General features: G+C 41.9%; 1 protein-coding gene across 1 annotated transcript; it reads right to left on the minus strand.

Moving 5' to 3' along the window:
- Nucleotides 1–2,556: 2,556 nt before the first annotated feature.
- Nucleotides 2,557–38,491, minus strand: GYPC (glycophorin C (Gerbich blood group)). The gene is made up of 3 exons (XM_079134160.1): nt 38,049–38,491; nt 6,136–6,186; nt 2,557–4,538 (listed from the first exon to the last, which is right to left on the minus strand). The coding sequence occupies exons 1-3, from the start codon at nt 38,086–38,088 to the stop codon at nt 4,342–4,344; spliced, it is 288 nt and encodes a 95-aa protein (XP_078990286.1). The 5' UTR covers nt 38,089–38,491; the 3' UTR covers nt 2,557–4,341.
- Between the last annotated feature and the right edge of the window lie 33,598 nt (nt 38,492–72,089).

Consider the following 72,089-nt stretch of genomic DNA (forward strand, 5'->3'; position numbering starts at 1 on the left):
TAGTCTTTTGTCTTTTAGCAAGGAGTCTTACGTCTTCTGTCAATATCTGCAAAACTTATGTATACCAATGTAATTCACCTGAAAGCAGGGTAGAATTTAGACCCTTCACAATTCTTGGCAAGATTATATCCTTATTTAAACAAATATTCAAAGTACCTTAAAATTCCAATATTTTGATCTTCATGTTGGTGAGAAGACTGAGATGTTGAAGAAGTTAATTAATTCTTCCTAAGTCACAAGGCTAATAAGTGCTGAGTTGAAATTCTTGTCCAGGTTTGACTAATTCTAGAGCCACCATCTTTCAGTAACTTCATGTTGATGTGTCAAATTGCAAACATTAAAATCTGTCTATAGTTCTCTTCCTGGCACTGGGCCAAACTCCTGTTGGTACTGTCATCCCTGTTGCCATGATGATGAAAATGCTCAGGCAAAGAATGGAAAGCAACGGAGCAGCACAAACAAGATAAAACCATCAGTTCTTTCCATCAAAAAAAGAAGAAAAATTCTTCTCTAATGTTTACATAGTACTTGGCTCAGAGCCTTGACCTACTGCCCTTTCTTCTGGCTAACATATGAGACCTGTTTCTCACCAGGCAGGATGAGTTGAGTCATGTGAAATCCAGACTAAACAATGGGAAGCAGGAGAGGTGGGTGAGCTCCTGGGTCTCCATTTCCGGGTGCAGGGTCCGAGCCTGCATCAGTCATGAGAAGTTCCCTTGTAAATTTCCATAGTGCCTTTTCATCTCGTCTGTTGTAATTTGATCATTGCTTTATCCTTATGATAGAGACCAGCATGTTCCTTGAGGGTTCCTATTACCTGCAGTACAAAGTACATTTCTTCATTTGGAGTCCAAGACCCTCCATGGCTCAGTCCTTATGCACTGTTTACCTGACCCAAACCTCCCTTTGTCTCTGAAGCCCCTCTTGGGTCTATCTCATTCCCCAGGTAAAATGAATCCCTCCCTCTTTCATTTTCAAATTTATCTGTATCGCTTTATTTTCAGCAACTATAACACTTCAGGGTTGTGCACATTTGCTTGCTTATCTTCTCTACTGCATCTCAGATGCCTTAAGGCAGAAACTATTATCTTCAGTTATGTAATCCCCTCATTTATAGGGGTACATTTGTTTGTGGTTTACAACTTTATTCTTCCTCTCTCTCTTTCATGTGCACACATGCGCACGCGCGCACACACACACACACACACACACACACACATTATTAATCTGTCTCCAGGTTTGTAATTTCATCATTGAATATGGTCCCTCATTTCCATGGTTAGACTCAGGAGTTTTTGACATTACTGTAGTGTGAAAGCATACCCATACAATCATTCTGTTGTTTGGTTTCACTACAATATTCTATAAGTTAAGTGAGTTATTCGATATTTTATTATTAAATAAGCTGTATGTCAGATGATTCTGCCCAACTGTAATGGGTGAAGTGTTAAGAGTTCTGAGAACATTTAAATAGGCTAGGCTAAGCATTGTTAGTAGGTTAGGTGCATTAAATGTACTTTGACTTAGTGATATTTCAATTTATGATGGATTAATTGGGACACATTTCCATCTTAAGGAGCATCTCTACTCTTTGGGGATGACTACTTTCTAGAAGCATGACTCATCCAAGAAAAGTTAGTATAGGTGCTTGGTCATGATGTCATCTAGCAGATCATTTTCCTTTTGATGAGAGTGGCCTGGAAGCTAGCTACCTAAGGGCTTTGGGTGTGGACGAGGAGTGACTAACTTGATACACTTATCTTCCTAACCATCCTGCCAAGGTCAGAAAGGCCAACTAATCTTGCAGTTTCCTCTCACCACACAGAGTGATCTTGCATCCCAGGTCAGCTTTTGGCAGGAATGGGAAAGGAGTCACAGGGAACAGGCTATCATGGGCCAGGACCATCAGATGACAGAGGCCTGGCCTGGGTGAACTGACCCCAGTACTGGTGAGTCATTCCAGCATTCCCAGGTCCTCGAGCTGATGTTCTGCTCCCTGAGGAGTTGCTGTTGATCAGCCACCTACTGAAGTGTTCTACCTGTGCCTCTGTATCCACTGGTCCTATGTCCATGTAACTCTCAAAAACTGGAAGTGACGTCGCAGCAGAAAGGGATGTTAGAAGTCATTTAGTTTGGTGTTTCCTAAACATGTTCCAAGGAACACTGGGTCCCCATACTTGGTGTTTGTCACAGGTATTCTGTGAGGAAATGGGATCTCTGGCCAAGGACATTTGGGACATGCTGCACTGCTCTGCTCCTGTCCCTCAAGAGCCACAGTCGATGCTAGACTGTAGAGATGCTGAGACTTGCACAGGTTTAATTTCATTTAACCATGTCATTTTCTAAACTGATTTGCACATGGAACAACATCCTATTTGTCTTCACTATTCTGTAATTATTTTGCCAGGCTGGTGTTCTGCAGATCAGTCTAGGAAGTGGGAATACACAGTAGTCCTGCAGTTTATTGGCAGTTTGGTTTTCTGCAGTTTCAGTTACCCATGGTCAACTGTAGTCTGAGAAGATCAAATGGAAGATTCCAGAAGTAAACAGTTCATGATTTTCAGTAACTTTTATTATAGTTTATAGTTGTGCTATTTTACTATTAGCTACTCTTGTTAATTTTTCACTGTGTCTATAAATTAAACTTGATTTTAGGCATGTATACATAAGAAGAAACATAGTACATTCAGGGTTCAGGATTATTTTTGGTTTCAGGTATCCACTGGGAATTTTGGAACACATCCCTCTCAGACAAAGGGTGGCTACCGTCGTCGAGCCTTGTATGTTATAGATGAGAAAACAGAGGGCCAGCGAGCTGGGGACACCAGGGAAAGATCTGGCATCTGACTAGGCGCCTGTCATCACCAGCTCCTGAGTTCTCTGTGCTTCTCTCCTTTATGACATTGGCAGGGCTTCTAGCTCCTTTAGCTGGTGGCCATTCCCAGCTGAGTTTGGAACCCCATCATCCTTCTAGGGAGATGAAAGGAACTGTTCTGCTGACTGTTCTGAGGTGGAGATGGTGCAGCTCAATAAACCGAAAGGACTCCTGAGTGGACCCTGGCAATCTTTAATCTTGGAGCTGCTATTCTCTTAGTGATTTGAGTTGTTGGGACCCTTACAAAAAGAATGATTAATGAGTTCATTTTCTCTGTTATTCTATTTAAATGGCATTTCCTCCTCAGGAGGAGTTTAGAGTGACGCAATGAGGAATTTTCATTAATAAATATATCCAGTGTCCACTATCCACTATCCACTGTATTGGTGACACTGGAATATAGTGAATGTTGAGTACTTGACACATCTGTTGCTTTCCTCAGTCCTGTGAATCAGGTGCACAGAGGTACATTTTTAGCCATTTCCACTTGAAGGATGAAAACTGAGGTCAGAGAGGTCAAGAAGTGGAACAAGTTCTCAAAAGCAGGAAAGGGGAGCTCAAACTTGGGGAGTGGTGCTCTCCAGCCCATGTCCTGCCCACTAGGTGCCATCCTTATTGTGATTGTGGGAGGATGGGGTTCACTTACAATTGTTGAGCAGGTCTATTTTGTCCCCATACTGTGCATCAGAAAATCAACACTTCAGCCAATGCTCCGAACACTTGCAATATCCCCCTTTTCAGAGGAATATTAAGTCCTTACATTTGTTTATGCAGTTGGTGCTGGTGTGGGAGAAAGATGCCGATCACTTGTCCTCCCACCTCCCTTGCCAGGACTGGACAGTCCCAGCCCCATGCACACAGACTCTGTCAGAGAACACAAAATCACATTAGGAAAAAGCAAGCAATGGGTGTTTGTCATTCCCCAGACAATTTCAGTAGTGCTGTTTGACTCTGAATGCTTGATTACATTTCAAATTTATTTCCAATCATTTTGAGCTGGATCAATGGAAGACAAAGGTGGCTTTGAGCTCTGGCACCTGCTGTTCCCCCACCCAAATGTCAAGGACTGACATTTGATGCCATTATCCTCAGTCAGTGTACTGATATCTCACTTCCTTGGGTCCCCAGCCCCCAGGCCCACCTACCACACTCATACACTGAAGGACTTTCACATTGATAAAATGACATCCTGAATTTCCCAGGATGACCTGTGTGTCCAGACTTGCTTTCTTCCTGTCAGAGCAAAAGCTGGCCTTCGAAGGTGGCTGCTGTGTCCCTGGGTCCCTGGGAGAGGTCTCTCTCAGCCTGTGTCTTCCCTTTCCTCCCTGGGCAGCCACCACATGTTCTGAGGTGTGAAACTTGAGAAGAGCCAGGTGCCCTGCAGGGCCAGTAATAGTGGTAGGTGGGAGATGCATTTGCTCTCCTAAAGTTGGAGGAGACTTTTGGGGAGGTGAGGTCTGGTGCCCTCAGATGAAGTACTCTTTCCTGCTGTTGTCACTGGCATCCTGGAGGGCAGGGTCACTCTGCAGGGCTGCATCTGCACTCTCAGCAAACTCTGTGCCCTTGGCCTCATTGGTGTGGTATGTGCCCTTGTGTCGGTACAGGTAGCGAAGCATGACAAGGAGGAGGCAGACCAGGACTAAGGCCACAGCAGTGATCACAGCTGCAGGAGGGAAGAAATGCAGGAGTCAATCTGGAGCAGATGCTCTAGGACCTGGAGCAGAAGGTGAGGACCCCCAAGGTTTGTGCCAGCAGGACAAACATCCTGCTCAACCAGCCACAACCTCAGGGTGGTTACTTCCATCCTGTGCTTATTCCTGCCTGGTGTGCTTCCTTCAGAATTCCCTCTTTTTATCTCCACCCTCAGAGATGCCCTCTACTATGCTCCTTAGCTAGAACAGCATCCCAGAATTGATTCCTGCTGGAACATGCTCCTTGTCTCCTGAGGAAGACAGGTCTATAAGAGAATCACTGCAAAACATGCAGTTGGCACAGTGCAAGTATGGGGGTTGGCTTGAAATGGAGAGGTTCATGTGATGTAGAATTGTTATCTTTTCAGACAATCCTGACTGAGGTGTTTCCTGGAGAATGAGACTTTCTGTGGTAAAACCAGGAAAGTCCTGGAAAACAGGAAAGAGTTGGCTGCTCTCTGCATAATCTACAGGGGGAAAAAGGGCTATTAACTGAACATAAGGATAGACAGGTGGTGGGAGGTGTGCTTTGGAAAACTGCCCCTCACCCCAACCCACTGCCACTCACTCTTGGTAGGTGAGGACTTGAATCTGCCAGGAGGAATTGAATTTGGCCATGAAGAGGATTCCCTGCCACAGTCAATGCCCAGGATGCCTGGGAACTTGGGGATGCAGGAAAATGAGGCATGAGGCAGGTCAAGAGGGGTCAAATCACTCCAGGCCTGGGGAGTGATGAGGCGAGGAGTTAAGACTGGTGAATCTGAGAAGGGACTGAACAGCAGCACTCTCAAGGGGAATATTTCGAGTTTGTGCATTTGATTGAAAGCTACAGAAAAGCCTTTATCTTAGAATGCAGGTTTATCTGGAAAGTCTTGGGGAGGGGCTGTTGGGGGATTAGGTGAGCCTAAAACTGTTCCCAAGTCCCATCCGTTTGGAAGAATTTCCTAAACTTCCTACTGTCTTCAGGCGGGCATTTGTGTCTGTACTTAATAATATTGTCTAGGAAAAAGACAGGCTGAGGGCACAACGAATGGGAGAATGCTGGGTTAAGTAAAATTGAACAGGTGTCTTTGATAGTTCCTCCTGCTTGTAATTGTAGAGGTTCCTTGAGTTACTAATACGTGTGAGCAGTGTGGGTTTTAAGGAAGTGAACAGAACATGTGACACCTTCCAAACTTGGTTGCTCCTGAAATGCAGTTTGGAGTGACAGCTGTGACCACTGAGGAGCCAGCTGACCGGAGTTCAACACAAGGTGAAGAAAGGGAGATGGAGGAGAGATATAGGCAGCCTGGTCAGTCCACCAGCCCAAACCCTGTTCTGCCCAAGCTGCTTCCTCTAGCCCAGGTCTCTGCGGGTCAATGGTCTAGAGAGGAGGTGCATCTTGACATGAGTACCCAGGCTGCCCTCATCCCCCTACCTTGCCAACTGTACCAGGCACCATGCTGGGCATTTCTTATACCCTCTGAATGAGGAAAAGCACTGACCATCCCTTTCCCCATTGGTATCCTCAGGCCAGTTCTCCCCTGGATCTTTTCTGACTACCAGAAAGGTCCCTGGCAAGTTACTAACCTGCAATGATGGCAATGTCCATCGTGGTGTAGGTCATCCCTGGACCGAGCTCTGTGGACAAAAGAGAAGAGCCCGAGGTAAGAGAGGAAGGCTCTTTGCACACAGCAGCACCTCAGCCCTTGCACACCTGTGACCAGCTCTGTGAATGGACTGAGTAGACAGAGATGGCATGGTAGGTGTACAGACCTTTGTCCAGGTGTAAAGACCCTAACCCAGGCGTGGCTTGTTCAATGAGCAGGATGGAAAACACCAGCAAATCATCAGGTCACACCAGGATGGTCTGAGCTCCCTGCTGTGTCTCAGCATCAAAGCCAGGGCCTGTACCTGGTAGAAGCTCAGCTGTCATTTGTGGTATGTATAAGGTGTGCAAGACTGTGTTGAACACTGTCATTGTAGTGTGTCCACACAGACCAGGTGTTGGCTTAGCTATCCCCATCTACTCTCTCCTGTGGTCCTCATAACAATCCTGGGAAATCCATGATGTTATGAGCCCATTTCACAGGTAGAACACTGAGGCTCAGAGATGCGATGAGCTTGTGGTCATGCAAACCATCCGATGACTATCTGGGTCTTCATTGTTTCTCTTATCTTTGGGTGTACTCTCTCTTTTTCTCTCTTTAACAAGCCCTTCACTGAGCCCTCTCCCTAGGTTTCTGCATCAACTCTCCTGGGGGGGGGGGGTGCCCTGTGGCACTAAGTTACTGTTTTTCTGCAGCTCACTGATCTAGTCCGAGGGTGAGGATTCCAAGGAGGGCGGGAAACTCACAGTACCTTAAGATACTGCATAGAATGTCTCCTCTCCTCTGGGAGATAAGTGAGAAGAAGGATTTATTAGACCACAGAAATAACAGTGTTAACACGGAAATCCCATGTTCCCATTACAACAGCTATGCATATTAAAACAGGGAAGGATGCTTCCTAATAGCCATTTCCGCTCAGATAATCACTTCAATTATAGAGCTATGAGGTCATTCTCCCCAGGGCAGCTGCCAGATGCCTCTTCCTGATAAGAAACTGACTGTGGTGTCAGGGGAGACAGCGGGTAAGGGAGAAACTGTTTCCATGCTGGAGACTCAGAGCAGGCGGGCAGGAGAGCCAGGATAAGGGTCTGGTGCCAGCACAGAACCCAGAGGTGGGAGGAAGATAAAACCATGTTATCAAGGCAGTAAAAGATGGAGTGGGCACCCACCTGGAGGCAGGGCAGACTGGACCAGGCAGGGAGGAAGGCTCAGCTGTCAAAGTGCTTAATGGAGGAGGGCTCAGCTTTCAAGGCTTAAAGCAGGAAGTTCATAGTGATGCTGGATTCTGGGATCCAACTGGGACACGTACAGTCTGTGATTCAGTACCTGGATCATAGTAGGTATTCAATAAATATTCACTAAAGGCATGAATGAAGGCATGCCCAGGTGAATGAGTGAATGCAGAGGTTGGCATTCTGGACCTTTATCAATCACACAGCACCTCGCTGACAGTAAGAAAGAACAGCACCTTGCTTATAGTACATACATAGAAACATCAGTGTGAATGTTTACAGAAACTCAAATACTCAGAATTGTCCTGAGGAATTTTCCAGGTGAAGACCAGCATTTCATATATCACTCTGTACAATGCTGCCAGGGTTAGAAGGGACTTTTTATTCATTTTTAAGAAAAATAAGCAACTGCTTACCATGTGCCAGTATTTAACACATTTCAACTCAGTCCCACAACAATCCCATTTGGTAGGAGTTATTGTTATTCCCACTTTACAGATTAGGAAACTGAGTCCCAGAAAGGTGTTATGTTTTCTTTGGGTCATTTGACATTACCATGAGAGTCAGGATGTAGTCAGTTCAAGACCAGGCAACTTGGAGTCAGGGTGTAACCCTGTAGGGCACTGCCCAGGGCAAAGCCTCGGCAACCCAGCTTCCAGAGGAGACATTTGACTTAATTCATGTGGGGTGCATTTTTGTGGCTTATGTTTAGGACCTGCACTGAAACCTATCTGCTTGGATGTGAGTGAAATTTCAGCATGCCTATTCCATGATTCTCAGATGTGAGAGGATCTTTTATTTTTGGTTAAAGACCCAAAATGTTCTGCATTTTTCATTCATGGCTCTCCTCAAGATTGCAACATTTTTACCATACAGTAAGCTCCAAAAGTCCAGATACCATATTTGTCCTGCCTAGAGTTCTATGTCCAGCATCAGGTTGGGTGCCTGACACTGAATGACAATTGGTGAATATTTGAAAGTGTGATTCCTCACTTTATACATTGTTGGTGGAACTGCAAATTAATATAACTACTATGGAAATCAATAAGGAAATTCCATAAAGAGTAGGAATGGAACAACTGTATGACCTGGATATACCATTTCTCACTATATATGCAAAAGAATTAGAGTCAGCATACTACATGACACATGCATGCCCATAGCTATAGCAGCACAATTCACAATAGCCAAGTTATGGAACCAGCCTAGGTGCCTTTTAAGAGATGAATGGATAAAAAAAAGTGATATATATATATACACACAATAGGGATTTACTCAGCTATAAAGAAGAATGAAATTATGTCCTTTACTGCTAAATAGATGGAACTGGAGAACATCATGAGACAGAGCAAGTTTGCTAGAGAGGGCTCAGTTTTATAACAATGACAGTCCCTCATCAATTCACCAACAATTAATCAATGAATGGATTAATTCACTAATGAGGACAAGCCTTTATGACCTATTCACCTCCCAAATGTTCCACCTCCAAATACCATTAACACATGACTCTGGGAATGACCTTTCCAACACATGGAATTTGGAGAACAAACATTCAAACCTGGCATCTGGGAAACTCTTTTCTTGTAAAGGATTGTCTCTATACCTTTCAGCTCGTCTCTTAGAGTTCTTCACTCTGTCTTAGTTGATGAGGAAGCTTCCATTTCCGGTCTTCCATTGTCCCATTGTCTGTGTGATCCAGTAAAGAAGGAGGAATTGAGAGTGAGAATGGTTTCACACTGGAACACCAGGTGTCCTGGGAGCAGGACCATTGTTTTAAACTTAAAAGTATAAGGGGTCTTTGAGGAGCTCCTATGATGACAAATCATGTTGATGACAGCAATTCATCATCTTCAGCAGCAGCAGCAGCAGCAGCAGCAGCAGCATCTGCTGCGTGGTGGTTTGACAGGCACCGTGCCACTTATTAAGAGCATTCAATTTCAAGGAACCTACAGATAGAGTTAGAAAAGTCACTTTATAAAGTGTTCTGAGGCAGTGAGGGCTTTGCTTGGGTCTGATTTGAAGTTCAGGAGCAAGATAGCTATGGGGAAGGGACAGTAGCCTTTGTGGGCATGGCGATGTTCTCCTTGGCTCAGGTTGGGGTATTTTCTTCTTGCTCTCAATTTCTCAATATCCTTGTGCAAGTAAAGTTGGCAGTTGAAAGCTGAAATTCATTGACTGACTTCAGTAGGAAAGGTTGAAGTTGAGAGCTGAAGCTCATTGACTGACTTTGTGGTAGGAAAGTCAAATACATTTATTTTTCCTTGATGATTTGCTTTTATTACTTTCTGAAAGGATGTGGTAGTCAGGCTCTGGATTTCAGAATATGTGTCTCCAAAGAAATAAATGAATAGTTTAACACTCATCCATGCATTTCTCTCAGAACCAAGGAGAGCAGTTCATGATTTACCCAGCTCCAGGCTGAAAGTAAAGAGGAAGATGGCTTCTGTACCCAGGACTTGGTTGGGAAGGCACAACATATTTATATGAAAACCTAGACTGCGTACACCCTCTGTGTGATAAGATGCCTGTATGGGTACTACAGAGGTGCCTGCTATTGTTAAAGAGGGACCTCAGCAGTCTGACTCAGCCTCAGCTATTTGACTCGGTCCCAGGACTACTGGATTCTTTGACAGTGAGGAAGCTCATGACTATGCATGCTCATTCTTCCCTTCAGAAAACCTTTTCTAGCACCTACTGTGTTCCAACAATATGCTCTATATTAAATCTGGGCTCCGGCCAATAGGAGTTTACTGTGTAAGGATGGGGACATGCATGGGTAAGTTCAGGTAGTGTCATTCTTCAATGTTCTCAGAGAAGGTTTCCTGGAGGAGGTGGTCCCAATCCCGCCTGTTGAGATGATGGATGGCATTGCCAGCAAAGGGAAGAGGCATGGTGGTGACATAGGGGCCTGTATGGAAGGACTGTGGGTTGTGGAGTGATATGTGAGGTTTCTGAGTGGAGAAGGATGGCCTTCTTCAATAGGGATCCAACTGCTGTGATGACCAGTCACTGTGTCAGAGGCTGGGCTCCAAGAAGCTGCTGGATGTATGCTATGGGGACTTCACCTGCCTACTCTCCAGCAAGATCCACCCCTCCCATCTGTGCAGACAGTATGTGTGCACTCACCTGGGCTTGCAGATAGAATTCAGAAGTGAGACCCATGTGAACTTGACCATCCAAGACACACATCTCAAGGTCAAAATGATGGCCCTGAAGTTCCCTATGGGTCACCTTGGAAACAATCTTCCCCCAGGGCTGCCAAAGAAGTGCTGTGCATTTTTTTATACGGCTCTGATGCTTTCTTTTTCCTAAACATTATTCTGTCCTGCCTGTTGCTGCTGTATAAAAACATGGCACCAATGCTGGCACTGGATCCTTGTAGGCTGCACCGTACATACCCTCCATATCAAATCACTGTGTTGTGGTGGAAACCTGGAGGCCCGGTGAGGCTAGATGGCAAAAGAAGTCGCTTCTCTGCCCTGAAGAAGACAATTATTTCTGCATCAGTTAACTGTGGAGGAGGCACAGACTCTGCACTCAGAAGGTAGCCAGGAAGGGACATCTCTTCCCTGTGTATGCTTTGGAGTCTTGCTTAGGAATTTTCATACCTAGGCATTTGCTCTTGGGATGTGCTCCCAGGAGAACTGGAAAGAAGGGCAAGGATGCTGTAACTCAAAACTCGGGTATCTGGTTATAAGGTTTTCTCTTTGTGTCTCTCTCTTCTATTATCCCTTAGTCATTAAAAAATAAATTAACAGAGCCTTATTTTAACAACATGACCAATCTATCTTAGTTGAGTTACAGGATGTAAGTAAAAGGAAAAAAGCTTGGGCCAGAAAATAAAAAATGGAATCACCCTCTCCTTAGTCCAGGATGGTAATACCAAGTGAAACTGACTGAGCAAAATGAAGTCTTCACTGTTCACATGGGGGTCTTCCTCTAGGGAGGGGGTAACCTGTCAACTTGGATTGGGTGGATTTTGTGGTTTATTAAGGAGGTAGCAAATATCCTCTCTTTTCACAGAAAAGTGAATAAAGGGGAAACGTTGTCTACCCATCCCTCAATCTCACCCCTGGCAAACACACCCAGCCTAGGATTTCTAGAAAAATCAAATTTAAAAAAGACAGGAAGAGAGGGAGGAGAAGATTCCAGCCAGGCTTCCTTGTCTGGCTCCTGGGAGGATCCTATGTGATTGGGAAATTGCCCAGAACTTGGTCAACATCCTGCTGCTTGGGTTGGGGGAGGGGGTGATAGGTATCAACTGGCAGCTGAAGGAGCTCAATCTTAAGACAAAATGCTGAGACCACACAAAGGGAGATTATTCTTCATAGAAGAAGAAGAAAAATCTACCCTTAAAACGGTTAACAGTTGATGTGGCTTTAGCAGAAGGGGAGACTCAGCTATTTAACTTCAAATTTGCATTTGTCTTTTTATCAAGCCGACTAAACATTGCGGGAACAAAGCCATTAGGAGGAACTGAGGCTGAGGGCACTGGAGAAGCAGTAGAGGTCACCTGACAGTGAGACGGCATTCAGGGATCCAGGTTCTGGAGGAAGCCATGCCTCCTGAACACAATCGCCCCAGAGACCCTGAGGGTTGGTCTTACATCCTCTACAGAGAATTTATGTCCTCAAACACTCACTCCTCCTCTTCCCTCTGAATTCTCCTTACATTTGCTTCAGCATCTCTCCAAGAGGACAGAACCTTAATATGGGCTGTTTTGCTTGTTACTGGTGTGGGTCTTTTTTGCCTGATCAATCCATGCATGTGAGGTAGGATAGAAGAAAAACAGGTAGGTAGAAAGGAGACCAAAGGGAAGAAAAAAAGAGACTATAGCTGTAAAATCTCCATGATTAGACTTGTTCTCCAGATCTCTTTTTTCCTCCAGGTCTGACATTCCCAAATTTCTAAGAAAACTGCAAATCTTAGAGCTGCTGAAAATTCATTCCGCTATAAAAATTGCCTTATTTAGGCTAAAGCTTAAGTGAACTGTTAGCCTACACAATGCATTTTCATATTAGATGAAACAAAGGGAGATGTATTTTAAGAAGCCTGTAATATAGGCTAACTCGATTAGGTATCTTCACCTTTCACTTACTAATAGAGCTCTTCCTCTTTGCTAAAACCTGACATATCCTTAAATTCTTTTCTGCAATATATCAAGCACCTGGCAGTTCTGAATAGAGATGTCCTCTGCCTTTGGAGAGATGTCCTCAATCCCTCTTATGGTGACAGATGGAGGTGATGGGAAGCATCCATCCCGGCAGGACCTAGACTCTCATATGGAGAACTGTGGACCAGGTCTGACCTCTGATCTTCAGGATAAAGAAATGCCCAACCCTCTGGGTAGACATGCATGTCATGCCTTGCACAAAACTCATGTTCAATACGTATGGGTCCTCAAGGAAGAGAAAACACATCAAGTTTCTCTCTCAGATGTCAACAGGAAATTAAGAAGATGGTAGCACTCAGTGAAAATTTGCACAAAACACAAGATCCTAAGAAGGGAAGGAATGAAAGACTCTTACGAGTCAGTCTCTTTGAATGGAACCTTATCCTACCTCTCTCATCATAAGGTGGGATTCTTACCTATGGAGTAAGCAATTTCTTTGGTTGGTTATCTCACCTTCTGAAGTCTCCTCGCCTCACCCATAAAACAGAGACAGCACAACCCCTGCCCTAAAGGGTTATTGTGGGGCTGAGGAGCTAAGGCAATGGTCCTCAAACTTCAGTGCATCATAATCACCTGGAGGACTTACTAGGTTCCAGGTTGCTGTCTCCCTTGTACCAAGATTCTCAGTAATCCATAGGTCTGGGGTAGGCCTGAGAACCTGCATTTCTAACATATTCCCACATGCTGTGGATGGTGCGTGTCTGGGAGCTTCACTTTGAGAACTACTGAGCACATAGCTGTGAAAGCATACTGACCATGTGACACAGTTCAAATGCTAATCATTACCTTCCACCCCTTTGTAAGGTGGTGATATCAGGGCTCAGTAATAGAATTGGGGGACCAGATACCCTCTTATCCATGCAAATAAAGAGTCACAGTCACAGCCACCTCAGTCACAGCACTGAGCTACTGTCTGCTTTTTTCCAGTGTCTCTTTCTCTCCAGTTGATATAGCTGGAGACCTGAGAAGTAAAAGCTCTGAGAATCTGTCACCTGTGCCTGTTTCCCTACCTGCACCCATGACTGGTACTGGGTGTGGGGACATGGGGCTCTTGTGTCAGGCTCTGGTAGATGCACACACTCTTCTAAACAATGGGTCATGAGACTACAGTTTCCACAGGTTTATTCTTTGGCAATTAAGCAAATTCTGAGACCAATGAAAGAAAAAATTACCACTGCTGATTGGTGATGACACAGTGGGGAAATGTTTCACTGAAACACCAGAATGACAGAGGAGATATTCTGAGGAGAAGAAGGGAGCTGTGCATCCCAATCAGTGCCTGCTTGGCTTCTTCCCAGCTTCCAAGCTCCACCAGAGGTGGCTGAAGTGCAGGGGGCCCTGGGCATACTATTTGCATCTGGAAACTTCCTTGAGAAGAAGGAAGACGCACAGAAAGGCAGAGGATGCTCCCAGAGCCCCCACCTGTGAGGCTGGGGCTGGGTGCCTGGCCTGTACATTGGTGAGGTTAGCACAACTGCCAGGCATGGAACAGACAGGCAGCAAGTGCTGGCTCAGCTTGGACACTGGCACCTGGACCATCTCGCAAAGTGATTTTAGTCTTTCTAGTATTTGTCACTTTACACGTAAAATGTGGTGGCACTGTGGTGTAGGCATGTTAAGTACGTACCTAGTCTGGTACCTGCCATAGGTTGGGCTATTTGGACATTTGTTATTATCACTGCCAATTTTGTTGGCATGACAATGGTTAAAGAGAGGTTCTCAAAAATGGGCACTTTCAATGTTCTTGTACACTATTTGGCAAATGTATCATCCTGAGAATCAAATCATCCACTTCTAGTGATCCTAGTGAAATAATCTGGAAGAGAAACAAAAATCTATGCTCTGAAAAGTGCTTTGCAATGTGGTTTCAAATGGAAAACAGAACAATCTAAATGTCCTGCATTAGGGAATTGGTTATATAAACTATGATACACCTCCCTGATAGAAAGTGATGGAATGTGAATTCTTAGTGGCAGGAAGAAATACTTGTGATATGATGTTAAGTGAAAGGAACCAGACAGGCCCTATAAGTAGCAATGATGCTAAATCGTCCCCCCAAAATCTTAGACAAAGGAATACAAGGAAATGCTCTTAAAATGTTAGGTGGTGGTTTTTGGTTGGTGGATAGGGGTCATGAGCAGTTTTCTTTTCTTCTAATATGTAGTTTTCTGTACTTTCTAAGCCATACCATGTACTACTTTTATAGTCAAGAAATGGGAATGGATCTTCCAAACTTGCTATTTGTTGTTTTGCAGAATCTTCAAAGTCTCAGACTAGGTTGTGAAAGTAACTTTACCCTGCCCTGCCTTGCCCAACAGACTCCAAGCCCCACTGCAAGCCTTCACCTAATCACAGGTAATGCCATCCTCGTGCATGGTGGCAGGAAAACGTCGCTTAGAAGGAGGGGGTGTGTGCTGTTGAAAAGGAAGGCACTGAGAGAGGAAGGCAGATGACCCGTTCTGCCACGAGTTTAAGTGCTGGAGAGAGAAACGGCCATCTCGAGGGGCCCACAGTGTCACCAAGGGCAGCCAGGTGCTCACAGCCAGGAGGAGGGGAAGGTGGCTGGAAAGTCTGTGAGACATCAGGAGAGGTGAGCCACTGTGCAGAGCTGAGCAGGGAACCAGAAGTGGCCAGGGGGTCATGTGTGTCCAGGTGTCACAGCCAGGAGGCTGAGGGTGCTCCTAGAGTCATCTGTGAGCTCTGCTCTGTTCCTTCAGCTGTTCTTCCTCCAGATCACACAGTCCTGGGTTGGGACCTCTGATTGCTCAAGGGGTAAAGTCACTGGCTCAAGGGAGGCCAGAGGTAGACTGAGAAGCTGTTTCCCATCCCTGTCCCTCCACCTGTGTGTTGGGCGATCAACCATATCTGGCCGGATGGCTGTGTCCTGCTGAAGGCCTAGTTCAAGTTCCACTGCCTGACCTTTCAAAATCTCTGGGTTCATGGTCCTTATTTCATATAGGAACTCTCAAAATTTGTCTCTTTTTTAAATTTCTCATGTGTGTGGACTGCTGGGTGTAAGGAAACCTTTTGAGAGGCAAAGGCTCTGACCCCTGCCACAGCGACTTTTGAGTTTTTCCAAATTCCTAATTATCCTCTAAATTCAGATCAAGGTCACTTCCTCTGAGAAGTCTTCCCTGATTTCTGCACAAGGACTGTGTGCTCCTTCCAATACTCCCACGTGGTACAGCAGCAAGCTTTACTGGAAAGGACCATGCAGTATATATTTTAGTCTTTGCAGGCCACATATGGTCTCTGCTGTATATTCTTCTTGGCTTGTTTGTTTGGAAACCTTTAAAAATGTAAAAACCATTCTTAGGTAGTTGACTGTACATAAACAAGCCTCTGGATGTATTAAGCCTTACAGGCTGTAGTCTGCCAACTCACTTGCTCATATCACCATTAAAATGCTCTGCAGTTTTTGGTCCCTGAGCTATGGGGAACAAGGACTGGGTTTCATGCCTTAACATCTGACATATGCCAGATGAATCAATAAGTGATGTTGCATAAAATATCCTCTGACATGTCCCAACTGATTTTGCTATCATTATTTTATTCCTATACACCTGCTTCTTACATGCTGAATAAATAACCTCTCTATGATTCTCTAAGTCACTGAACAGTCACTCCACAGATGTAAACTAAGCTTCCAGTGACATTAATGGCTATCATTTATTAAGTTCCTTGTGTGCAGCAGGCCTTTGTAGATTCCTAGGGACACAGAGGTGAGGGTGGTATCCCTCTGCACATGTGCATATGTGCCTGTATGAGCACACAAGCATGTTCAAGTTCAGACCACCAGGCCCCTGTGCAGCCCAGAGTCACACTGACCTGCCCTCTGAGGTCCCTTCTCTCCAGCTGGATCATACACACTAATCTTTGCTACTTCTCCAGAGGACTTAATTCACTTAAAAAATCATATAATTGCATTTTCAGCATAATTAGGTACCTAATTACATGACTAAATGTCCTCGATCAGGCTGCATGTGTAAATAATGATGATTTAGTTAGCCATGCTTTGTTATTGGCTTTCCAGGAAGCTCATCAGTTTGCACACAGGATGTGGAAAGTGATTTTCTCCTTCCTTCACAGAGTTTGACAGGCAGGAGCAGCAGAGCCCAAATCCAGAGTGAGCAGGGTGGGGAGAGGGTGGTGGGAGGGGACTTCTACTATCTGCAATCTCAGCTCCAAGATTCAGGGTAAGGCTCTTAGATGAGGGTTCAGTGTCCATATTATATTCCAAGGACAGCGAGGCTTTTCGAGGAGGCATGCTTAGAAAGAAAAGGCCAAAGTAGCTCAGAGACAGCAAAAGCCACAGTGTGTGGACCAGAAGGGTGGACATACAATGGTGAAGGATCCGGGGAGGAAATAAAGGCTGGGAACAGGAAGCAGGAAGTCATTTGTGCTCCTTCCCTAGAATGCATCTTTTCCTCCTGCTCCAGAGAATTTCTCAGGGTTACAGGAAATGCCACTGTGCTTGTGGGGGAGAAAACCTAAGGCTGAGGGTGGTGGTCAGGCTCACATGAGATGATGCTGATAAAAGTCATCTGGGAATTTATACACAGTATGTGTTAGTCATTTCACTCATGACACTGAAATTGTTTAAGGTCTGGACACACTCTGACGTAAAATCCTTAAATACAAAGTGCTTAAGCTGCCTTCAGGAAAGGCTCCGGGTTTTACTCAAGGATGGTTTGGAACAAGCTCTTCAAGGATAGACATACTCAGAAGAACATAATCCAGTCAATGACCTTCTGACACCAAAAGTTCAACCTGCAGAACATACTAACTCACCTGAAAAGACATTTGCCACCTGAAAAGAGTCAAGATGACCATCTACACCTGCACAAAGAACCCTATACTTCAACCCTTCTCACCATCCAATCAGTGAGCAGCTTCTCCCTTCTTTCTTCTCAAAAATTCCCTCCCTACTAACTGCTTGAGTTCTGACCCCTTTGCTAGATGAGTGCAATAAAGTGTTTTCTTTTTGCAAAAACCCAGTGCCACAGTATTGTCTCACATTAGGCTGTAAGCCTTGATTGATAACAATATCACTGAGATTTGCTAGACCAGTGTTTGAAAAGGGTGCTGAGAAGGCAGGATGCACTTGGTCTAAATATTTGGAAGATACCACTGGGGCAGTGGTGAAGACAAGGACAGGCACACATCAAAAACTGCTCTTTTCACAAATCTTAGAAGTGTTTCTAGGGCTATCCTGATGGGTGGCACAGGGAGCATGGGTTTTAGTGCCAGATAGATTTGTCAGGAGGCCTGGATCCCTCCGCTCACACCCCTTTTTGACTTGTGGTTCTCTCCTCTGTTGAGAAAAGACTTTGGTGGCAATGTACACAAAGCATCTGGCTGACTCCTGGGGGATGGTGCCCAATGTATGAAAGCTCTTGTTATTGTCCTCATACATTTGAGAACGGTTGATTCATGTGCACACGTGATCATGTGTACACGCAGTCATGTGCACACTCAGAAGCTGAGATTTGTGCTATGTGAGGGTGGGGTTGGCAGGAGGATGAGGGGGCCAGTTCCTGTAAGTGGGGATGGCAGGTTGTGCTTGTTTATCTTCTGGAACACTTGGGCTTCCTGAGTCCTTCCCACTGTGCTTTTAGCCCCGCTTTGTCCTCTAAATCCTGTCTTCTGGGTATCAGGCAGGAAGGGCACTTCAGGAAGTCACCAATTCATTTCTCCAATTTGCATCTGTGACAGAACCAGGAAGTTGCCTGCCCCCACTTTGAGTGCCTGTACTGTTTTTTTTCTGTGCCTGAGAAGGAAAAGTCATTTATTTCTACCATTCCTGCCCAACTACCCCTTTCCGTCATCCTCCCACTGTTTTTTCTAGCTAGTGAAAATACCTCATTATATATTTCAATCCATCATCCTGGCAAGCTCCTGCTCCATCTTCCCAGTCCCCCCTCCCTGTCCATGTCTTGTGATTTATATTTGCCCAACATTAATCTTTTAAAAGCAAAGAGGCCATAAACACATACATAATTCTGTCTCTTGTCAGCTGAAATTCCATGACACAAATCAACTGCCATCTAAATTAAATGTTTCTTTCATAGAAAGTGATAAATGCCCTAGAGACTAATCAAAGAAAAGCCAACAAACTTAAACCTTGTTTCACCTCTGGAATTTGTAGGTGATGTGATTGAAGTACAACAACCCATAAATGTCTCATAACCAACAGGAATAGGAAAATTGCACAATCCTCTTGTTTCAATGTTGCCAGGGGTCTTAGCACTTTTAAAGCAGGCTTGAAACCTATCATCTAATCTTTTGCGAAGAAGGATAATCAGAACACAATCTACTCTTTGGTCACTATGGTGTGTTGATTTCTTTAATAAAGGCAAGCAAAATAATAGGATGAAAATAGTTACCCAAAAAGCCATCAGGCAGCCATAGGATTGGATATATTTGAACAATCAGGATTAGGGGTTCTCTGATAGCCCAGATGGTCTAAAACAGTACAGATTTCAAATGCTCATATCCTGTCTAAGTACTGATGATTTCATACTGAAACAAATGAAATTTTTATTTCAATTAACTACTTTTGTATTTTTGGAAAACATAAAAGCAGAGCTTTTAGGAGAAAGAAAAAGAATACGAAGGGCTAAACCCAGCATATTTTACTCATTTTACTATCTTCCTTTTCCTTGTCTTATTACTTCTTCCACTATCACTACCATGTTAGATATTATTAATAAGTTTTGTTATACAGCTGCTTAGGGTTAGTAATAGGCAATGACAGGTCTTGAAAACCACATTAAGGAAGGTGGGTCTTTTCATGTAGGAGGTAAGCAGAAACCGCAGGTAAATCTGACAAGGCCAGATTGACAAGACCAGGGTGGCTGAGAATTTGAGGTTTGGGCAGAGTGTGATTAGAAGTTAACAAGGCAGTAAGGCTATAAATCATATCCAGTTACTGAATCATTTCACAACCACATTATTTCAAATATTATAAATGAAGATGTACTTCAGATTTTTAAATTTACATAAAAATAGGTTTCTAGAGCTAGGGGTGTAGGTCAGTGGTAGAGTGCCTACCTAGCTTGTGTAGCCCTGGGTTCCATTCCAAGTACCAACAAAGTAGAAAAATGTTTCTAACCATTGTGGGTGGCACTGAAAAGACTGATGGGAAGGATGTGTAAGAAGAGAATCTGAAAAGCTTTTCCAAAGATTTTTTTTTTTTTAAACTAGGAATATTTCATCCATCTGTAAGGCTTTGCAGTTGGGGTCCTGGCCTGGGGTTGCTGTTGGTTGGGCTCCATCACAGGAGGAGTTTCTTGTTCTTGATTGTCAACTATGGCTGCACATGGAATCATCTAGGGTTCTTTCAAAAACACCCTCGTTGAGCTGAGGATGTAGCTTCATGTTAAAGCACATGCAAAGCCTTTAACATGTGCAAAGCCTGTGTTCTATCTCCAGCACCATCAAACAAAACAAAAAAAGAACACTCATATATAGGTCCATCCTACCAGGATTGCTGAATAACTGTAAGACACCAGTTCAGATAAATAAAAAAGGTTTAGAGTAAGCACATCTCAAATACTGCACACCAGGTCCACACATGGTTCAGTCCTTTGAACTCACAACATGTGCTCAGGGTTTCACAATCAAAGATGCTTAGAAGCTAAACTAAACTTTTGGAGTTGCAGTGGTCAAACAGGGTATGTATCTGGGGGTGGCAGTAAGGAAACTCCAGGCAGTGCTTCCAGAATGAAAGGAAAGTTTTTGGCATCAGAACATCTGGCTTCCAACTGGAACACACCACATTAAATGAAATACCTGAATTCCATACCTGGGTCTCAGTGTCTTAGTTGTAAAATGGGAACAGGTGCAACTACCTCACAAGCTATTTTTAGTGGGGCTCAAACTGCACACATAATCCTTTGATCCTATGGGAGGTGTTGACTCTAGGTTAATGTTGGGGCCCCAGGAACCCTCTGATACCCTTCTCCACCAGTCCTCCTCCTTAATTCTCATGTGTTCCCAATCAGGTCCTGTGGTCTGCAATGCCCAGATCACAGGTCTTCTTTGGTGTATAAGAAAATAAAGAAGTTTCTTGGGTCTCACTGCTCTTATTTCCAAGTTGTGTGGCACTGGGGATGGGTCCGAGAAAGCAGCTGGTGAGCGGCTAGTCCACGTTTACTTTATCAGTACCAGCTGCCCAGTGCAGGGGCCCCAGGAGCCCTTGCAGCTACCTGATAAGAAGCTCAGCCACATGGGAGTCTTATCAGAGGCAGGCCTGGGGGTTGGGGGAAGAAGTCATTCTCATCAGCTCTAATAAGAGGGAGAAAGGCCCTCTGAAGAATTATGAAGCCCGTGCACACTCACACATGCCAAGGAAGTTGCCTGTTTGTGGCCAAACTCTGTGTCCTGCTGGTGCAGTCTAGAGGTAGCATTTTGCCTCAGAGACAGGGTCCCCAAGACCCTGCTTAGGACAAGGCATATGTGTCCACATAGCATGGGGTCTTTAACACTGTGGAGACCTCTTGGATTCAAACCACAGGTGGTGCCATTTAGGTCTCCTCAACACTGTGTGTGTGTGCGCGCGCATACACACAAGCAGGGGTGTGCGAGCAGGGTGGAGGGACAGGAAGTGCTTACCACAAAGTCATCTGTTCCCTGAAGATCATGGTGCCTAAGACACAAGCATGATCACAAGGAGAAGGGTGATACCGTCTGTTTGCATGTGTGTGCCTATGTGGTACAGACGTTGGAAAAAAACTCTTGAATTCCACTCCTGGCTCTGCCATCTGCTATTGCTATGGCCATTGGACAGTTACTTTATACCTTGCCAAACCCCCTGTACTCAGGGACAGTCAGGATACCAAGTTGTATCAGGACCTGTGTTAGCTTTCCCTCAGTACAATATATAAATACCTGAGGTAAATCAACTTATAAAGAGCAAAGATTTATTCTGGTCTACAGTTTGGGAGATAATGGTCCCAGATCAATTTGCCCCGCTGCTGTGGGCCTATAGGCAGGCAGCACATCATGGTGGGAGACTACGGTGGAAGCTGCTCACCTCACCAGTGAAAGAGAGAAAGGAGGGAACCAGGGTTTCAATATTCCCCTTGAGGGTAGTCCCCCAATAACTTAAAGACCTCCCAGTGGGTCTCATCTCTTATAGGTTCCACCTCCTCCCAATAGCACTATTCTGGGGACCAAGACTTTAACACATGGGCCTTTGGGGGTCACACAAGATCCAAAGTACAGCAGGATCTGAGATCCATACTCTAAACAAGTGTATAACACCACTTTCCTTCTCAAGAGCACATGGATAGGCCATCCCTGCATGGAGCAAGCTCACTGTGAATACCTTTTCCACCACCTCTGTCCTCCATTGTCCCAGGCTGTGGCGAGGATAGAAGGGATAAGAAATATGAGTGCACTTTGGTACCCATGAGAGACAGGAGAAAGTGGCCAGACTGCCAAAGCCATTAGGCAGAAGAGAAGCCCAGGAGTCAGGAGTCTGTCATTTCTATATCACCTGGATATTTGTCCTGAGGTCACATAATTTGAGGAGGAAAATATATAGGATAAGCCCATGGGTTTGTGTTTAAGGGGTTTTGCTTATCTTCCCAACATCAGAGTAAGCAAGATGGCCCCGGCAGATGAAAATTATCTCCAACACCCTTCCTGGTCTTAGGATCCTGACCTCTAATGTGACTTGCCTTCTGGGTGACTACATGAATTTGTATCTCTGACATGGCTGATGCGAGTTCTAAGAAGGTAGAATCCTGTGTTAGAAGCTAAGCTGTGTGAACTTGAGCTTCTCTCTTTACCTCTCTGATTTGGGGGAGGAGAAGAAGCCTGTTTCAGGGATAGACTTTCAATGTGCCAGCAAAGACCATGTGAGGCTGAGTGCGACATAGGCCTTCTTTCTTCATGTGGCAGCTTGGACCCAGGAGCAGTGGGCCAAGACCACCCTTGTCCACACTCTCTCCCAGTTGTCTTCTCTGTTCTCTGCTGGACTAGACTCTCCACCCTGAGGTGAAAAGGTCAATGCTCTGTGCTCTCTGCTGGGCTGGTGCCCCCAGGATTTATATCGACTTGAATTTGCAGGGGAGAGGCTTATGCACATCTACCCAGCCTGCACAGGGCTTGCTTCCAATTCTCAGTCATGCTCCTGGATGCTCCCTGAGGTCTTGGAGAGCTACATAACACCTGGAACTGCAAAAAATCTTTACCCAGAAGATCCGTGCAGAAATTTCAAGCAGGCTCTGAAAGCTGGTCTGTATGTGCTTGTGTGCGTGTGTACATGTAAACTGGGCTCTTGGAGAAGTCCTTCCTGGCTCTCCTTCATTTCAGGACTCCATGGAATCTCTAGGATCCTCTTCTCCTTTCCCAACTCCCACCACATGCCACACCTTTGATGCCCAAGGCATTAATCTCAGCTCCTGGCTGGAGAATTAACCGTGACATTAAAGGCCCTCTCTCAGAGCAATGAGTCATTTAGGTTTGAAGGGTCCCAGACTCGGGGATAGTAGAGTTGCAAACACAACAGAAGTTGGGACATGATCCCATTCATTGGACCTCTGCCACTTCATTTGCCTGCCTTCCTCTCCTAGTTACCTCTTCCCACCTCCTCCCCCAGCTATACTAGCTCCCCTGGTGTTCCTTGACTAGGCCAGACCTGCTCTTACTCCAGGGTCTTTGAATCTGCCGTGCCCTTTGTGTGCTTCTCTAAGATACCCCCATGTTTGGCTTTCTGGTTTCCTTCAAATATCTCTTAAACATCACCTCTTGCATCCTGTGAAGCCTTCTCTGGCCACATTCTGAAATATCAGCCTATCTCTTCCCTACCTTCCCTATCTCCCTAGTGCCATCTGATGGACTAAGCATTCTACCTGTGTATCCCCTTTGGTATTACTGCTGGCTGGTTTGCTGTCATATCCCCAGGAATGACACACAGTTGGGGTGTCCAGTCCTCATTTGTGGAGTGGGACACCTGGGCCACAGACTGGCCAGTACAGGTGGACGAGACAAAAGAATGCAACAAGGGAAAAATCTGAATACACCACCTGCTCTTGGTTCCTGAGTAAACCCTGTAGGCTTCACCACTTACTTGCTTTATCACCTGTTATTTGCTTTTCTAGACTTAAACCACATCACCTGCTCTTAGTTTCTTGCTTTTTCTGGATTTTTGAAAATTGCCAATTTTAGAGGTACAGATAACACCTCTGACGTATGGGTCAGGATGGTAACACCTGATGAAGTGACTATACATGTGCAGACCACCAATTTACTTCCTAACCTCCAACCACCTTTCCCTACGCCTCAGCTCATCAATATCCCCCAGTCCTATCCTTGAGAAAACAGATTTGAGACTTGCTATCCTTTCTCCATTTGCAGCCACTTAGAGAATAAACTCTCTTTTGCAACACTTGTCATTCTGTGATTGACATTCTGAGTGATGGGTGTGATGGGATAAATTGGGCCAAGGCCAGGTGTGTGGTACATGCCTATAATCCCAGCTACTTGTGAGGCTGAAACAGGAGGATCTCAAGTTGGAGGCCAACCTAGGCAACTTAGCAAGACCCTGTCTCAAAAGATAAAAAGGGCTAGGGATGTAGCTCGGTGGTAGAGCAACTCTTGGTTCAATCCCTAGTATGGCGAAAAAGAAAACAAACAAAAACAAAACAAAAACCCACACACACGCAACAAACCAAAAATAAAACTGAAACAAGAAAACATCAGCAACAAAAAAGAGAACAAAGAGGGGGGGTTCTGTAATAGCACAGGTGTAAGGCCATGGTTGAGCATGGTAGCCAACATTTTTTAATTGGCCAGATGTGGACATCTCCCCTGAGAAACCATCTCTAAATCTGGTGACAGTCTTGTGGGCTGACGTGGTTTCAATAAGAAAATGTGCAATGCATCTGTCCTGACCCTGCCACATGGAAAGGTTGCTCCTTCTTGCCCACATAGTGGTGAGAAGTGAGACTTTCTGAACACAGGCCAGAGATGACTAACCCCAGCTGCAGGGCTCATGGAGAGCCTGATGTGCTGTGCACCTGCTCTGGCTTTTCTTCCTCCTACCTGGGTAAGGTGAGGATTTCTGAAGGGCAGTAGCAGAGCTCTGAGTGCCTGAAGTCACAGAGGGGGCGCAGGAGGAAGGGGAGACTGTAAGAGGCACCTGAGAAATGGCAGCAAGGAGAACCAAAGTGCTTCTTGTGTCCCCAGGTCAGTTGGACCCAGCCTGAGCAAGCCTCTGCTCCTGGACCCCACCTACAGGTTTTCTTTCCATGACTTTTCATCCATCCATGAGCCTGTGGTGTCCCTAGAGAGGGGAGCTATGGAACCAGGTTGGTTCTTGGCCTAGAAATTGCACCATTTAAGATTTTCCTGTTGAAATCATGAGTTGGCAAACTTTCTCCACAAAGGGCCTGAGAGTGGTTTAGGCTTTGTGGGCCTATGGCAACTGCTCATCTCTGCCATCATGGCATGAAAGCAGCCACAGACACTCGGTAAGAGAAGTGGCATAGCTGCTTTAAAAACTTTATTTGTAAAAGTAGATGCTTGCTGGATTTGGCCCACAGGCCTTTGTTTGCAGACCTCTGTTTTGTCTATGTCTCTGAGTCTCTTGACTATCAGGTTAACATGCACTTTGTATTATGACTTCTCATTAAAGGTGCCCATAGAGATCGAGTGGCTGAGCTGTATCTTTAACCCAGGTCTGTCTTGGCGAAGCCCGTGACCCTACCAGAACACATGTCCCACTGTGAGACATGTCCCACTGCCTTGGCCCTACTAGGCCTCATGTCATCCTTCAATACCTGTGAGGATGTATAAACTCAGGCATTGGTGGGGAAGCAGAGGCCAAAAGGAGGGGGAACAGTAGCCCAAGGCAACTCTCACTCAGTGGTGGGCTGAATCCACAGCTGCTGGGACTCAGGCATGTGGCTCTAACTGGCATGGGACACTGGTTGGCTAGGCCCTGCCACAGAGGAACCCTGAGCCCTGGGGGTGTTAGGATCCCACAAAGGGCCTATTCAAATAGCCATAGCCTGGCTAAACTTAGGGTTTGGTCTAGGAAGGCTGCAGCACAGGTTCCAGGTGGAAGTTGCTGCCCTAGAAGACACAGGCACTGGGGCACAGAACTCATTTGTTCTTGGGGAGGGCTTCAATGTGGGGATTTCAAAGGAGAGCCATCATCAGGGCCTGTGGGGCAGGGGACAGGGGAGTGGGAGGTCAGCCTTTCATCTTCCCATAAAGTTACTCCACAGCTCTGGGACAAGGAGGCTGGCGTGGCCAGGAACTTAGATGATTATGTCTCCAACACAGTACAACCTCAGAGATGGCTTTTATCAAAAGCACCACTCTGGAAACAAAACAGAGACCAAAAGCCTCCAAGGAAATAATAAGAAGGCTCAGAAGTGCTCATGAGTGGGAAGCACTGGCTCTCAGGGCATCTTCTCTTGAAGGAGCACCAGGCATTTCATCTGCTTTTGACTACCATGTCCTCAAAGATGAATTTTAACTTCCTCCAGCATTGTTTGTTTTCTCAGTGAATGACAAACATCGTTTCACTCAAATAAACTTTTAAAAATAGACTGTTTCAAAAGGGGGTTTCAGAGGTTCCAGGATTCTTAAATAGGAAATGACCCAGGGGTAATTACCAAAGTCCGATATAAATAAATGTACTTAGCCTATTTGAACCAACTTTCCTTCACTTCCCTGTGAATGAAAACTTTGTTCTCCTTCAAAAGTCCTCATTTCCTGCACTTATGAAAGCCAGTGTTTTGTAGGAGGGACTCAGAGGTGGCCCAGAAGTTGAGCCCACTGGGGTCAAATCACAGTCCTGCCACTTATAGTGGTGTCTTGCACCGTGAAGATGGGGGTACCTTCCAGGGCACTCAGCTCACAGCACAGGATGATGGCCAACAACAGGATGATGGCCAGGATTCTAGTAGACAACGTTTGTCTCCCATTTACAAAGGCCAGGCCAGCCTTGCACAAGAGAGGACTCTATGTTGGCACTATTTTTTCTATTTTATATTCTTGCAACTTGTCCTCACTCAAGTCATTCTCCAGATTTGAAGTATTCTCAAAAATCAACATTGATCACAAATGACTTGTTTCTGCAAGTAAAAGATTTTAATTAAACAAGCAAAGATGATAAAGTAGAAATTCACTGTAATTTACTCTTAGCTAGAAAGGTACCAAAATATACAAGGAGAGTTACATGACTTGAAGTTATTCTTTAAATATCTAAATGTCTATTTAGCTAAGTCAGAGCAATTCAATCTGAAAGCTGAATTCATGTGATAAGCTATTTCTCACCAGGAGAAGTGAATTCTTTTTACTTATATCATGGTGTGTACTTCAGTATCCCAAGAAACCCAGCAATACTTTGAGGGCAGGGGTGGTATCTTGCACTATCTTCATCTCTTCTCAATTCCAAGGACCATGACGAGGTGGAGCCATGATAATATGAAATGCTTCCAATGATGAAACCAGGGATGTGTAGTAATTAGAAACACTTATGAATGAATTGCTTTCATAATAGAAATTTACATCCACTTTCTTTTCCAACTTTCCAGATTTTCTTTGTAGAGTATGAGCACAGGGCTTCTGAAGTCTGATAACCTGTCTCATAGAATTAGAAAAGTGATAAATGGCTGTGTATGTGTTATAGTCTGGCTATCAGCAAACATTCAACCACAATGAAAGCATTTTGCAACTTTGATAGAAATGGCTTATCAGGAAGGATCATCTAAGATCTAAGCCCAGAGCATTATTTTTGGCAAGAAGTAGGGACTGTTACTGGTTAACTGTTCTGGCTCTGGTAGGCACTTGGCAGGAATTTTCATACTTGTCTTAGGATGGAGCTATCTATCACAAGGGCCCTCGGGATATGGTCACCAGATCGCTCATTCTCTACTCAATTGGATCACATTGGCTTTTGTCTCATGTATTTCTGAACTTCAGCTAAGAATTAATTTTTAATATTGTCACTGCTACTAACAAATAATAAAAGATTAAAAATAATTACAATGATGACTTGCAGTTGTGACATCATTATTGTGTGTATGCCTTTTGGGGTGGGTCAGTCCTCAGGTGGGAAGTTACTTATTCTGAAGATTCAGGGATATGTGGCTTTCATTCCAGAGGAGACCAGCTCTGTCACATATGCCTGAACCAGGTGTGGTGAGTGTCCTGTGGTCAGGCTGCTTCTGAATGACATTTAGACTTGTTTTGTGTCCTGTTATTCTTGGGTCTTGCTCCATAACTAAGCTAAGGCCCTTTGACAACATGTAAACCCTCCTGTATTCTCTGCAGGACTTTGCACACAGAAGGAACCCACTGGATTAAAGTCAGTGTGCATCAGATCCACTGCTGTGCTCTAGCTTGAATTCACTATAGGTGGGTGGAAAGCCAAAGGGTCATGGCTCATGTTACCTGCGGCCCAACATAGATCATGTGATATGTCTGGAATAAAGAAGGATGTACATAGGAGTCATATTTGGAAACTGATTCAATAATTTAACTATTGGTGAATAGTTTGAGGGGCAGTCACAGGCAACCTTCCAGAGGGAAGGTGCCTTTCTTTGTCTGTTTTTTTGCCTTTTGGTACTGGGGATTGAACTCAGGGGCACTCGACCATTGAGCCGCATTCCCAGCCCTATTTTGTATTTCATTTAGAAACAGGGTCTCATTGAGTTGCTTAGAGCCTTGCTTTTGCTGAGGCTGGCTTTGAACTCACAATCCTCCTGCCTCAGCCTTCTGAGCTGCTGTGATTACAGGCCTGCACCACTGTGCCCGGCCTCTCTTGTCTTTATTGATAGACTTGGCGTGAGTTCAATGGGGAAGGGCATAGGAAAGATAACACTGAACCAAACCCCAAACAGCCAAAACAACTTCACTGAATTCTCCAAATTTTCATGACTCTATCATCCTGGTGGGGCCTCATTACCACAATGACCTTGGGTAAGATAAGATAGAAGAAGCTGTGAGGGTTGGAGTACCTTGCAGGTAGCCAGGTGTTCTGGACATATTCCGTGTGCAGGTAAAGAAATGGGTACAGCATCCCCAAAACACTGGAGTAGAAAAGTTTCAAAAGCACTGGGTACTTGATGCCCAAGACTAAAGATGTTATAGTCAGCATTTATTTTACCACTTATCTCTGGGAGGTCAATAGGATCTATGAAGTAAATGCTTATCTACCCTGTCCCAGGATGAGCCAGATGCCCAAGATAACTCTCCTCAAGCTTCAGGCTCACACCTGTCCGTTGCTGCGGAATACAAGGAGTTGGTGTGTGAGAAGAAACAACTGTGTATATGTGTCCGTGAATGTGTGTGCATTTGTGTACATGTTGGAGTAGGAGAAAGAAGGAATGGGAAAATGTAAGGCCAGCATCACAGTTTCTTCCTTTTCATGGCCCTTCCAGCCTCAGCTCCTCCCACTTAGAAATCCCATGAAAGAATTTCTGGGCCACAAAGAGGCCACTCACAGAGGAGGTGGAGACCCATATTCCTGTTCATCTCTATCTACTACAACCTGGTTTTGTGAATTCTGCCAAATCACTTAACTTTCCTGAACTTGCTCTGTTCACTGGGAGGGCAGATGAGCAGCGCCTCTTGAACTGAAGAGAGGTGACAGTTTTGGAGGTGGAACACAAAATGCAGTCATGCAGTGGCGAAGGTCCTAGGGCTTTCTGTATTTTAACACAAGACAGAGCTGCCAGCTCAGGGGTGGTTCTGGGGTGGAGGCATTCCAGGAATTGGTGGGGGCAGGACATTATTCCCTCCGGTGCCCTTGCAGTCACCCTGAGAGGCAGCTGCCCACTGCATCTCTGGGGACAGTGGGTTGGCCTGGGCTGGCAGGACTCACACATAGTCACCAGTCAGACTTTGGACGGCTGCATTAGCAGCTGCTGGGCCACCAAGTGGGTGAAAGCCAAGCAAGGTGGAAGAGCACATAAGGCCCTGAATAGGGTAGACAAAGAAAGGTCTTTCCTCCAGAGGCTGGGACAGCGACTTGAAGGCTCTGTGGAGCCAAACAGAAGGGCAAGAGGTCAGGGCAGCCTTGAGCCTGCATGTCAGGCAACAGAATCCCAGAGGTGGAGGAGAAACAGCAGGCTTCAAGGCTGTACAGTGTTATGGTGCTCCGGGAAGCCCTGGGGAGGTAACTCTTTGAACCTCTGCTCTCACATCGCTCACCTAGAATTAACAGTATCCACATGGGTAACATCTTCAGGGTTAAATGGGGAACCACATATATACATCCTCACTGAGGAAAAGAGTGGGCCCTTGCCAAGCGTGCACCTGTGCTGAGGCCCTGGTTTGGGGTCTTGCTCCACATCCATCCTGTGCCCTAAGTTCCAGGGATCAGTGCCTCCACAGCTCCCCACTGGGCCCCATTCTATCCAAATCTCCTCTGAACTGCTCTCTACCCATTACCTGTCCATCCCATGAGTATCTTCAAGTCGCCTTCTTCTCAAAGAGCCTTCCTACATCCTGGTTCCTGGTCATGTACCTATGATTCTACAACGAACCTGGATTGCCTTTGGAATAATGAAACAGGCAAAGGAAGCTTATTTTTAAACTTTTGAATGAAGAACAGTCTAATTCTGCGGCTTAAAAGGCCAACAGAGTAAGAGAAAGGGATAGAAAATGAAAAGAGAGAAGTGTGTGGGGGAGGGCCGCCCCCAGTCCTTCAGCCTCAGGTGGCTGGGATCAGGGCCACCTTGTGACTTCCACGAGCCAATATTGAAAAGTATAGTTTATGGTTACATGAGTATAAAGACAGATGTACTCTTTGACCTTAAATATCATTTTCATCCTTCTAATTTTAAAAGAAACAAATGCATGTTTGTGGAACTTTAAAAGCACTGTGGACCCTGAGTACTAGGTCTGAGGGTGAGTGCACCTGGTTGAGCTGCTCCTGTATATCCCTGGGAAGGTACGTAAAGAGAAGGGGACCATTAGGGTCTGTTAGGGGCTCTCTGCAAAGTCCTGTCTCATCTACTCTTGGTTTCAGTATCATCATATGCAAAAGGGAGATAAAAATACCTCCCCTGGGGCCACTCAAGGGTGAAATGAGATAACTTATGTCAAGTGCAGCCTGTCCCAGCTTTGAGTCAGGGATATAGTCACTGTAAGGAGAGGAGAGGTCAGGAGAGTTTATTGAGTTGGTGAAAAAAAAAAAAAAAAAGATTATGAAATTTTTAAAATCTTATGATTATTTGCCATAGCTAAGATTAATTTCACTAAAATAAGTTCTACAGAAGTTAAGGGAAGAAAGATTAAATGATACATCAGTCTCAGGCATGATCCAAAGAAGCAAGGACTGGGTTTCCTCATAGAGGCTTCACAGGAGCCCAGGGTGGGCTGGAATAGGCCAAGAAGGAGCCCTCTTGGATAGACGGGAGCCAAGGTTTTCAAGAGCACCCCAGAGAATCCCAGTTGTGAAACCATTCAAAGGAGAGCATAAAGCATACCAGAGAAATGACGAATGCAAGGAAATACTGAAAGGGAGATGGCATCAGGCCAGGGAGTAGGAAGGAGCCATCAGGCCAGGGAGCAGGGTGCATGGGCAGCTGAAGGGAGGGGGAGGGCAGAGCCAAGAGGAACTTGGAGTCTACTTTGGTCACCAAGAGACGGGGTCTTACACATAGTTGGGAGGAGGTGTAGTAATAGTGGAATGATGGCATGCTTTAGACGCTTGCCTGTGCTAGTTGGACCATCACATAGGGAAATCCATCCATCCATCCATCCATCCACCCCACAAGGTATTTTTAAAGAGCCCATTCTTCCCCATGGAGAACACAGCTGAGACTCCTGCTGTGCTGTGAGGCAGGGGGCAGAGATAACACCACAGCCCAGTACCAGGTGTGAAAATGGATCTGCAGAAACTAAGAGATTCATCCCAACTGCACAGCTAGTGTGTGAGGTCGACAACTGGGTTGCAGAGTTTCCCAGATTAGAGACATCTAGATGGACCTTTGGCAAAGATGTGAAGGCGATCCCTTTTTCATTCCTTTTTCTCTCTTGACTATTTTAACTAAATAGAAGGGAGACCAGGAAAGGGAATTGAGAGGAGGGAGGGACAAATGGAGGCATGGGGAGCTACTGGGGAATGAAACTGAACAAATTATTCTATGTAACTGAACAAATTATTCTGTGTGTAAATATACCACAATGAATGCCACTGCAAAATTATAATTCACTAATTAAAAAAAATAAAAAACAGAAGGAAATCCACTAGAATAGAGGAACGGGATTACAGGGAGGGAAAAGAAGAGGGCAAGAAGAGATACTGGGCAGTGTGAGACTGGTCAAATTACATGCACACATGAACAAATGCATCACAATGAATCCCACTATTATGTATAATTAAAATGCACCAATAAAAATGATTAAAAGAAAAACCCTCAGTGTGAGGATTCAGTTCTCAAGGTTCAGAGAGAGGAGGCGGCCCTGCTGAGTGTAGGGCCTTGCCCTGGGCTCTCTGGGATCTGGGAAGCCAGTCCCTTTTTGGAGTATGATTTGCAGTGGCACATGGTCAATCAGAGGCAAGGCTGGGGAGTGTAGAGGGAGCAGAACACACTCAACACTCAGTGAGTCGCAGTCATTAAGCATGACCATGAGTACAGACCAGGTACCACACTAGGAATTTTATCCATGAGCAGACAGTTAATCCTCAAAACAAACTCCTAAGGTGGAATTATTATGGGATCAAGACTAGCTACAGAATTTGGGGGCCTAGTGCAAGATAAAAATGCTGAAATAGTGAGAACAGATCATGAAGCCAAGTGAGCACAGGGACCTCTGGGCACTGGGCCTTGTGAGAACACACAGTTGCACACTCCTGAGACTAGCTGGTCTATTTTGGATAATGAACTGGGATGTAAAAAAGCCCAGCAACTGGTCCAAGGTCACAGTGGGTCTAGATTATAAACTAAATCTTTGGACTCCAAGTGCCATTTACTAGCTGGTACTACTCATTTTTGTCATTAGTACATTGACAAACGGTATTTGGGCTAAGTAATTTTTAAAAAGTAGTGAAGGGGAACCTGAACTTGAAGCCTCTAGTATTGATAAGGTATGTGTGTAGGTTTTAGCAAGCATCTCAAGTGAGAAAGGATAGTAAAGGAAGTAGACTCTGATGCTTGGTGAACAGAGAAGTCACCAACTGGGGCCCAACACAAAAGGCACAGGTTTTGATCATCTGTCAAACCACAATTTCCTTCCCCTGAGATTCTGCTGAGAGTATGGGTATTCATCAGCTGCTGATAAAATATAAAGATTCTCCAATACAGAATCTAGGGGGAAAATAGCAGCATTTGGACTTGTAGTCAGCTGGAAGCCCCGTACCTGGCCCTCTGTTAGTGTGCAAAATGCATGCAGGAGAAGGAGGTGCAAGGGATTCTGGAGGTAGCACTCTTGAGAGATGCCTCAGTCAGTACCATCCCATGCAAAGCAGAGATAGAGAGCTGTTCCAGGGTGTGTCAGTGCCATAAGATAACTGAGGCCGCCATGCCCAGGGTTGGCCACTCACAAATGACCCCAAATAGGTGAGTGCTTTTTACACAGCCCTGGAACGGTGACCACAATTCTTTGGCAATATGAGATGGAGTGTGTGGATTTAAAATGGTAGGAAGGAGTTTGCCAGCTAAGTAGAAACAAGAGAACTATAATAAAGGGTCAATAAGAGGTATGAATGAGAGAGATGATGAAGTGGAGGGTGTGGAGGTGATAGAACAAGAGGAAGAGCAGGGTTGGGTCAGTAGCAAGCGGCCTTCCCTGAGCGCAGTCAGGGGTTTGCCTATGAAATGCCAATATGCACAGGCTCCCCAGAGGCTGGGAGGGTATGTGGAGGAGTCTTACAAAAGCCCTGCCTGACCCTCGCCTTGCCCAAGATGGAATCCAGAGCCAGGGGGCTGGGCTCTGCAATGCACCAGGGGATAGGGGACCTTGTCAGTTTCTGACATGAGCTGATTTTGTACAGCAACATTGTTTGGGAAAAATGTACAAAAATTAAAATGTATAATAACTAGGCGTAGAGGCCAGCATTTCCTCAAAAGGTCAGATTATATAATGATCTAAAGAAATTTCCAGGCCAGGATAAGTGGGAGGTGGGGGAGAGTAAGGGTGGGTGAAGGGAGGAGGAGAGGACAAGAAATATGACTCAGTGCTGGGTGGGAGGGGATTTCTGGGCCCTCCTTGCTGTGGTCTGAGAATGTGTTTTGGTTTGACTTTCTGTCTGTTTCAATTTACTATTTACTGGCCTCCTGGTACATGCCAAGTTCTGGTCTAGGAGCAACTGACTGAATGTATGATTTTTAAAAGGTACTTCAGGCCTTTGGAATGGGCTTTTGGCTTTAGAATGGCACTGGCCCTGAGAGTGTTGGCCTTAAGGCCATCTGTGCAATCATTCATTTGTACCCAAGTGGCTTGTCCAACCACTCTGTGTGTCAGGATCCAAGTTGGGGGCAGGGGTGTCACGGAGTCCTTTAGGAGGTCAGAATTTTGGGAAGGGGACATGCATAGGAAACTATCAGGACTGAAAAGTGTCCCCTGGGCTGTAGTAGTTGGTGTCTGGCGTTGGGAAAAATTTCTGAGATGGGATTTCATAATCTGGGCCTTGATAGACAAGCAGGTGTGTGTGTGTGTGTGTGTGTGTGTGTGTGTGTGTGTGTGTGTGGCAGGGAGGTGGGGGGCATTTATCCAGAAAGCCTGAGGGCCTCATGCAGACATTTGTGAAGGATGAAGCAGGAGAGGCAGACAGGCATGAGGTAGGTGCATCAGGGGCCAGCCATCGGGGAACGCCCAAGGCAGGGCGGGTCTGACCACAAGAAAGGGAGTGATAATGGGCAGTTAAAGATTGGGGTTGAGCTGTGGGCCTAGATGAGGAGTGGGAAGTAGAGGGAGAGCAGCTGACAGGTTCCCAATGCCAATGCCACGCACAGTCTCTCTGTGCGACCCGCTCTGAGGTGATTTTCCAGAGTCCCTATAGAGGGCAGGATGCACATCAGCTACCAACCTCCACATATCCTAATCCCCTGCTGATAGGCCTTAGCCCGTTGTGGGATCTGGCAGCCTCTGTCCTCAGCCTAACTTTGAACTCAGTATCTTGGAGCCCCCTGGCAGCCAATCTCCCCTAAGCCTCAAGTGTTCCCTCTGCCAAAAAGGTAAGAAAATGCTCATCTCTCCAGGCATGGAAAGGTGACCCGGGCAAGGCCCTTAGCAGGGCTTGGCCTAGAAGCATTAATGTTGCTATATTATCAAAATCAAGAACAACAGTCAGTCATCTGCAAAAGAGAATTCTGAAATTACCAGCATCTGCAGGTCAAGTGTGCTTTGATAAATTCTGTTAGCAACTACTACCTCCATACCATTATTGCTGGGCATGGGGGCAGGTGTTTATACTCTTGTCTATCAGGTGAGTCCTGTGAGGTAGCTCATATTATTTCCACCAACAGATGAGAAAACTGAGGCTATGAGGTATTTTGCATTTCTTCTATAGTCAGTAAATGCCCAGGACTACACAAGCAGGTGGGGCTGTGAGCGGCAAGAAAACATGCTCGGCCTTACTTGTAATTAAAGAGGCACATTTCAAAGTGACAACATTTTCTACCCATCAATCTAACCAAGATGAACACTATACAATGTAAGTAAGAATGTGGGTAAGTAGCTACACATAAGTTAGCATTAGAAAATGGTGTGACCTTTAGGAGGGGTTTCTGAGTATCTACTAACATTTTAAACATAGTTTTTTTGTTCTGTAAATTAAATTTTGGGGTGGGTGAATTTTTCCTAAAATTCTACAATCACATGCAAATAAAACTCAACTTATAAGGGTTGCCATGGCAGCACTGCATCTGGTTGAATAAAAATTATATATAAATCTGCACATATCCTAAATGCCAATTAGCAGAGAAATTGGTTAAATAAATAAACAAATAAATAAAAACAATTTGTTCATAGATTTGTACAATTCATACTCTGCAGTCCCCAGAAAAATTAGTCTATATATGGTGGTAAGGTATAATCTTTAAGATGTTCTTACAGAAAAATGTAAGATGGAGTAGAATATATGAAACAGGTTCCATTATGTAAACTAAGAAGTAATTGTACATGCATATAATGCTTCCAGAAGAATTCTCAACAATCAATAAAATCACTGCCCTTGGGATGGGAGAAACTGTTTTTGTCTTCCCTGTCTTTAACTCTTTATTCATCTCATTCAAATTTGTTTGTTGGGTTTGGATTTTAACTTGTGCTTGTGGGGCAATTGTGTTGGCTCAGTCACTGAAAGGTGTTAGGGCTAAGGTGTCAGAAAGACATTTGAAGAAAAAAAAAATCTATCTCTATATATAATTCAAAGAAGCAAACTGACTTGGCTTGTTCAACCTCTCATTTATCTGCTCCCTTTACAAATACAGAATGCCTCTTTCCCCACACCCTTCTACTTCCCAGAGAGCTTTGCAAGTTCCCAGAAATACTTGCTTAGCCAAGGGCACCCTGGGAAAGTTTCGGTGATTATGCCAGCCCCATGTGACTCCTAACACCACCAATATCTGAAGGGATTGAGCAATGACTGTGATGGAATCTCATTTGGCACTTAATACAATCCTCACCGCTTCTGCCAGAGGCAGCAAATTCTATATAAAGCTGCCAAACCTGGCTGTCTCCTCACTGAGCGCTGACCCCTTTCAGCCAAGGACAAGGCAACAGGACTGCTGTGCCTGAGTCACTCACAGTGACTATAGCATTCAAGCCTAGGAAAGCAGGCTGAATGCAGCTGGGCAGGGCAGGCCTGGTTGACAGAAGCAGGTCTTCTCCACTCTAACCTCTGGTTCTGAGAGCAGTTACAGCTATGTAAACTGACACAGGATATAGACACATCCTGTCTGAGTTAGCAGTGAGAAATGGGGTCCCAGAGTTCTCCCACAGCAGGGATCCTGCCATAAATCAACTTCAGAGGGTAATCTGGAATGGTATGCAAGCAAGGGCTGCATCTCTATCAATCCCAGAAGGGAGGTGTTTGCAGTCATTGGTCAAGGTCTGAAACTGGAATTCTGAAGAACTCATTGGAGGGTGTGGCAGGGGTGAGCAATCCTCTTTGGGATGGCTGCAGCCTGAACTTTGGCAGTGCCTGAACAGAAATGATTACAGTGGTTTCTGTCTTTTGAGCCCTTAACCCAGGATTTGGAACATACTCATATGTAAACACACTATTACACATGAACTCAGGGACTGTAGTCTTATGTAAAGTTAATATAAAGATGCCTGACATTCATTGAGCACATGGTATGTGTTAGTCTGTGCTGAGCAGTATAGATGCACTTAATTTTTACAACCCAATGAATAATATTCTATTATTATTCCTATTTTGCAGAAGGCAAAATTGGAGCTAAGAGAGGTTTACTTTTTAATAAGTGGCATAGCTTATCCAATACTGACAACGAAGCCCAGGAGCCCAGGTTCCCTTGCTCCCTTGCAGGAATACTGTCTGCTACGTGATCTGACGCAAGCATGCTCCAGGGCATAAACATAGTCCTGTGCACTTACAGGCATGGAATACACACCTGCAGATCTAAACTTTCTCATTCATGCCCTGGCTTGGGCTGGGAAAGATCTCACTACCACCTGTGTTTCAAAGATTATTAGAGTGGGTGTCTCCAATACTCACATCATTATATTAATAGTATAACTTGATCACATTATAGATTCAAAATATCTCCTCTTTGATAGACTAATAATCTTATTTGGCCAGGGTGGGGATAAAAGGATAAACAGTAATTTAAAAAACAGAAAACAAACAAACAAACAAAAAAACAAAGAAAACAAAAAACAGTTTTTGTCGCAAAAGCCCCAAGTCAGAGCACAAGGGCGAGGAGAGGCCCAGCAATTTTTCCGAGCATCCACAAAAAAATCTCACCGCGAACGATATCCTGTTAGGAAGAAAACGTGTGCTATCTACAAACCCCCAAAGAGTGAAGACTAGCGGATCCCTCCAACATTGTGTTCTTCCCTAGACTCTTTGAAGGAAGCAAGCAAGTCCCGCTAAGCGGCTGGAGTTAGTTGGAGTTTGCCAGAGTCCGGCCCTCTGTTCCCCCGCGCGGCAGCGGCCCAGAAAGCAACTTCGACTTTAGTGGACTCTGGGTTGCTTAAGGCTCTGCCGCTCCCTCCTAGCAGGCGCCTTCTTTATTCTCTTAGCGGGACAAGTTCTGGCCCCAGGCACCTCACTAGCCCCAACAAAGAAACAGAAAGCGAGCGGACGCGCCGGAGCTGGCCGGCTGGCGGCCTGTCCAGGCTTCGGGCGCACAGAGCCCGCGGGTGGGAGTCGGGAACGCGGGACAGGGACCCACCCGAGCCAAAGGCGCAGAGGGTCTGGGGCCGGCGTCAGGTTCAGAGGTGGCACCGCCGGACTCGCGAGTGTCCGCGGCCGCGCCCGACCCATGCGCTCCTGTCCGGCCGCCCCGTGCGGTGAGCCAAGGACCCCTTCCCGGGGCGGGTACTCACCGTGGTGAGGGGGCAGCGACGTGAAGTTGCGGTTGCTCATCTCCGACGGGTCCTGGGCGGCGACCCAGGCTGAGGCCGAGAGGCCTAGGGGACGAAACGCGGCAGCGGCGAGGGTCGCGCTCACTGGCTCCTGACCCTGAACGGAGGGAGGAAGCGGCACCTGGGTCACACTCCTCCCGCGCAGCCCGGGCCGAGGGGAGGGGCTCCGGCCCGGAGATAGGCGCACTTCAGTTATTTTTTTCAACTTGGCTGGTGGGGTTTCCACCCCCACTTTTTTTTTTTTTTTAAACTCATACACCCGCCCACTTCTGAACTCTTCTGCGCTCCAGCTGTCCAGCGCAAGACTCACAGTTTTCTGTTTTTTCTATTTCCATCTGCATCTGCCAGTTACAGAGGTTGTGGTTGAAAATCTCCCCTCTGTTGCACTGAAAAACCCCAGAGGTGAGGCCAGGATGGTCTGATTGGTCATTGTCTGGGATGGCGACCAAATAGTGGCAGACCCGCTTTGAAACTTAGCTGGTTACTTTGTCGCTTAACGGTTGTGTGGCCTGAGTCAGCTCAGGGCATTTTTAGTTTTAGTTTTTCCTTTTAGTTAACACGTGATAATTGTAAATATTTATGGAGTATTGTTTGATATTTCAACACATGTATACAGTAGGTATTGATCAAACCACGGCAATTAACGTTTCCATCTTTTCATGATTTCCTTATGTATAAAGGCTTCAAACTCCTCTCTTCTAGTTTTCCATAAAATATATAAAAGCCTTTTGTCAAACAATTACCCTACTGTGCTGTAGAACACTAGAAATCATATGTCCTGTATTTGGAATCGCTTATCCAACCTCCCTCTGTCCTCACTCTCTTCTCCCCTTCTTAATTACTAGTAATTTCTCTTCTATTTCCTACTTTGAGATAGACATTTTTTAGCGTCCGGGTTTGTGAGAGAACATACGGTATTTGCTTTCTGACTGGATTCACCTAACACAATGTTCACTTCCAGCAGTTTTGCTGCAAATGACAGAATTTCATTCTTTTGATGACCAAATAATATTCCATTATGCACATACACCACATTTTCTTTATCCACTCATCCAGTAATGTACACTTTTTTTGTTTGTTACAATGAAAATGCGGGTGAGGATATTTCTTTAATATGTTGCTTTGATTTCATTTTCTTTGGTTACATATTCAGAAGAGGGACAGCTAGATCATATTGTCATTGTATTTCTAGGTTTTTAATGAGACTCTATGAGACTCTATAGTGTTCTCCATTATGGCTATACTAATTTACGTTTCCACCAGTGTATAAGAGTTCCCTTTTTCTCTGCATCCTTGGCAGCATTTGTTATTTTTTTTTAATAATAATCATCCTGACTGAGATGATATGATATCTTTTCACTCCATTGTTGTTTCCTTTGCTGTGCAGAAGCTTCTTGGTTTGATAATCCCATTTTTCTGTTTTTGCTTCTTTTGTCTGTGCTTTTGAGGTTATATATATATATATATATATATATATATATATATAATTGTTTATACCAATGTCTGAGTTTTCTTCTAGTGGATTTGTGGTTTCAGGTCTTACATTTAGGTTTTGATCTACATTGATTTTTATTGATTGTGAGAGAGAAGGGTCAAATTTCATCCTTTTGCATATGAATATCCAGTACATTTATTGAAGAGGGTGTACTTTTTCCAATGTATAATTTTGGTGCCTTTGTGAAGAATCAGTTGGCTTTAAATGTGTGGATTTATTTCTGGAAACTCCTGTCTGCTTCACTGGTCCATTTGCCAATTTATATGTCAATATCATCCAAAATTGGTTTCTCCATCTCCATGTTATGTCTTGAGATCAGTGTTGCTATGTGTTCAGACTTGTTATTTTTGTTCAAGATTGATTTGGTTATTCAGGGTCTTTTGTGCTTTCATATAAACTTTAGGATTCCTCCTCTGTTATGGTTCAGATGTGAGGTGTCTCCCAAAAGTTCACATGTGAGACAATTCAAGATGATTCAGAGGAGAAACCATTGGGTTGTGAGAGTCTTAATCCAATCAGTGACTTAATCCCCTGATAGGGATTAACTGAGTTGTAACTGAAGTGGTAGGGTATGGCTGGAGGAGGTGGGAATTGGGGTGTGACTTTGGGTATACATTTGTATCTGGTGAGTGGACTCTCTCTGCTTCCTGATCATGGTGTGAGCTGTTTACTCCACCACACTCTCCTGCCGTGATGCTCAGCCTCACCTCAATCCCCAAGGAATGGAGCCTACTGTCTATGGATTGAGACCTCTGAGCCATGAGTCCCTAAATAAACTTTTCCTCCCCTAAATTTATTCTGGTCAGATCCTTTTAGTCACAGCAGCTAAAAAGCTGACTAAAACACCCTCTTCCCCATTTCTGTGAAGAATACCATTGGTATTTTGATGGAGATTGCATTGAATCTGTAAATTGCTTTTGGTAATATTGTCATTTTAACAATATTATTTCTTCCTATCCATGAACAAGAGAGATCTGTCCAATCTTTTCTGTATGTGTCTTCTTCAAGTTTCTTTTATCAGTGTTTTATCATTTCCATTATAGAGTTTATTCTCTTCCTTGGTCAAAGTTATCACTAAATAATTTTTTTTTTGTTTTGATCATAAATGGGAATATTTTCTTGATTTCTTTCTCAGAAATTTTATTATTGTTATATAAAATGCTACAGATTTTTGCATATTGATTTTCTATCCTGCAACTCTACTGAATTTGTTTATAAGTTCTAATAGTTTTTTGGTTGAATATTTCATGTTTTTCTTGTGAACAAAGACAATATGACTTTATTTCTATTTGTATGCCTTTAATATTTTTGTCTTACCTCTTTCTCTGGTTAACACTTCCAGAACTATGTTGAATAAGAGTGATGATAGTGGTTTTCTTTGTCTTTGCCCAGATCTTAGAATAAATACCTTTCTTACAGATTAGAAGGAAATGAGTTCTGAAGGAAAATAACTGCCAACCAAGAATATAATAACCTGCAAAGCTATCCTTCAGAAGCAAAGAAGAAATAAATGATTTCTAAGATAAGCAAAAACTGTGGAACTTCATCATCACCAGATCAGCCTTACAAAGATGTTTAAAGGCTTCTATACCTAGAAGCAAAAAAAAGATAATTATCATTATGAAAACATGTAAAGGCATAAAACCCACCAGAAGAGCAGATACACAAAAGAAAAGAAAAAGAAAGCCACAAACATAAATAGTAGCAGAAGAAAAGAACAAAGAATATTCAAATTCCAGAAGAAAATTAACAAAATATCAGGAATAAACTTTTACATATCAATAATAACCTTGCATATAAATAGATTAAATTCCCCATTTAAGAGATACAGATTGGCTGAAGCACTAAGAAGCAAGACCCAATAATAAGCTGCCTGTGAGGAGCTCCGCCAATGACGACACACACACACACATGAAAATACAGGGATGGAAAAATACATTTTACACAAATAGAAACCAAAAAGAAGCAGGAATAGCTATCCTTATGTCAGATAAAACAGACTTTAAATCAAAAACTATGAAGAGAGAAAAAGAAGGTCACTGTATAATGATCAAAGGATCAATTCAACAAGAAGATATGACAGTTGTAAATGTATATGAATCTAATGCTGGAGTACAAATTTTATAAAGCACACATTATTAGATATAAAGGGAGAGAGAGGCCCCAATGCAGCAACAGTTGTTTTTCAACCCCTCATTTTTGTATTAGAAATATCAACCAAAAAAACAAAAATCAACAAAGAAGCACTGGAATTAAATTATAGCATAGATCAAATGGAGCTAACATTTGTAGAATATTTTATTTAACAGCTGCATAAATTACTTGCTTGTCATCAGCACATGGAACATGCTCCAGAAAGGCCATATATTAGCCCACAACATGTCTCAACAAATAGAAAGAACACAAGACCATATCACATGCCATTTCTGACCACAATGGAATAAAACTAGCAATTAACAACATAAAGAACTTTAGAAACTGTACACATTCATTGAAACTAGGTAGTGTGCTATTGAATGAACAATAGGTCATCAAATAATCAAAAGGGAAATTAAAAATTTCTTGAAACAGATGAAAACAGGAAAACCACAGACCAAAACTTAAGAAAAATAGTAAAATCAATACTGAGAGGTAAGTTTATAGCAATAAATACCTACATCAAGGAAACACAAATATTTTAAATAAACAACCTACTGGTACATCTCAGAGTACTAGGAAAGCAAGAACAAGCTAAACTTTAAAACATAGTGGAAGGAAAGAAATAACACGTTAGAACAGTAATAAATGAAGTATTAAACATACAAAAGATCAACAAAAAGGAGTTTTTTTGAAAGATAAAATTGACAACCTTTACCTATACTAACCAAGAAAAAGGAGACAATACCCACCCAACTAAACAAAATTAAAGATAAAAAAGATGGCATTACAACTCATACCACAGAGATACAAAGGTCATTGGGGACTATTCTGAATAATCATACATCAACAAATTTGGAAACCTAGAAAATGCAGATAAATTTTTGGCCACATAACCTATCTGAACTGAATCATGAAAATACAGAAAACCTGAACTGAACAAAAGTAAGTAACACAATTGAATCCACAATAAAGTCTCCAGCAAAGAAAAACCCAAGAGTAAATGACTTCACTGTTGAATTGTACCAATTCAATAATGTCATTATTTTCTTGTGCTAAGGATTGAATCCAGGGTTTTGTGCATGCTAAGCACATGCTCTATCACTGAGCCACACCCTCAGCCCCTCTACCAAAGTTTTAAAGAAGAACTAAAAATCATTTCTTTTTAAACTATTCTAACAAAATTAAAATAGAGAAAACTTTAAAACTTTTTTTACAAGGTTAGCATTACCCTGATAATAAAATAGGACATGGGTATGACAAAAATAGAAAAATTATAGACCAATATCCCTGATGGACATAGATGTAAATCCTACCAATAAGACACTACCAATTTTAATCCTACAGCATATCAAAAAGATCATACACAATGATTAACTGGGATTTATCCCAGGAATGCAAGGATGGTTCAATATACTCAGATCAGTAATTGTAATACATCTTTGCCCATCTCTCCCTGAGCTGTGCAAACTCTAGGCTTTGTTATTTAGATTATCTTTTTATGCGGTGGGAAAGCATTCATGATGCCCTTGACTTGGTTAATGGAAAGCTGTACTGCTTATAGCGTTTTGATCAAGCTGGCCATATTCTACACAGACATGTTGACTTGAAATGAAGTTTTCACTGAATACCTTTGGCCAGGTATATAAACCTTGAATCTTGGTTTCCTCATCTATGAAATGGAGAAAAGAACATCCATGTTTCCGAATAGTATAGAAAAAATATTTATCAAATAAAAAAGTGGGAGCAGAAAAGAGGTTTAATAGAAGTTAGCAATTTATACTATAAGAGTTCAACATTTTGCTTTATAAAACTTGCATGTCCATATTGGACAATAGTACCTTCTGTATTCAGAGTTCATAAATAAAATGACTTCAATGAAGTTGAAATGTATTTGGGGAGCTGGAAGGGAGAGAAAATTCCCACCTAGCAATCAAAGAATAGGAAACCAGGCGATGTTACCAACTTACAGGAGAATGTCTTAGAGACTGCCAGTCACACCCTACATGCCCACAGTTAATGACTTTAGACATAACAAGTTTACTTATCTAACTTCTCTGGATAGGATAGGGTTAAACAGCACCAAAAAGTTAAAAGGATTTCTTAAAGAAAGATAGTCAGAAAATGAACTAACTCAGCCATACAAGTAGAGTGCCCTATGAACTCTAAAAGTTGTAACTACTATGCCACTTAGTGCATCTCAGTTCCAGCTTTAACCAGAGGTTGTGACTATTCTGCAAGCTGTCAAGGAACCCAGGCATTGGGACTGGATTACTCCTTACTAGCATGGTGGCCTTCAGCATTTTACTCTGAGGCTCATTTCTCTGAGCCTCAATCCTCACATGAAATTGAAGCCATTTGCTAATTTGGATTGTTGTGACACATTAGATAGTTAATAATTACTGAGCTAATGATCGTGTCTTGACATGTTTTAGTCATATTTTCTATCCTATGACAAGAGGATCTGACGCAAACAACACAAAGGAGGAAAAGTTCATTTTGGCTCATGTTTTCAGAGGTCTCAATACATAGATGGCTGTCTCCATTGCACTAGGCCCTGGGTGATGGAGAAATCATGGTGAAAGGGTGCAGTGGAGGAAAGAAACTCAGGACATGGCAACAAGGAAGCAGAGAGACAGAGTTTGTCACCAGGGACAAAATATAAACCCCAAAGGCATGTCCCCCAGTTACCCACTTCTTCCAGCACACCCTATCTATCTCTAGTTATCACCCAGTTAATCCAGATTAGTGGATTAATCTACTGATTAAATTGAAGCTCTCATAACCCAATCATGTCACCTCTGAACTTTCTCACATTGTCCTACACATGAGTTTTGAGGGGATGCCTCAAATTGAAACCATAATAACACGTAGGAGTTTCTAAAAGATATTGGTCTCCTTTCCTTCCATACCACACTGTGTGTAGCAAGGTGTAGAATAGAATGGACCCAGATCATTATTTTAAGAAGGTAAAATATTTATATTGAAAAAAAGATGATATAGTAAGAATATGATATTAAGTAATCATATGTATCATTAGAAATGATCATTAGTGTGTGGGTATAAATAGAGGGACCATTTTAAAGGTAAGAACATTGAGTTCAGAATAGTGACAAGAACTTGTCCTAAGTAGTCCAGCCAGGATAAGGCTCAACTCAGGTGAGATGTCTCTGATGAGTATGGTGAATGACTGAGCCTTTCAAAGTCTGAAAGGGTATAACTGAGTGCTGGAGGAACATTTTCTCTTCCTTCCCAGCAGGACATGGGCAGGAGCTGCCCATGGGAATCTGCCTGCCATATCCCCATCCCAAACTACCACACCCCCAGTGCTGGTCTTGGGCTGAAGATTAGAAGTCTACCTCTTGGAATTGCTGTCTCCTGAGTGTGAGTTAATAGGCAGAGGTGGGTAGATGTTACTGGGATCCTTTAAAATTTTTAATGAGAAGTTTTGCTCTTCATCTAAGTAATAGATGTTCTTTGTAAAAACCACATTTCACTGGAGAAAAAAGCCCCAAATCTTAACAATTGCTCGTAATCTCTAACACATTAATGTTATTTACTCTTAGTCTTATTTATGCAGCTATGGATATTGCCTTGATGCTACTGAGATTTTTCTGAATATGTGATTTCGAGTGCCATGCTTTCATGACCTCACATTATGTCACAGTCATTTTCCCATCTAACAGTAGAAGAGCTCTTTTATTCATTTTAATTACAAGGTTGTTTGATTTTCTAAATTGTGCTGTGATAAACCATGTGAACATAAATATCAGCATTTCATACTTTTTCCTTAACTTGCATTCCCACAAATGGAATTGCTAGATCAAGGGTTGAAGTGGGTTGAAGCCTTTTGGATATTTCGTAAGTTGTGACTGTAACAATCGAAGGTTTCTAAGTCAAGATGACCACTGCTCACTTTAGAGCCTCTTGCCAGAATTAAACATTAAATTTTAAATCAATGTCATTCAGTAGAAACCTGTGGTGATTTGAATCTTCATTTTCCTGATTACTGGTGAGACCGGATATACTGTCATATGCTTCTTTATAAACCCTATGCTCTTTTTGCTGAATGTTTTGTTTGTGATTATTTTTCTCTAGGAAGAATGGTGAATTTTTTTTTTTATTAATTTATTTGGGCTCTATATGCACGAAAGACAACATCGCTTTTTCATGCATATTACAGTATTTTCTCTTTTGGTCATTAGCACAGAAACATCATTTGACTTATCTGATTGGCAAGCTGGTGGCTTTTAAGAAAGGTGGAGAGGAAAAAAAAAAAAAAAAAAAAACCCAGGAGTCCAAGTTTGTTCATGTTGTAAGCTCCTTGCAATGAAGAACTCAAGGTGAGGAGTGGGAAAAGTTGTAACTAAGAGGCAGCCTGTACCTGGTCAAGGCACTTGCAAACTCTCTGCTTTCCCAGCAGAACATTCACTCTTGGAATCCTTTGCTTTGGGAGATCTGAAGGCTCAACCCAGCACTTTAGGCAAGGGGGGACCCTTAGGTTGTATGCTGGGACTGAACTGTTAGTCATCTTTCTTCCAAATATTGCCCAAGGCTGGTTCTCACCATGGAAGTCAGAAAAGTGGACACAGAAGCATCGGGTGAGGTTGTGGGGCAACTGCAGTGAATGCTCCTACCTATAGCTGCACTCCATCCAAGGTGTGTCTTTAGGTAATCATAATAGCCTACTTCTGGAAGCTTCCAAACAGCATCATTAAGAAACATAGAATGGCTCAGAAACCCAGTGGGAACACCATGTGGGCTGAGGGAGGAAGAAGTGATACATGGACAGAATTTATTTGTGGGTTTAACCTGTGCGAATCAGGGTTGAGAAAATCAGGAAAGTTTCACATTAGAGAGGCAAAGGTCCTGAAAAATGTCTGGAAAACTTTAATCGCTAGCAGAGGGTAAATGTAAAGGAGAATACAGTATCAAGATCAGTCCAGAAAGTACTTGATTCTCCATAAAAATGTTTCTAACAGGCATAATATTATACAAATAGGAAGAATTTCCTGAGTTTCTGGAATGTGCTGTGCTAGACTTTTCCACAAATGGCCATTGTCAGTTGTCATATTGTTGATTGACACCCAGGGTAGTAACTTCATTTGGGTTCTTTATCCTTTTTCTTCTTCCACAATTACAGAAAAGGCAAGCTAAGGACCAGAGTGGTAAAATAACTTCTCATGCTCACACAGTTGCTCTAGACTGAGCAAGAGTCTCACACCAGGTGTGTCATGTCTACAGCTTTGCTATGGGGAGGGCCACCAATTCAGTCTCTGTGGTGCCCCACCTGTACTGCATATCCCAGGGTCCCTGGTGTCCTTCCGGTGCCAGAGACCGGCTTGGTGAGGCCATTCATGCTGGGTGAATGCCGTGAGACACGCAGACTGGGCAGGGAAGTGATGAACAAGCTTCTTATGATTCTCTTCAGAACACTCAAATGAAAATCTTCCAGTGGCGAGGACGTGAATTACTGTTTTGCAGGAACCTTGTGTGGCTCATTACTGTTATGGTTTGGATATGAGGTATCCCCCCAAAGCTCATGTGTGAGACAACGCAAACAGGTGAAATGATTAACTGTGTGGTAACCATAGGGAAGTGGGGTGTTACTGGAGGAGGTGAGTCATTGGGGCATCCCTTTGGGGTATATGTTTTGTTCTTGGTAAGAGGAGAGGTTTCTCTCTCTCTGTCCATCTCTTCCTTCCTGGTTGCATGTCCTAAGCTGCTTTCCTCCTCCACATTCTTCTGCCATGATTTTCTGTCTTACTTCAGGTCCAAAGCAACAAAGTTGGCCATCCATGGACTGCGATCTTTGAAACTGTGAGTCCCAAATAAACTTTTCATCTTCTACGTCATTCTTATCAGGTCTTTTGGCCATTGCGACAACAACAAAAAAAATGACTAAAACAATTACCCTTTGTATTTGGGTCTCGGTTTTTGTGAAACTGAACTAAAGCTGTATCTCCTTCTGCTCCCCTGCTGAGCTCTTGAGCCTACTGAGGGAAGGCAGCAGTTCCTCCTTGGAACTTTTGTTGTCGTTCTTACTCTTTTGCGAAGAGGAGTGGGTATTCAGGGGCATGTGGCTCGGTGATGGGCAAGAAGGAAGAGGAATGGTAATTATGTTTGCCAAAATTTTTCAATAAACTTTACATATTTTATCTCATTTAATTCCCAGAATGATCTTATAAGCAGGGTTGGTGCAGGATTTGGAATGTGGCAGTTGTGGCCTCTCATTACTGGTTTACCACTTGCCACTGTACTAAATAACTTTGCTTCCAAGTTGGTCCCCTAAATCTCCTAATTCTGGTGTGCCCTAAAGAGTTGATGTGGGATCCCTGGGAGCTTTGCATGTTCACTGATAATGGTAAGACAAAGCCTTCAAGACTCTGTGGAGAAGACTCAAAGCTACCCTAAGAAATGAACATGTATGCTTAGGCATTGATGTGTCATGATGACAACCAGTTACAAGGAAGTCTACCTAGGTATGGGCATGATCATTCCCAGGTCTCAGGGACCTGAGTGACTGAATATTCCCCTACCTGTTTCTCCTTTATACTTTCATTCAAGTTTCTGGCTCAAGGACAATAGACTTACCATGTTCTGTATTTTCTCCCTTTTGGGAGGCCATTACAATTACATGAAGGGATTTAAAAAAAATCTTGCAAAGGGACAAGACCATAAAGGATTCCTTCAACCACCTGAGAGATTCTAAGACTTCCTGGATGGTGGATGCGGCTTGGATGCATGCTGGTGAAATAGTGGAGAACTGGAGACTGCAGCTAGGGGACACCCAGGAAGAGGGTGTATCTGTGTGGTGGGGGATATGCCTTTGGAGCCATAGGGGTCTGGTCTTAAAGTTCATGGGCTGGGAGGGAGGAGTTGCAAGCAGGGAAGACAAAGAGCTTGGTTGAAAGTTTGTTTGGAGTGGGGCAGATTCTCCCTACTTCCCTACTTTTGGTTACAAAATGCCAGGCAGATTACAGAAAATTCCTCCAAGTGATAAAAAAATGTGGATGTCTCCAAGAAAATTAAGAAACTGAGTAGGAAAGTCAAGGCTGCTAGTGTGGGAAGGGAAGTGTTTTCTTCTTGGGATATTGGAACCCATAACTTTTCAAGCAGCTCCCCCATCTTTCCCTAAAGCAGAGACCTTCTGGTCCAGAAACAGAAATCTCAGGCAGAGGTTTTACTCAGCAGACAGGATGATTAAACACCTTCAGAATAATTAGCCGGAGCCTTCATTTTAAATTTTGATGGACAAATATACACGACAACTGAGCTATGTATGGGGAAAAAAGGCCAAGTTGACTAAAAGGAAAAGCTAAGAGAAACAGAGAGAAGAAGAGAATGTAGAGAAAACAAAAGAACAAAGTAAAACCCCAGTAAACTGAGAGATGTGAGAAAATGGTAAAACCATGAAATAAGAGTTATGCGTTTTAAAAAAAGCAAGTGATAAGAAAGGATTTTGTGGACATTAATAATGTAATGGTTGAAGTGAAAAGGGTTGAAATTTAAAGTTGAATAAATTTTTCCAGACTATGAGAAAAAATGAGGGAAAATAAGAGAGAAAAGATGACAGATAATATCGGAACTCCAAATTCTCTTTGAATTTCTCAAAGAGAGATGAAAGAGAGAAAAGTACATACAAACACATCCCTTGATGTCTGTGGACTGTGGGTTCCAGGACTCCCCTATTACCCTTTGTGGATATCAAATCTGTAATGCCCAAGTCACTTATATACTTATATACTGCACATGTTCAGTTTAGGTGAGGTATTTTCCACTATTTTCAATCTGAGATTGGTTGAAACCATGATGTATAACTCACAAATACAGAGGGTTGACTATATTTATGAAGAAGACAGAAAAGGGAGGAAAGAGGAAATAGAGCTAGTGAAGGAAATGATCTTCAGACTTAAACAGCTGAATTTTAAAAATGCACATATCTCTATATTATGTAATTCTTGAACAACAAACAGGGATTCTCTTACAGAAGAATAAAATCAAAGGGGCATTAGAATTCATCAATAAATGGAATGCAGGAACATAAAGAACAGTGCTTCCAAAATTTGGGAGGGTTTGAAGATGGTTTTGAACCTTCCATCTTATGCCTAGCTGAAAGATCAATTGCCTACGAGAAAGTATAAAGACATCTTCAGAGAAGTAGAGACTGAAAAAGTTATCTCTTACACAGGAGAGAGCTTGTGGGGAATAAAATCTGTCAAAGCAAGAGAAAATGTCAAGGGAGAAGAGTCTTGGGATGCAGGCACAGTGGCCCTGCCCAGAGGTCAAGGTCAGGAGGTTCTAGAGTTTTCTTTCAAGTCTCAGAGGGAATTGAGGACAGGTAAAGCTGTAGAAAAAAGTAAGGAGGAAATTATACAGATGAGCAGGATGATGGAGAGGCTGGGCACATCTGAAAATGTGGTCACAATATATCCACTGCTTTTCCCTAAGGAGAATTGAAAATGGCTAAAATCCAACAATGAACAAACAGAAAGATGTATGAAAAGTCATGCCTGAGTCTGAAACTAACTAAGAATACCATCATTTGGGGCCACTATGAGTATGAAGAAGAACCACCCATTGAACTTGAAGGATGGGAGCATTTTCTATGGGGAAACTCAAGTTAGATCCTAAGCACAGGAGACAAGCCTCTCACGGCCCTTGGTTCTGTAGTAGGGGTAGTTCCAGAGCTTTTCGAGAGTGCCACTGTTGCTTGGTACTCAGGTTTGGATGAGACATGGAGAAATAATCAAACAGCAAAGAAAAACCCAGACCAAACAACAGACAGAGAAAACATACACAGAGAATTCAATTGGGGTCACTGAATAGAAAGTGATTTTTGGCAACATTGACATGAAAGTCCAAGTGACAGAGGTGGAAGGAGATGGAGGCAGAATGTGGAGGCAGAGGGGAGGCCGACGATACTTTCTGTTCATAGTGGAGATTGAGACCCAGCTGGTGGGGGACAAAGGAACAGAAGACAGTCAACCAAGACAAGTGCCAAATAGAGGGGAGAAAGAGTGGGTAAGGAAGTGGGGGGTCATGTCAGAGTGTTGAACTGCCAGCATTCTTAACATGAAAATGAGTCCCTGGACCCTGGAGTGAGAATGACAGTCATTCTAAAGGATGATCGCACAGAGTTTAAAGGAAGGGGGTTCACATGAGAGGTATGAGGTTAAGGGCCTCAAATTCCAGGACAAATACCTGCAGTGTGGTGGGCATCTCTGGGAGCAGGGGAGGACCACGTTATTGGAGCTGGCTTGGGGGCATCTGGCTGAGGGATCTCCCTATAGTTTTGCAGTAGAGGAGCACAGTACTGCACACCACAGAGGGCAGGTGGGAGCAGGGTGGGCGTCCCTCCTCCTGGCTGGTGCTGGGGCCATCTTTGGCCTCACCTACCTGGATGTTCAGCTGATAAAGCCCTGACAGTCAGTCTCCCCTCTTAGGCTCAGAGTGCATGGAGAATGGATCTGGGGAGGGGATACATGGAGCACAATCAGTCAGAAGAGTTAATAGACATTGTCTGAAGTTGGTTCGTCAAAAACTAGGATAATAAGAATGTTATCTAGAAAAATGTAGAAGCTGAGAGGAGACCTACAATGAGAGGTGGTGAAAGAGACCTTTGTAGAGCAGGCTGTGGGTATATGTGGTGGGAGAGAGTTGCTTTTAAAACAAAAGCCCTCTGTACTATTTTTTTTTTTTTTTTTTTTAAGTTTTGGAAGAAAAAATAAACCTTACGAACTACAGGGAAAACATAAAATATCAAAGAGACCTCATCTGGCTGAGAAAATGGGCTTGATTTAAGTGAAATTATATTCCACAGCAATTAATTTAAGTCACTAATCTTGTTTTAAAAAAAAAGTACCAAGGCGTTCAGTCTGCCAGTCTCAAGTCTGCTCACAGTGGGATTAAAGGGTGTGTGTGTCTGAGCTTTGTGTCCTCTCTTGAAGGACTGATCTTGACTACACAACCAATTCTAGCTGAGGCTCTAAATAGAAATGATAATCCATCTTCTCTCAATATGCCATTCAGATTAATACCTTTAATTAAAAGAAAAAGATTGACACAGGGGACAAAGGAAATAGCATTTATTTGGGAAAGAAAGAATTGCAATTTGGGTACATTCAATCAAGAGAGCATAAGGCGAATGTTAGATTTTTTAAAGGGGATTTCTGCAGCTGTTTTTTAAAGGCAATACTTTGGGAAGTAATCCTAAATTGTGAACCTGTTCTGATTGATGAGTTAATTAGGGTATTTCTAGCTCAGAGATGCTGAAGGCAGGTGTATAGCTAGATTTCAGTTGTTCATTCAAGTCCATTGGAACGTTCTGTGACTTGACCTTTGGCAGGTGTGAGTGTAATCCATTTGCAATCTCCTGACTCCTCTTTAGAAGGTGTTGGCTTAATTGCTTCATTTTCTTTCACTGCACCATTGTGCATCCCTGTTGACAGAGTCACCACCCAGTGTTCCAGGCCTCCTAGTGGAAGAGGCCCTTCATGGAAGTCTATCATTCATATCCTCTGATTCTGTAAGTCTTTCCTCTAGGTGTTCTGCATTGCACAGTCCTGCTGCAAATTCCCCTCTATCCTGTAATTATTTTTTTATTAAGTGTTACTTTCATGCTCATGTTCCTTCAAGACCCTGTTTTTTCCTTGCCTTAAAGACATTCCTTCCTCTTTACTTCACTCAAATAGGTACTATTTGTTTGTTTATTTCTTTATTTAGTCCTTGTTTGTTTTTCCCATCCTAAATACCACTGGGACCAACAGAGGAGCAGGTCCGTTTTTTGCTTCTTATTTCTTCTGTGATCATTTCCCATTTTGCCTCTTACAAAACCCCCAAATACTGGAAATACTCTCCAGTAGATTACAATTCCTGTTTCTCTGCTTTCTAGTTATTCCTGTTGGTATTCTGAAGATAGTATATGGCTTAGTGTTTTTTCTCTGTAGCACTACTTTTGTAACAACCCTTGATAGTTTTAGGGGTCACATAAACAATAGTCTGATTTTTGATCTCTTGGCCTGTTCACTACCAACACCCATTTCCTCCTCCCCATCAGGCCTTCATTGCGTTGGTCATACCACAGCTGTTACTATATTCAGTGCCACAAGTATTCCATCTTCATCCCTATCCTTTCTCTCCCTCAAACCAATTTTAGCCATCCTAAAACTGGATGTAATCTTTCATCCATTGACCTTACCACTTTTGGTGGCCTATCCCATCACTCAGGTACACAATTCTTTCCTTACCAGATGAGACTCTGAATCCACCATTGTACCTACCTCCTTCTCTTAGCGACTTGTTTTTATCTCCTTATGATGCATTGTATTGATAGAGCTGAACCCCAATTGAACACAATTTACCTCTTACTCTCTGCTTTCACTTTAGCAGTTCAATGAGAGATGACTGATCTCACATTAAATGTATAAGAATGGAACTTGATCCATTTTGAGTTAAGTGTTGTGCAGGGCGAGAGATAGGGGTTTAGTTTTATTTTGCTGCATATGGATTTCCAGTTTTCCCAGCACCATTTGTTGAAGAGGCTATCTTTTCTCCAGTGTCTGTTTTTGGCACTTTTGTCTAGTCTGAGATAATGATATTTATGTGGGTTTGTCTCTGTGTCTTCTATTCTGTACCATTGGTCTACCTGTCTATTTTGGTGCCAATACCATGCTGTTTTTGTTACTATTGCTCTGTAGTGTAGTTGAAGTTCTGATATTGTGATACCACCAGCTTTGCTCTTCCTGCTAAGGATTGCTTTGGTTATTCTGGGTCTCTTATTCTTTCAGATGAAGCTCATGATGGCTTTCTCTATTTCTATGAGTAATGTCATTGGGATTTTAATTGGAATTGCATTGAGTTTGTATAGCACTTTTGGTAGTATGGTCATTTTGACAATATTAATTCTGCCTTTCCAAGAACATGGGAGATATTTTCATCTTCTAAGATTTTCTTTAATTTCTTTCTTTAATGTTCTTTAGTTCTCATTGTAGAAGTCTTTCACCTCTTTTGTTAGATCAACTGGAAATGGATCAAAGACCTAGGAATTAGACCACTTAACAGAAGAAAAAGTAGGTCCAAATCTTCATCATGTCCACTTAGGACTAGACTTTCTTACCATGACCCCCAAAGCACAAGAAATAAAAGCAGGAATCAATAATTGGGATAGATTCAAACTAAAAAGCTTTTTCTCAGCAAAGGAAAAAATCAACAATGTGAAGAGAGAGCCTACAAAGTGGGAGAAAATCTTTACCACACACACTTAAGATAGAGCAGTAATCTCCAGAATCTATAAAGAACTCAAAAAACTCTACACCAAGAATACAAATTACCTAATCAATAAGTGGGCTAAGGAAATGAGCAAACACTTCACAGAGGAAGATCTACAAGCAATTAACAGATATATGAAACAATGTTCAACATCTCTAGTAATAAGAGAAATGCAAATCAAAACTACCCTAAGATTTCATCTCACCCCAATTAGAATGTCTATTATCAAGAATAAAAGCAACAATAGGTGTTGGAAAGGATGTGGGGAAAAAGGTACACTCATACATTGCTGGTGGGGTTGCAAATTAGTGCAACCACTCTGGAAAGCAGTATGGAGATTCCTTGGAGAACTTGGAATGGAACCACCATTTGACCCAGCTATCCCATTCCTTGGCCTATACCCAAAGGACTTAAAATTAGCCTACTACAGTGATGCAGCTAAATCAATGTTTATAGTAGATGAATTCAAAATAGCTAGATTATGGAACCAACCTAGATGCCTTTCAATAGATGAATGGATAATGAAACTGTAGTATATATACACAATGGAATATTACTCAGTTGAAAAGAAGAATAAAATTATGGCATTTGCAGGTAAATGGATGGAGTTGGGGAATATCATGCCAAGTGTAATAAGCCAATCCCAAAAAACCAAAGGCCAAATGATTTCTCTGATAAGTGAATAATGATACATAATGGGGGTGGGGGGATGCAAGAATAGAGGAAGGATGGATAGTACAGAGGAATATGAGGAGTGGGGAGGGGGTCAGGGGAAGGAAAATTAATAGAATGAGACAAACATCATTGCTTTTTTGTATATGTATGATTATGCAAATGGTGTGACTCTACTTCCTGTACAACCAGAAAAATGAAAGTTGTACCCCATTTGTGTAAAATGAATAAAAAAAAAGAATGAAACTTATACAAAGTCCCTGGTATTCCACATGCTCTATTTTATTTGTTCTTCAGTTTGATACCTCTCCCTGTCTCTCTCTCAGAATATTTCATATCTTTTCTTTTTTATTATACCCTCAGTCCCTTCCTCTTCCTTGCTTTCAGCTGATAATCATCTTATTACTCTAAAAAATAGAATCACTGAAATAGATCCACTTCCTCTTCCCACCACCAACTCTGTGATTCTGTAACCAGAAGAACATTCCAGCATCTACCTTTTCAAAGGTCCATTGGATATCATCTCTTCTTACTTTCTTAGGATTTTGACCCTCATCTGCATGGATCATTTGAATCAGTGCACAAATATTCACTATCTTGCCCTCAAGAGAGTCCTCTCCAGCCACCAATCATTAGTTCTCTGGCACAGTGAAACTTCTTTTAAAAAGTTGTTCAGAATTGCTGCTTCCACTTCTTTACCTCTCATTCTTTCTCTTTTGACTGTTTTTGAAATGTAAATGTATCATGTCCTTCCAAAAAAATGCACAATATAAAAATGTACAGTTTAATGAATTATCAGTGTGAACACCAGTGTAAGTCCTGCCCAGGTTATGAAACAGAAGCCTCTTTGTGCTTCCTCCCAGTTCTACCTTCCTAGCTGACTGTTAGGCTAACTTTGTATTCATTTCTCTTAGTTTTTCACCTCAGCAAGAATATAGTTTTGCTTTCTTTTTGAACATTATGTAAATGAAATAATATAGTGTATACTTACTGGAGTCTGAATTTTTTACTAGATTCTGAGACTAATCTGTTTTCTTCTTGTCTATAGCTGTAATTCATTCATTTTTGCATAGTAACCCAAAATATGAAGAGATTTGAATTAATATCATCCATTCTATCATTATTTGGATTATTTTCCAGTTTGAGACAATTATAAGTAAAGTGGCTGTGGAAAATCTTGTGCATGCACATGTGCCCCATATTCAGAGGTGTGCATTTCTGTTAGAGGTACACTCATGTACCTAGTGACATTTTGGTTAATGATAGACCATATATGCAAAGGTGGTCCCATAAGATTACAGCAAAGCTGAACAATTCCATTGCTTAATGAAATTATAGTTATCATAATAATGTAGCACACTCCATTACTCACACGCTTGTGGTGATACTTGTGGACAAACCTATTGTGCTGTCAGTTGTATAAAAGTGAAAGCATATACAATTAGATACAACATGTAATATTCGATGATGATAATAAACAATTATGGTGCTGGTTCATATATTTGTTATATTATACTTTAGAGTATATGCCTTTTACTCATGAAAATGTTCACTGCAAGACATTATACCATGTGAATCCAGTAGTCACCTCATAAGTCTCGTGTTTAAAGCATCTCTTGATAACATCATTTTCTCTTGTTCTTGATTTGATCTTGTGTTGTTTGGTCTGCCATGTTTTGAGAGCAATAGGCTATTATATGTGTGTGTATGTACGCAAACTACACGGGTAGTAGACTGCACCCTCTAGGTTTCTGTATGTACACTAATGGCAACACAACAGTGAAATCACCTAAAGACACATTTCTTAGAACAGACACACGCATATCATACTATAACACATATCATACTGTAAATGGGCTGGTCAGATTGCAGAGTATACATTTGACTTTATTAGATAATATCTGTTTTCCAAAGTGCCAATGTTCATTGCCACCAGCAGGGTACAGAGTTCTCAATAGTCTCTGAATTCCAAATACTTGGTATTTTGAGTCTTCTAAATTTATTCTGCTTGATGTAGGAGTATTTCATTGTGTTCTCAATTGGTACAGGTAGATAGATAAATTTATGTATCTGATATCCAATACAGTCAAGGAGGCTGAGATACCCAAAGAAACTGGAAGGAGCTCATGGGTGATTAGATTGGCTGGGAAAACTGGTCTTGGCATGTGTCTCTGGCATGGACTCACTAACATTGGACTGTTACTTTCTGTTTTTGGTATGTAGCCTTTTATGTAATGGGGGCATAACAACATTTAATTTGTAGCTTTTTGGTGGGGACTAAATAGAATGTATATAAGTGGCTGACACATAATAGTTCTCAATAAATGAGAACTTTGTAAACTTAGCATCTTTTCTCATTGATGGTGAATATCACCAAAGCAGAGACAGTAGACAGAGCTCTGGGGCACTGTGGGAAAACAGAGGAGGTTAACCTCTGAGTGAACCCCTGTGACAGTTTGTATCATTACCCTTCACTATTTACTCTTCCTTTCCCCAGCGTGAGCTCAGAATACTGCCTTCCCTAACTCCCTGAGATTCTCTTGGGCTCATGGAATGTGGGTGGACATGACCTCAGCCTCATCCCAGCAGAGGCAGGGAATGCCCTTGCAGGGCCTGGCTTGGCCTCCTGTCCTCCAGTCCCCCACCATGGGAAGAATATACCCTAGTAGTTGCTGCTTCTGCAGCCTGAGATGCACCACTGAAAACTCGGATGGTTCTTACTATGCTATCTTAATACTTTGAAGGTACTCAGCTGTATACAACTATGTTGAAAATTGCTGGAAATGATGACAATCTGAGTCATATCAGAATTTTATTGTGTATGGCCATAATAAAAAATAATAGACATGAGATAGATTTTCTTTTCAGATAAGAATAAATATGAACTGGACAAGAACGCTCATATTCATCCCCGAAGCTGTTAGTGTTTGTCTTCTTAGAAATGTGAAGCAATAAGTATAAATGTTCTTTCTGCTTTAAAAAGGGAAAATGTACTTAAAGGAAATGGAACCATTTAAAATTTTAGTTTTCTCTGCACTGGTGCAGCTTGAAGGGTGGAAAAATAAACTCCACAAAACTGGAACCTTAAGGGATGGAAATAAGTTGCAAATATAGAAATATTTGCAGAACAGTAATCTTTGAACACCATCTAGTGCAACCCTCTCATGTACATATAATAAGAAAAAAGTGAACACTTACGTGAAGCATTTCTTTATCTCCCCATCTACCACCACTCACTTATTCATCCATCTGCCCATCCACAGATCCAACCATTCATTTATTCAACAGCCACTCACTCACCCCATTTGTTAAATGTGGAGGACACAGAAATGAATCAGATGTAGAACTGTCTTCAGGAGGAGCAGTTTCAGGCAGTGGAGATAATCACTTTACAGAAAACCCCACACAGTGCTTTTGGTGCTGCCTGAATGCCTGGGTGGGGTCTCTTCTCTGAGGCTGGAGCAGAGTACACAGTGTTCCCACAATAATGTGTAGATGCTTAGAGCAAAGTACTTTCTCCCCAAACCCACATCAGTTGGCACAGTGGAGAGCGAGGAGGTGGCAGGTGATTGATAATATTCCCTGTGGAGGGAGAGAAACCTTCCATGGTTATCAAATTTTAGGCACATGGTCAACTCAGCTCTATGACTTTCTTCACCTGTTTTCATGTCATAGTTCTTTGATCTGCTTGGCCTCATTTTCTAGTCTATTGTACCCTCAAAAACCATGCTTGGTCTCCTACATACAACCATTCTCAATAAATAAATATGTACATAAAATAAAATAAAACTAAACAAAATAAAATTGCCTCTACTAATAACTAGCATTTGAAACAATAAGAAATTATCATATGATTTTAACGATATAGTCTATTCCTATTCCAACTTTAGTTTCCTGCTTTACCATGCAGACTGGGATACACTTGTTGTGCGTATGTAATTGTGAGAATTACATGAGTTAGTTCATGCAAAGCACTTAGTACAGTGCCTGAAAAGTAGTGGACTGTCAACACATATTTATTAGCTAGTACAGCTTCTGTTACTTCTATGAAAATTCCAGAATGATAGTCCTAAAAATGGAATTGCTAGTCAAAAATAGATCAATTGGAAATACAAAAAGTTGTCTTTTAACTGGTAATTTTCAGTCTCACTTCCATAGAATATGGAAATTCTGGTTTCATCACCACAGACTAATAATGTATTTATTTGTAAAATTTTAAAAATCCAAAGTATGAGAAAGAGCACATTATTGCTATCTTCATTTGTGTTTTCTTGATTAAAAAGTCAGCCTGTATACCTTTTGTATTTATTAATGTATAGTTTATTTATGTTCTTTTTTGAATAACTATTTAGATCCTTTTGCCATTTCTCTTTACTGTCAGTTCTCTATTCTTATTGACTTATTAGGACTCTTTACATATAGTAATTATTTAGCCATTACACGTATAAATATTTTCTTTGTTTTGAGTTTTTGACTATGTTTTGACTTTCTCACTACTTGTGCTGCTGCTAATTAATTTCATAATAGCACAGGATACCAACGCTCCAGTCAAGAGCAATTTTAAAACTTAGACACAATATTAAGAAAATTAATTTGAAGTTATAGGAGAATTTCTAAGGCAGGAGAACTTGAAGAACTCAGATTCTATGGAAAAGAGAAGCATAGGAAAGTCAATTCAACGTTTGTTATGTTTATCTAAAGAGGCATTTGCTCATGCACAAGCAGTGGTTGAGAAAGATGAAAAGAATTGACAATTTTCTGAATGTGAAGAGAAAATGGAGTTGAAGACCCAAGGATGAGGGGCTCTGTTAAAAACCCCAGAATTTAGGTGGAATCCCTGACTCACTACATTATGGATGGATGAACCATAGTTTGTTTATCCACTTGTCTACCTGGAGTACATCTTGACTGTTTTCAGTAGTGTTTTAAATTTCAAAATCCAATCTTTTTTTTTATATAGAGGTAAACAATTGACTATTTTATGTTAACTATGTATCCTATAAACAGGATAATATTCACTTACTAGTTCCAGGAAAAAATTGTCCATTCCTTGAAATTTTCTACAAACAAAACCATGTTATTTGCATATTTTCTACTATATCTTACTGTCCAGTTTGTATACCTTCTTTCCCCTTTTATTGTCTTATTGAATTAACAGAACTTCAAGTACAATGCTGAGTAGGTGTCCTGATCTTAGGAGCAAAATATCTATTTTCTCACCATTAAACATGATGTTACCTGTCATTTTTTTTTCCCCAAACTTATCTTTAGCAGATTTAGAAATTCCCTTGATCTTAGTTTGCCAAGAGTTAATATGAAAGGATATTAGATTTTGGTTCAAATATTTTTTTCTGCATCTATTGATATGACTTTATTTTGTCTTTAGCCTGTTGTTATAAATTGTATGAAGTTTCAAAAAGCTAGAATAAATATCATTTTGTTATGATGCATAATATTGTTCATATATTATAGATCTGATTTGGTAATGTTTTTGTTGAGGACTCTTCCATCTATGTTTATAAAAGTTGCTGGTCTGTAGTTTTCCTTTCTCATAATGTTTATCTGATTGTGATATTCCGGTAAGGTTGATTTATGGAATAAAATAGAAAGTTTCTAATTTCTGGAAGAGAATATGGAGAATTGGTATCACTTCTTTAAGTGTTTGGTAGGTGAAACCACTCAGGCCTGGAGCTTTGTGTTTTGGGAAGTTATTGTTCATTAGTTTCCTTGATATAGGCCTATTCAGAGTATCTACTTCTTCCTGAAAGAAGAAATAAAAGAATGAAGATTTTGTTTATCTGAGAAAGATTTATTTGTTCCTTCACATTTGTAAGATAATTTCACTGGATTCAGCATAAAAATTTCATTGAATTCATGGGATTCAGGATTCTAGGTTCAGGTTTGTTTGCTCGCTTGTCATTTGTTTCAATACCTTAAATATTTCACACTACTTCCTCCTTGCCTGCTTGATTTCTGAAAAGACACCCAGTGTAATTATTATTCTTGTTCCTGTATAGGAAGGTGTTTTCTCCTCTGAATTCCTTAAGGTGGTTTTCCTCTCTGCTTTGTTTTCTGCAGTTTGAATGTTATAGAATTGAGGTGTGTTTTTACAATGTTTTATATATCTATGTAAACAAATATGTATACATTATATTACAAATGTGTGCATATATACATGCATACATATATAAATATGTAATGTATATTATATATGTGTATGCATGTATATGTGTTTGTGTATATGTGAAACATATATATCTATATCTATATCTATATCTATATATACATATATATATATATATGTTTTATCTCCATGACCTGAAGACCAAAGACCTGCCAAGAAAAATGTAGAGGAGAGAAAGTTTATTTTGGCTCACAATTTCATAGTTCTCAGTCCTTAGAAAGTAACTCAGTTGCTCTTGGCTCTAAGTAATGCAGAACATCATGCCTTTTCTGGTGGAAGAAACAGCTCAGGGCATGGCAACAAAGAAGGAGAGAGAGAGAGAGAGAGAGAGAGAGAGAGAGAGAGAGAGAGAGAGAGAGAGAGAGAGAGAGCGCGCTCTGCTCATCAGGGACAAAATATAAATCTCAAAGGCATGATCCCAGTGACCTACTTCCTCCAGTCACCCACTACCTGTGTACAGTTACTGCATTTCTTTTGTTCACACATTTCTTTTTGCTCCTTTTTCAGGAAAGTTATATTTTTTAGGACTGTTTTGTAAGGTTTTGGTGAGGAGTTCTTTCTTGAACTTTATTCCTAAGTATTTAATTATTCTTTGGTGAAGTTTTAAAAATTCTCTTTTCTACTTGTTTAATGCTAATTGCAGAAAATCAAATTATTCTTTTGTATTACCTGTACTCTGAAACTTTGCTAAATTATTTATATTTGAATTCATTCTAGTTTTTGTTTTGTGGTTTTGCTGATATTTTCTATACAATAAAAACATCATGTTTGCAAATGTCTGCAGACTTAGTTACATCAAGTATTTCTAATTCCTTTCATTTTAGAATAATTATGCCAATTCACCAATCATAAGACCTCAAGACCCCTTTATTGCTTCTCTAAGTTATACCAAACAATTTGGCCTTGTAACAGTGGGTCTTTATACAAGAAGGAGAAAAATCTGCAAAGCAAGCCACCTGATGACCATTATGCTATCCCAGAGCAGGTGCAGAGACTTCCCAAGGCAGCAGTGAGTCTGGATACTGATCAAGGAGTAGGTCCTGAAGTTTTCAGTGGTAGGAAGTCATGGCATCCTCTGCCTTCTGTCCTTCAAGTTTTACTGCGGGGCGGTTCCCTTCGATGCTCAGATGGATACAGCAGTTCCAGAACAAGCAGGTAGGACACACTCTACCAAATCTTCTTTCTTTTGCCATATGAAATGGTGCCTGAATTGCCACATGTGCCTTTTATTCCTTTCAGTTAAGGCATAGTTCCTTTCTACCTTGCAAATCAAGATTTAGATTACAGTAATAGGTTCTCATGTTGATTAATTAGATGAAAGAATTTCAGACAAGTATGTTGATATTAGGTCATTCTCAGTAATAACAGCTTCAGGGTGAATTATTTTCTTTATATGACCAAACAGGTTTAGAGTTCAGTGATTTAATGCCAACATGACAATTTGATGACAGAAATGTGGAATCTGTGCCTTTTAACTTTAATTATTGTATCTATATATGTATATTTGTTCACTCTGTTTTCCTAAAGGTGTCTGCATAGCTTTAAGAGGTATAAAAACAGGCCATTCATACATCTTTATGTTGGAAAGAAGGCATTCACTATGACTAAAATTGAGATTTCCTAAAGTTTTTCATAGAGCTGTGAGGTCAGACAGATCTCCATTTGAATCTTTCCTCCATGATTGTTAATCCTGGGAGGTGATTTAGTGTGTTTGAGTCTCAGTTTCACCACCTGAATAATAATAATAATAGCTATTTTGAAAGCCAGGGTTTCTTAATCTTAACATTATTGAGATTTTGGACTGGATAATTCTTTGTTGTAGAGGGGCTAAGATATTCAACAGCATCCCTGACTTCTACTTACTCAATGCCATCTTTTCTCCCCTAATTGTGACAATCAAAAATATCTTCAGGGCTGGGGTCATAGCTCAGTGGTACAGCACAATTGCTTAGTACGGATGAGGCACTGTGTTCAATTCTCAGCACCACATAAAAATAAATAAATAAAATAAAAGGAGGTGTCTATCTATGACTAAAAAATATTAAAAAAAAAATCTCCAGGCATTGCCATTGTCCCAGGGAGTTAAAATCACTCAGGTTTATCACTCCTTTTATAAACATGGGCTAATATATGTTCAAAGTCTTCATGCAGCTTAATTGCACCTCTAGTCATTCTTTCACCTTGAGGAAAATCTCCAATCATGACCCTTGGAGAAGGGATTTGCTGTGCTGGGAACAATCAAGAGAACAGATTATTCATTTTAGTTATCCAAATGGGTTTAAATTGGGAAGTAACCCTGATGGTATCATTTCAAAGCTGTTTCAAAGAATGCATTTTTCTTCACATATTCAGTGGATTACATTTGCAAATCACAGGCTCAGGTAAAAAATAACATGTATTAGTCTTGATAGCCATGATTTTATTAGTGGTGATGGTGTAGAATCTTTTTAACCAGGAAACAAATTCATGTTTAAAATGTGGTTTTGGGATTTAATCAATAGATTTGTGATCTACAGAAGAGAAAACAAAACCAGCACTGGGCTACAGATTGCTGGGCATGCAACAAAGAGGCCCAGTGTGAAATCATTTCAGAAGTCCTGATTAAATTGCAGTTCCCAAGAAGTGGGGAAAGCAAATGCTAATGTCCATCTGTTAGCATTGGCCCTGGTTTTCATTAGAGGTAGTAAAAGACTCACACTCAGGAAGCAATTGGGGAGTAATTGAATTGAAGGAGACCTGAGAAGAAAGAAGTATATGGTAGTCAGTCTCCAGGGAGACTCTCAGTCCTCAGGAGAGCTGGGTTAACCAGACTGAAAATAAATTCTGGGACTGGGTTGGATGTCCAGGTGTGGGCATCAAAGCAGTTGCTTGGGGCTCATCCATCATTTCCTTCCCAGGCATAGGAAGATCTGGGGTGTGATTTAGAAATCATAGTTGTGATGTTAAAACTGGAAGTTATTTTGGACAATAAGCTCTCTTGTTGACTCTCATGAGTGTCTTTCTAATAAGCTCCATATGCATCTCGGAAGCATCATTAACTTGGGAGGTCTGCATGTTGAGCTACTGGTTTATTCAACTAGCAGAAACTTTTGGTGAAAAAGACATCATCATGCTTTAAATGCACAATTCAACCTTAAAATACGTAGATATTTTCGTACAATCATATGTCATTAACTACAGGAATACATTATGAGAAATGAATTGTGAGATGATTTCATCTTTGTGAGAACAATTTTACAAAGGCTACATTACTAGGTGTGGTAGGAATTTTTCAGCTACATTAATAATCTTATATGTCCATCATGAATGAAATGTAATTATGCAAGACATGATCATACTCATTATAGATTAAAAAAATAAGTCTCAATAGTGATGATCTGTAAACAGTTGGTTCAAGCACAATTCTACTTGATTCCAAAATCTGTTACTTTTCACTCTCCACTGAGAAAATCTGTGATAGTGTCTGATTGGGTGAAGAAGCCCAGCTATAATTAGATTTCAGGTAAGGAACAGCCTATTCCACAGGATAATAGAGGTGAGACAGCCCTGTTGAATTGCCTAGGGCTTCTCACTGCCAGAGTCCATTCAGAAGGCCTTCTGTGTTCCAGAGACCTCTACTCACACCAAATTCCTGTGATTTCCAGTCTTTAGAGTTAGCACAGATTACATGGGGCACCTGTTAAAGTAGAGATCCTGGAACTCCACCTGGGAGTTTCTGACCCAGTTGTGTGGGGACAGTACACCTGTAGACCATGGCTTTTGTAGAAGGCTTTTGGATGCTTCTGATACCCTGTCAGCTCCCACTCTCATCCCTATCTCTCTGTTTGGCACTCCCTCTCCTAATCCCTTTCCAGCTCACCTCTCCTCATCCTCAGGCCAGTTCACTCCTCTACCTGACCCACCAGGTTGAGCTTAGTCCCTTGTATTACACCCACCTTATTACCCCCACCTCTTCTTCCTCATGGTCCCACCCTGAATTCCACATTCCATCTCAGAAAGTGATGTATTTGCACATGAGAACCATCTGTTGTTTGATGAGTCTTTGCTATTCTCTGGAAATGTGATTTTCTACTGGGGGTGATTCTACATCTCCTTCTCTGGGAATGTGTGACAATGTTTAGAAACTTTTTTTGGTTGCAATGACTGGGAAGGGGGTGCTATTGGCATCCAGTGGATGGAGGCCAGCCAATGATGCTGGAAAGCATACTATAATACACAGGAAAGTCCCCAAAAAAGAATGACCTGGCCCCAAAAGTCAATAATACTGTGGTAGAGAACCCCTGCTGGAAGATCACATTCCTCCCTGCTGCTTTCTGGCTGTGTGCTGTCAAGCTGCTTTCTCTGTGGCTCTCATTCTCATCTGTTACATGGGTTTGCACCTGCTTCAAACCTGTCATGGGGATTACATAACTCAATATGAGCAGTGCCTTAAGCAGAGCCCAGCAGGGATGATGACTGTTTGCTAGACTACAATCCTATTCCTGAAGTGAAGCTTTGGGCTGTTAGAAAACCATGGTCTTTTCGGTCACTCCCACCACATTCGAGGAAGTGGCCTCTGTGCCAAACTGTAGGCACCCACCTGGTCAGGGCTCTGCTCCAACTTGTGAAAAGGGAGTTTACTCTTTCCTCTGTCCTACATTTGCATTTTAAACTTCCCTAGAAAGCCTCAGTTGGCCTCCTGTGGGTTTAATCTTGATCCACTGGTTGACTTACTTCCAGAAAACCTGCTAGATACCGACAAGGCAGGTAGGCATTTAGAAATGGCAGAACCTCAGTGGGACATGGCCATTTAAAGTATAAGACGAATGGGACTTTCTACTCCAGGTCCTTCCTTCCCACTTCCGGTTCTATTTGGACTCAATTTTTCCATGTCCCCTAGGGTCTGTGGGTGCCACCAGTCCCCTTCAGGTGTGTCTTGAGGCCTTCCTGGTATAGCACTTTGCTATAACTTGAAGATTCAGGGGGAAAAAAGATACTCCTAACATTTATCCCCCAAGAAACTCACAGATAAGCAGAACAAACTGAATGTTAGTGCTTAAAACAACCAATCATACTTCTAGAATCTGGGCATAAAATTGTGGAGCTGCTTGAATAAGAGGGTACAGTCTGATATACTGTGTTGGGGACACTGCTGACCTTTTCCATAAATATTATACCACAGTCCTGAGGAAATTATTGCCTCCACTTTGCCCTGGGGAAATTAAGGATCAGGTAGGTTAAGTAATTTGCCCAATGGTATTTAATCCAGCAGTGCTGTTTCACATGTGACAATAAGTGATACCCCACCCATCCATGCTTCATGCTTTTAAGATCTTGTACTTGGACATCATGGAGGCCTTTTGAACTGGTCCATGGTTTCCTCCTTGGACTTCTGACCAGATCTCATCTGTTTATTCCTGTACCCAGGTGATAATCTATGAGTGGGTCCACAAGTCTTTGGTGGGTATACCATTAGCTCCAACCCCAGACAGCCTGGACCATGCTGGTCTGATTGTTTTGCTTGGAAGGTGGTCTGGCTCTCTTCTCCAGAGGTAAAATTGATCCCCCCACCTGTGCTGTTCATCTGGCTGGTTTATACACTCCTCCCAACCTTGCAAATCACTGCCCAGCAGCATCGTCCTTGGTGTTGTCAAACTTGCTTATCTGACTAGGCAGGCTGGAGGAGCTGGGTCATAAAATTAAATGAAATTACTGCAGGAACTAGGGTGTTAGTGACAATGAGCTGGAATTATAACTTGGAGAATGGCAGGGGAGGTTTATGATGTCCAATGTCTATCTGCAAAGTCATTATTCAAAAGGCTCTCACTTTCTCTGATGTCTGGGCTGAATATCACCCTTTGCTGACTTTACGAGCGCTGGCAGAACTCTTTGCCTGGTTCTTTTTAGGTTGAAAGAACTGAGACATTGGAAAGGCTGTTGGAGTCCAGATAGTTCAACCCTTTCATTTTATGGATGGAGAAGTTGAGGCTTAGAGGTGTGAGGATCTCCTCACAGTCAGAATGTGCTAGTGATAAAACAACATTAAAACTCAGACCCCTGGGCTCAGTCTAGAGGTCCTTTTCTTAGTCTATCATTTTAGAATACCTTTTAATTTTTTAAAAAATGGTTTCACATACCACCATGAATTAGCATTTAAGTAAGCAAACCAGACAACAGGAGACAGTAGTGGCAAAGAGGGTTTCCACTAAATAGTTTTGACAATTTTTACGGCATCCCATTTTCTGAGGCAGAAATCACTCTTCATGAAACTCCCAGCCTCAGTCAGACCCTGAGGTCATGTTCTCACTATCCACATCCCGCACAAATGAACACCTTCTTCTGGTCTCAACTATTGGCTGGCTCTTAGAAACTTGGAGGAGACCTGACACAATGTCTGCCTCAGTGAGCTCAAATTCTGTTGGGGAAATAGGCAGATAAGCAAATTTTCTCCAACATAGGTGATATATGTGATGACAGAAATGAGCATACCATCCTAGGGAGGAGGCAACAGAAATGCTCAGAAGACAGATTGGTTAATATTTGAGGCAATGGAGTAGACTTCTTGGAGGAGGTATTGCCTGCCAGGAGAGTTTTCTAGTCTGTATGATGCAGACTGCTCATCAAACTACTGCTTCTCTTTCATAGTGCATTGATTCTCTGCTTGGTCTGATTGATAGTTCCTTGAAGGATAGAATAAGACTTGTCCTTACATGTTTTTAGCTATTAGCACCCAATTCAGCACTCTCTCTCGCTCTCTCTCTCTCTCTCTCTCTCTCTCTCTTTCTCATACACACACACACATTAGATGGACGGGTCCTTTGGGCTTGGTCATGTATAAGGATTGTGAACTTGGAGTTTCAGTCTCATAATAAGCTAAATGGGGTTATCTTGCTTACTTTGAAGGACCACAGGGTCTCTAAATTATACAAAGCCCCTAGAATAGTTCTTGGTGTATGAATATTAACTTTTGAGTGCCCATTTCATGTCAGGCACTTTTGCAGAAATTACATCATTTAATGGTTGTGGACATTCTGTTAGTTCCTGAAAGTGTTTCTGAAGGAGTATTTTTAATTTTCTTTCAAGAAGTAGCAGGTCATGCTACTCCTCTCTGAGCTGTCCTGATCTAGTGAGAATAGCATGTAAGATGATTGTCTGCATATGAATAGGGATCAACACAGGGAAGATGGGAAGAGCAGCCTCTGTCCTAAAATGGAGTAATGATGTCCTGTTTGTGGGGCTGGGTGCCACTAATCCTATTAAGCAGTCTGTCTTTGGGAAATCTAAGGTTAGACTTTGGTAAACCCTCAATTTTAGCTGAAATTTTTGGATAATGCTGCATATTAAATTTAATTTGTTAAGGTTCTGAACATCTCTGACTAGATCAATGTAGGAGAATTTGTGGAAGAAGCATGGAATTGAATCCTATAGGACTGAGTTCAAATCCTAACCCTACTGTTTGTGTCTTACCTTGGAGACTCAGGACCTTCATATTTAAAATTAGGATATAAACACTGACTTAAAAATTATTGTGAGAACTATATGAGAGTAGATATATACAGGCTGTCCTTGGTATCCATAGAGGAATGGGTTCCAGGATCCCAGAATCCAGGTTCTAGATTATGAAAATCTGGGGATGCTCAAATTCCTTAAGGGAAATTGTGTAGTATCTGTATATTACGTGGGCACATCATCCTGTATTCTTTAAATCATCTCTAGATTATTTCTAATACTTAAAACAATGTAAGTTCTATGTAAATAAGTTGTTATACAATATTGTTTGGGGAATAATAATGAGAAAAAAAGTCTGTAATATCCAGTATGGATAAAATTCAAAAGATACTGTAATCCATGGTTGGTTGAATCTGAATGCAGGACCCACTGATATGGAGGGATGGCTATATTTGGTTCATAAATAATAATGGCCCCACTTTCCCTGTCTTTACATGAACATCTTCAGGGCAATTCTGTGTGGACTGAGTTCCTTTCATGAAGCTTATCAGTTTCTTGCACCATTGACCATCACCAGCAATCCGTCCATCCTTGGAGTGCTGAGTCTTGAGTCAGTCCTGTCTCAGAGGTCTTGGGGTGTTCTGCCCCAGAGCTGTGGGTGTGGGCACTGGGCATGGGTCTGTACCTGGCTTTGAAGAGTTCCGTCAGTCTCCTGATGTGGGGGTACTGGACTCTACATCTGCCTCTGGCTGCCCAGGCGTACGTAAAATAAGACCAGCTCCTCCATGCCTTTCTCATGTCTTTCTATGGAAAAGAAACTTTGATCATGATGGGGATATTTTTAGGCAATGTCAGTTAGTTTTGAAAATAGTGCAGCCATTCCCTTTCAAGAAATAAAAACATATACAAAAAACAAATCATACAAACCCTGCCTTCTTACTCACTCTCAGGGTAACTTCCCCTTTGGGACCCATGGGTTCTCATGGCCTCACCTATCTCTTTTCCATGTTCAAGAAAGCCCTTTAGTGATTATCTAAGTGTTTCCTCTCCTGGGATACTTCTAATAATTCTTTGAGTCTGCTGCCTAGGGAGACAGACAAGTAGGCTACCAGTGGTGACAGGTGAAGATGCAGAGTGGGAGCAACCTCAGAATATCTTTCTCTGATGGTGTTTGAGGGTCTTGTTTGGCACCATGGAACAGCTGGAGATCAATTAAGTTATTTGGGGCCTTGAAGATGACTTTATATAACATCGTAACCCTGGAACATGATTGTTTTTATTTTTATTTATTTGTTTGTTTATTTATTTTTTGGTACCAGGGATTGAACTCAGGAGCACCGAGTCACATATCCAGCCTTATTTTATATTTTATTTAGAGACACGATCTCACTGAGTTGCTTAGCACCTTGCCACTGCACCTGACCTGGAACATGTTTTTTAGACAAACAAATAGTCCCACAAACAAATCATGTGCCTCGAAATAATGCTGCTCATTTTCCACAAATGCCACCAGCATGGTTGTCCCAACCTCACAGAACGTGGCTTTCATGGATTTCAGGAGGGTCCTAAAATCAGGCTTTCTCATTGCTGTAGTAATGACTGAATAACTTTAAAATCTCTTACGAGAGAGAGAGAGAGAGAGAGAGAGAGAGAGAGAGAGAGAGAGAGAGAGAGAGAGAGAGAAAGAGAATCATAGCTAGCAATAGGCTTCTTAAGGATGATTGCATGTTAGAGTAGGAATAATTCATTTTTGAGAATAAATTATGTGGATACCTGTACTTTTTCTGCTTCTTACTATCTGGGAACAACTGAGCATCTCTAAACATTTCTGGACTTCAGACTCCATGTACAGAAATGAGGATATTTTTCATTTGGCTGTATATCACAGAGATTTTCCTATGTCAACCCATTATCTATCTTACTCATTTTAATGGCTTTGCAATATATTCTCAATTATTGATATATTATAATTTATTTACTGATTCTCACATTGAAGATTGCTTTTCACTTTTTTTTTTTTCAGTCAAAACAATGGCCACAATGAACTAGCTTGCCTATAAATCTATGTAAAGTTAAGGGAGCATTTTTCTGGAATATATTTGAAGTAATTGAATTGCTGAGTAGATGACAAGAACATTTATATTTTCGTAGTTACTATGAATTGTCTACCAAAGTGTTATATCTTATTTATACTTCCTATACCAATATAGTTCAATTCCCTTCAGCATTGCAAGTTATACATTATTGGTTCCATTTTAAAGATGAGGATTGTAGACAGATTTAGTAAGCTTTTCAATGTCAGAGAGGTATTATATAGTCCAATGAAGATTGGCTCAAGGTTAGCTTGTTTTTGTTCACTCTTTGACTTATGGCTTCTCCTAAGTGTTCACTGGTTTTCACGGTTCATGGAAGTAAGGCTTCATTCACTGTGGGGTAGAAGATAGCAGGATTTTGCAGAACAAAACATTAGGATATTCTACAAACAAAGCATTATGGCCAAATTGTGCAAGTAAATTCACAACCAGACAAGTCACTTCTAAAATTAATTGCATCAAATATTGGTTAGATACAAAATGATATTTTAAAGTATGTACAGTGTAAAATAATAATGCAATATAATAATGTATTCTCACAGCATTTAAGAAAGACATTATTGTCATGATCTTCAAAGCCCAGGAAGTACTTTTTGTTTTTGTCTTTTCCTCTTCCCCAGTGGTAAATACTACATTAAATTTTTTGTTTATCATTTTCTTGCAATTCTCCATTGTTTTAACACATATGACTGAATCTATAACTGGGTCACTATGTAATATTTTGGGGAATATGCAGCATACAATTCCAGGGGCTATCTGCTGACAGTATAATATGGAACCAGCACAGCTCTCTCTTGCAACTCTGAAAAAGAATATAGTGCTTAGTTTTGTAAATTTCAAACTTTATTTAAATGGAATCCTACCATATGTATTTATCTGCAACTTGCTTTATTCTGTTCAACTTACTCTCCTGAGAGGGAGTTACCATATGCTCGTGGCTGTAGTTCATTTGTTTTCACTGCTATACAGTATTGCATGGATTGAATGTATCAAAATCTTTGTGCATCTCCTGTCATTGGATGTTTGGTTTGTTTCTGAGGTTTTGCTATTATAAACAGTAATGCTATGAACATTTTGTTGATATTCCCTTGAGCACATCATGTCATCATATGCACAAGTGTTCCATGCATTCCTCTGAAAGGAATTCCGGTTTCTTTGGAATGCACATCATTTTTTTACTAGCGAATACCAGATTGTTACCCTGCAGCAGTAGATGAAGTTTTTCTAACATCCTTGCCAAAATTTGATATTGTCAGACTTGGGAAATTTTGCTAATCTGGTGGGTGTGAAGTGATATGTTATATAGTTTTAATTTTCCTTTTCCTGACAAACAACGAGCATCATTTTACATTTTTATTAGCCACTGACTTTCCTTGTACAGTGTTTCACCAAGTCTTCTATACATTTTTAATTTGAACAAATTTTTCACATTAGTTTTGTTAGTAGTTCTTTAAGTATCCTTATGTTGCAAAAATATTTTTTCAATTTGTGACTTATGGTAATTTTAAAAGTGGATTCTTATGAGACACAGAAGTACTTAGTTACGTTTACATTTGTTTTTCTTTATGCCTTGCCTTCCTTTTATAAATATTAAGAAATGCATTTCTATTCTGGAGTCAGAAAGATATTCTTCAATATGATATTCTGAAGTGTTTATAGTTTTAGGTTATGTATTTAAATCTTAAATGGCCTGAACTTAATTTTTCTGTATTAATATTGTATGT

Source organism: Sciurus vulgaris, assembly GCF_902686455.1.
Source record: "Sciurus vulgaris genome assembly, chromosome: 3".
Classification (NCBI taxonomy): domain Eukaryota; kingdom Metazoa; phylum Chordata; class Mammalia; order Rodentia; family Sciuridae; genus Sciurus; species Sciurus vulgaris.

Coding starts and splice junctions, on each gene's coding strand:
- GYPC (XM_079134160.1), bottom strand. CDS start 38,088: ATGAGCAACCGCAACTTCACGTCGCTGCCCCCTCACCACG. Junction 6,187..38,048: donor GTCGCTGCCCCCTCACCACG/GTGAGTACCCGC, acceptor TTTTGTCCACAG/AGCTCGGTCCAGGGATGACC. Junction 4,539..6,135: donor GGACATTGCCATCATTGCAG/GTTAGTAACTTG, acceptor TCCCTCCTGCAG/CTGTGATCACTGCTGTGGCC.